Below are 72089 nucleotides of genomic sequence, written 5' to 3'. Positions count from 1 at the left end.
TGGGGAGCATTAGGTGAGATTATGTGTAAAACTCTGACTAGAGTGTTTAGCTGTTTTAGCAGCAATTTTTCAAGAACTGAAAGGGTTTTTTCCCCCTTTATTGTGGTTAAGCAGTTTTGTACAATATCTAGTTCATTAAAAGTATAAAACTGAGTGAGATTGAAAGGTAATACTTTGTCTTCCACATCCAATCTGCAAACAAAAACAAGCCATGCAAGAGTTAAAGCTAATTATTTTAACATCTTGGGGGAAATGTAATCACAAAAAACTTGTTTAATTCACTAGTTGCAATGAATACTTTCTCATTAATATATCAATTAGCTCAAACTACTAAGTGTTTTAATTTAAAAATATGCCACTGGTTATTAAAAGTCATTTTATTTCATTAACAAATAGAAAAAAAAGATGCATTTTCTGCAATTAAATAGAACTCCAATTTAATAATATTTCCTTTTCCATTTAGAGTAGTTTGACACAGAGAAAAAGTAAAAGTACATGACAATAAACAAGAAATATCATCTAACATTATAATAAAAAAAATTTAAATTAAGGAGTAGCAATGTGTAGATTTAACATGTCATTTACATTTAGTCACAAATCAACATCTCTGTAATTAACAACAAATAACGATAAAGTATTTCTGAAGAAAATAATCTGAAGGGAAAATCAACAATGAAAGTCTAAAACCAGTAATTAGTTCAATTGAAATTTTTTGCATTGTGTTAGAAATCATGGCTGAAAACACTTTGTGTATAAATTCTTGCCAACATGTGCTATAAGAATTATTTTTAAGCAACACTACTACTTTTTTTGTTGCTTTTCAAGTTTCTTCAGCTCAAATTGAGCCCAAAAGTCAAATTTTTAACAGCGTGTCTATGTGTTTGATGCAAACCAAACAATCCATGACAAACTTCACACTAACTCAATGGCTGAGAAAAATTGGATGGTGCCTATAGGAATAAAAAGGGGGGGAAAGGGTGCCAAAGCCACAGAAACCCTCAAAATAAAGAGAAGGCTGCAGTGAGCAATTCAGTGATAGGCAATATGCTGAGTGAAGGAGAGCTGAGCTCATTTGCTTCACTGGTAAGCCCAGCTTTGATGGGCACTCCTCAGTAATAAACAAGATCTGCTTTCTTTGTAAAGGTATCAGAATAGCTGAATAACATTTTTAAACCACAATATATTGTTGAATCAAGTGCAGTCTAAATTACAAGCTCTGGGTCCTCCACATCATTCTGGCATGCTGCATGATTTCTGTGAAACCTTGGAAAAAGATGACCAGGTTCACTTCATGCACATATCAGGGCACATTTTTAAAGACTGGCAATAACCTGTCCTGCAATGAAGAGGTTATTCATACCACACATCTTTAAGTCATATAATTTAAACACTTGTTCTCTCTAAGTTGTGGTCAATAGCCAGTGCCAAGAGAAACTGGTTTTTTTCTGGAGGTGACTCAGATTATGCAAATCAGAGCTCTCTGAAGAGCTTGACAATAGGAAGAGTTTGGATAATAGGGTGATAGTATCTGCTGCCTAAAATTAGATCATGTGAACACTTCCTTAATTTCTTTTTTCATACTGATTCAGCTGTTCATTATGAGCTATTGTACAATTTGCAGAGTAAAACTTGGTTTGGTTTGAAACATTTCCTTTTCCTCCTATCTGGACAAAAAGTTGTATTTGCTTCATCTATTTAAATAGGATTCTTTTATAACCCTAAGGCAGCTGAAGGGATTCTGCTGAATCCAAATAGTCTCTCAAGCATGGAAAGCTATGTCATAAAGGTCAATGTTACAGGATTTAATGAAAGTACAATAACAGAATTTTTGTAACAGAAATTGATCTGAAGCCTCCTGATGACTTTTCTATAAAGCATTAGGTTGAAGACCTTTTCAGATATACCTTTATTTAAATACATACTGAGTGTAAGCATCTTTGGAAGTTGAACTATTGGGTCGGACAAATTTGTAGATTATAAGCTTATGCATTAAGACAACTTGAGAATATGTACGTACTACAGCTAAGAGCATTCAGAAGTCTTTGTGCCAAGTATTATATTACAATTCCTTCACCTTTTCAATCACTTATTGTAAGAGGTAAGAGTATTTAATCATTTTCGGTGTTCATTGTATGAGAGAATTCACTAAATTGCAACCTTAACATTATAAATTTAGTATTGCATCATTCTTCTTGAGATCACTGCCATTAGCTTAGTTTTGTTTGTGTTTTCTTTGGTCCTCAAGTCAGTACCACAGGAAAGAGATTTAAAAAGCCTGAAGTCCCCTGGCCCATGTGGAAGAAGAACTAGATTCCCTATCTTATCCTGTGTTACAAAGTTCAGTAACCTGACAATACTATTTTCCAATAGATATGTTTTGTTAGATTTTGACCCAATGAAATAAATAAATTATAAAAATTGTATATTTTTGATTTTAAGAGTAGGATTCTGATGGTTCTCAGAAGAACTATATTCCATCAAAGCCATTCATAGTCTAGGAATATTGTTATGTATTTAGTGACAATTATCATGTAGCAAAGCATTCTTCTAAATGAAAAATAGCCCCGATTTACTGAGTTAGTTAAGACTTAGAATGGAAGGTATTGAGATACTCCCACTGACTTCCAAATACACTTTACATTATGAAAAAGCACCTATTGATACTCTTACAAGCTTTGCATAATGTGGCAAAACACTATAATTTCACGTTACCTCTTAGTATTTCATATTTTTTCATAAAAGTCCAATAAACTACACCATGACAAGACCAAACAACTCCCATGACTTTGGTTACAAGTCATTGTAAGACCAGTTGATCCAAATTGCAGATTTCAATCACATATGGAAAACAGGGTAGCAGAAGTTCTTGTTGACTGAAGGGTTAATGGAGAAAAAAAAAATCTGAAATTTTATAATACATGAGATAAAATTTCTGATGGCTGAACTATTTCGAGAATTAAACTAAGCAGACCTTAAAGTCATATGGCATTTCTAATTCACTACATCCACCAATTTGAAAGAAGCTATTCTTATGCATAGAACTGAAAATCTGTGAACTTCCAAGTGTTGTCCTATAACTAAAACAACCACACTCTCAAAAAGGGTTGTTGCTTTATTTATGCTCTGCAGGAACACCAAGAAAAAGTAAATCTTTCTCAAAAATATTTTAGACTTAAGAATAAAGTCATGCCAACATGGCATTTTTCTCTCATGATTCTCAGAAAAATAATGTTTGCCCATTGGAAGGACAGAAATAGGACAGGGGCAGGAGGGGATCACCTGACACCAACCAGTAAAAATGAAAAAAAGGAGGACAAGAAATCATCCAAAAATACCAAAACCAAATAAAATATCTCAAGCGGTTGTTATGATAAACAATAGAGATGAACAGTGAAAAGGATCACTGTGGGTATGGGAAAGGGGGGTGTGGGTATATATTTGTATGTGTAGATAATTTGTGCTAAAATCTAATTTTCTCTAATCCAAAATGACTAAAATTTCTCAAACCCCAGCATGTTTCAATCCAGATTCATTTAAAGTAAAGTTCAGAAGGTTTAGAACAGCTTTTCCAAATGCACAGGTCTTCTCAAAGAAGCACTTCTAGATCTGAGGGGCTCATTTCTGCTGCATGTCACACACTCAAATAGGTCATCATGAGCTTGCATCACATCCTACATCTTGAAGCTTAACCAAGCACTCACCATGAATCATGGAGTCCTCCTGAACCAAAACTTCACTCAGCACTTTATCAGGAGAGAGAGAGTCTCAGGGATGAGTACTGAAAGAAAAAAAGGTCACATATTTGCAAGACGTGATCATAAGGTGCTTTACTAAGCATGGAGATTTTACTGCTTATGACAGATAGGTGATGAAATTCGCATGTACTAAGACAAAGTTATGAATTTATGTCACCATTTGATGCTATTTGGAAAAATCTACTAAAATAATATGGATCAATTAACTGTAAATAATTATTTATCATGTGATCTCATTTAAAGCTGCACACTATATAAAATCTATTGGTTATTCCCAGTAGAGTACACAAACACAGTCACCTGACAGCTTTTAAATGCAAAGTTTGTTTGCATGCATATGTATACATAAAGAAGTGAGAGAGAGAGAGAAGTTAGAAAAAGTATGTCACACATCCATTTTATTACAAAAAGGATGTTTTATTAATTGGTTTGATTGGATTATTTGTGTTAAACAGACTCAGTCAGGCTAACATTCTGCATTTGTAGAAATCCTAGCAGTGTAAAGTGACATTGAATAGGTCTGAAAGCCATCTACTCAGTTCCTACTGTCATGGCAATGCTTTATAAAATGTTGAGTTTCATCAGCTCCTGAATTGAAAAGATTGATTTGCTCGTCGTGTTGAACAGAGTCTAAAAGAAGTTTAAGGAGTAATTGACCCTGAGAAGAGTTGTAGCAAAGTCTTCTGGGCATCAAGCAGAAGGCAGTTCAAGATTTCCAAGATAACTCAAATTATCTCAGTTATGAAAAACAGCAACACAACTCACTGTGGACTGACTCAAGAGGATTTTTCATAATTAAGACTTAGAGAAAAGCTTCTTTAAAAGCTGCATATGCAAAAATACTGTAAAATCTCTACTTGCATATGCTCAGCAGGAAAAAAAAGTCAATATAGATTTGGTTTTGTATTATTTTCATTCTTATTTTCACTTTTAAATACAGTTGTTCTACTTAATTCACACTGGGATTCTTGCTGAATGAAGGAAAAGAAAAATTGAATTCGTGTTGGCATCCCAGGGCAGATGTGCATGACGGCTGTGCACCCCTGCCAGCATTTAATGATGCACAGTCACACATCTCAGGTTGGCAGGGGCGGGAGCAGGGTGCCCCTAAGGGACACAGTTAGAGCCTACAACACGCAGAGGAATTAAGTTTCTGCTGTCTGCTTGCACCTCTCTGCCCATGAACATCTATAAATCACAAGTCTAGAACAACTTCCTCCCAAAAAAGAAATCCTCAGTTAAGTCAGTACCTAAACATGATAGCAGGTTTAAAAGTCTTTTTCTGACCACCCACCTTCCAGTGGTCTGAGGCAGTCTCAACTTATTAATTCCTGGACACACAGAGACCCCATCCTATGTATCTGTGCTGAATACACTCAGATATCATCCCAGACATTTACAAAGTTTTTAAAAGCAATTAGGACTAGAAAAAAACCTCACAGCTCACATATAGTCGTCACTCTTCTGTAACGTATTTCTTTCAAGGGTCTTTGCTAGGGATCCCTGAAAGGATTATGACTGGATTTTTGTACACCCGGATTGGGGTGAGCTGAATTTTTTTTTTTTTTAGATAAAAATACATAGTTAAACTGAAATTTGAGGGCATGTCCATTACTCTGAGACTTTCATGAAGAGTAAAGTCAAATGAAAGTTGTATCAATAAAGTTGAAACTGGTGCACTTAAGTTTGCCCATTATATAGCACTTGTTATATACTATGTGTATATAAATATATATAAGTATATATAAAAACAATCATGTCATATGTGTTCTGTTTATATTTATGTAGATTATACATTTATGTAAGTAATTTTTTTTATTTTAATCATTTCATACTGTGCTATCATATCAACATATTTCATTTTATAGAACAAAGCATGCCAATGGTCTCAATCCATTGTTTTCTTTTTCACATGAAGGGCAAAATATTCTTGAAACCAGCTGAATTGCCTATAGACTTGAAATTCCAGCTTCTGGCGATTTTAGGCCAGGGAGAAATCCAATAGCTAAAGAAATGTCATTTGATTACTATTGTATTTATTGCACCGCAAATTGTTTAAATCGCAGGTTGTTTAAATCTGATGGTTCGGTAAAATGGAGCTAGCTGAAGAGCACTGCCTGAGCTATAAAAGGCAGTAGCTCCTGCAGGCCAGGCTCTGCTGCACATAGGTCGCTATGAAGTAGGCATTGCCAACTGCAGCTGTTGACTGACATTGCAGATGCCCATCGCAGACTGCCTAAAACACTTTAGTTGCTCATTAAATCCATTTAAGTCTGGAGGTGAGGTGGCAGTTATAGATATGCAGCAACAGTGTAAATGCAACATGCAAGTCACGTGCTTCTATTTTCAGGCCATTATTTCAAATTTGGCTAATGAAGAACGAGTGTTTTTACATCAACGGATTCCAAGTTTGAGCTGCATTATAGCATGCAAATCCAATCACCTCTACTGGCTGTGTTCCCACTGGCAAGATGAAAAGCTGGCCATTAAATTGCTATATAAAGTGATAGTGTGACTATTGGCAATGTTCAAGTTAAGGTTGTATCAGCAATAGCCTTTTCATTACAAACTCACATTTTTCAGGGGTTTTATGCCTTGAGGTAAAATCCAATTGTAATTCTTCATTCAGTGCCTCAATTCGGCTGTGAGGTTTTTGCATCCATCATGTTGCACCCATGGTATTTTTGTCTCATTGATTCATTTTCAGCACTAAACACAAAATATTACAAAATGGGTACATATAAGAAATTATAGCAAAGGGGAATGAGCAGAGTTTCTACCATTTTTCAGAAAAAAGAAACAGGAAAGAGGCTTCCAACTCCCTGCCCACAAAACTTCCCTTTTCACCTCAGGGTGTCATCTAACATGCATCAGGTATCCCAAGCTAAAATCACATCGGAGGTAAAATCTGCACCCTTGTGCACAGTTACCTTGTGCATTGCTTTTACTTGTATTTTTACCTCAGGATACCTGAAATACATAGTACCCTGAGGTAAAACACAGCTATTGCAGTAATAAAGGCAAGCCCTAGCAAGGATCCCAGTCCTGCCAACAGTTAAAGATAGGTTTATTCTCAACGAGGCATTGATAGCCCAACATCAGGAGCCTCACATGCAGAAAATATCCCACTCCCTAGGATGAATGGAATATACTGTGGCATTTTTCCTTACACCCAGTGTTAGAGACGCCAGACACTTCTTTGCATTCAGAGCAGCCACTTGTGAAAATCTGGCTGGTGTGAAAGGCACCTGGAACAGCACCATTTTGATTTCTTGTTTCAACTTAGATGATTCTTAATCTGGTCTGAGCAGGCACTGTAATGTTCTTAGATGATGATTAATTAAACATCAGTTCTGGAGATGATAAATAAGATGCCTTTTATATAAGAACGGGTAAATTGAAACAAAAAAAAAAAAAGTTAGTTGAAAAAGACTGATGAGAGGAGAGAAAAATCTGTCTTCTCTCCCTGCCATTCCCCATCTGTTTAACCAGCTTCACTGCAGCACCCATGGTGCTTCCTTAGCTGTCACACTTCAACACAAAGCTGACAGGGACAGGTAAAAAAAAGCCACATGGGTTGTCTTTGTCACCTTGCACCTATAGCTGAGATAATCAGTCTGCTCTGCCCCTAAAAAGAGTCATCCAAACACAGGTTTCTTGCGTGGTGTGGTGAGGGCATGGTGCGGTGTACACAGCATACTCCCCGTGGACACAAACATAACTGGTTATGCAGGCAGGAGGTCAACGGTATCAGAGGCATCGCTTTGAGTCTGAAGTTATAGTCCTTTCAAGAGTTTATGGTTTGCCTATTCAAACCACTTTTTCAAAGTTATAGAAAAAAATACTGAAGAAATTTACTCTCTGCATTTTTTTTAATGAGAAATTGTGGTCAGTGAAGATTTCCTGTAAATGATATTTTAAATTTGACAACATTATTTGCTTTTTTCTTTTTTAATTAAAAAAACCAAACCAAAACAAAACAAAAATAACCCATATTTTGCTTTGTGTTGAAATTACTACAATAAAAACACTTCATTTCTCTTTTGAAGCTGAGGCTCAGCATGTATATACAGCTTCATACAGCCAAGTTCTACCACAGCTTATACACTGGTGCAAGTCTCAGTTTTCTCATTAAAATCTTTTCATTTTCTACAAATAAATGTTTCTGGAACAAAGACTTGAAAGTCTGGCCCAGTGAGTTTGAAGAATTTATTCAGAGAGAAACAAGTCTAACAGACAAGAAAGAGACTGAATCTGTAGCTGAGAGGTCTGCGCTGAGAAGGAACTGAAAAGAAGAAAGCAGAGCCCGAGCAGATCAGTTCAAAATTTTTCTGTGCAGACTGTTGCTGAACTTTGACAGTACAGTTAGCATTGCCCACTGTGAGAAGAAGGACACCCTGAAGTCACTTATAAATTAAAGACTTGACCCTTCCAGCATGTATTCTTGTATTCTGTATATACCCATTGCCTTAAGTCTTTAAGAGCTACAGTGGCATTCTTTGCCATTCTGAAAGATGTTATGCAGTGCTGCTTCCTGCTTTAATTACTTCAATTATTTAAGGGTAGCATGAGCAACATTCAAGACATGTTTAAATAAGAATTCTCACTGTGAACAGGACTAAGTATTTAATGGAAACACAATCAGCACAACAAACAAATACTCTGACCTTGAAAACTTTCAAAGCCGATGGATACAAGATCAAATACAAATATTTATTTAGATGAAAATTTGCTGCATTTGGCTTTATCATTCTGAGTTATCCCCATTTCAATTTTCCTAAATATGCTCAGAAACCATGGTTTGTGACAGAAAGGAGACGAGCGGATATTGTCGTCATGGAAACAAAAACATTTTTCTTCTGCTCTTAAAATGTTGCCTATTAGGGACCAGAGAGGGAAAAAATAATATGTGTATATAATTATTTTACTCTCTGTCATGTTTTTCAGATTGTCAAAGATTGTTTCTATTACAATTTTCAGAAACAGAGGTACTTAACCACAGTAGGAATCTTTACAGGCAATGGGGTGTTCCTTTGCTAATGTAGTGAAGCAAAGGTGTATTTCTCCTTGCTATCCCCATGCTTCGGTAGGAATTTTATTTCCTCTCTTGCTGTTCAGTTGGATAGACATTCAGACAGAAGTTAGATCTACATTTTATGTTTGGGACTTGGAGCTACTGCCTCTTGATATATTGCTGTTAACAGGTTAAATAAAAATGAGATATTTTTTATGAGCTGACAGTTTGTTAAAATGTGGGTGATCATTGTTTATTCCATAAAAGCTTTTGCCAGCCTATTGTTTCTCAGACTGAGCTCCTTCCTTTGTTCTACATACAAATGGACCCTGGACTTTAATCCCAGTGGTAAAGCTCTAATTTACTTCAAAACTGCTGTGAGTTCTGGCATTCAACAAGATTAGTGTTTTGCCCTTAGTCTGGTCGCAACTACAATCCCCTTCATATGTTCTATATGCAAAGAGCTCTTAAGCATCATCTCCACTTAGATGCCATTTTGGTCAGCTTGATTTTTGTGTAAGGGAAGAATTAATTTTTTTTTTTTTAATTAACAAATGTACATATTCTTATGAACCGTTCAACTTTGTCTTCACATCCATGTAAAAGATACACTTCTTTTGATGGGGAAGCACAGTGGAATACTCAAAAAAATTCCACTGTTTCAGTTCCCTCTGTTTTGGAAGTAGTAAATACTTTGTATTCCTCTTGTCTTTCAGAGTACATTGTAGAGAATTACGTGATTACTTCTTAGCTTTTTGTTGATTTGAGCTTATTTGGTGCAGTCACTTGTGATTCTGCAACACATACTCCATTATCTCTTTGATTTTTTCCTAATTAATTGAAGGATCTGATCACCCACTTCCAACTAGTTTTAAAGCACCCTCAATTATTTTTTGTTTGGGAATTGATTTAGAGTTGAAACACGTCTCAACCTAATTGCAAGACATTATACCACAAATCTGTATGAATTAACAAATATTAATGTGTATTTAACATCTATCCTAGATACCAATATTTATACACACACTCAGAGGATGCTGCCACAGGCTAAAATGAGAAGACAACAACAATGTAGCCTATCCAAGGTCTGTATTTCTCTAGTAAAATTTAAATCAGTAAGAGGAACATATCCCACTCAAACTAGTTGTTCAGCAACTTATGCGATAAGAGGACTTTCTAGATGACCCTTATGCTAGCAGAGGCTGTGCTTCTAGCTAGTATTACTCAATTAACATTCAGTGTCAAGTATTTCTCCAAATGCTTTGACTGTTGTTTCCATACAAAAAAAAACCCAACAAAACAAAAAAAACCCCTCCTGTTTGTCACTAAAATGACAAATTATAAATTTGGTAAATCACGTGAACCATTACCATTTCATATTCTGGGAAAACCATGAATTTTCACAGGAAGAAAAGTGTTTGGAATCAGTAGAGGTGTTTGAACATTATGTGGTGTTATTTTTAAGTACCTTCCATGCATGAAATTTAGCCTCCTTGTAGTAACACAAATCCAGCTGTACAGGCATAAGGAAACAAACAAAAAGATGGGAGAGCAGAAGGGAAGAGAAGAAATCCATGTGCAACCTCTGGTGGTTTTAAGACCTACTCAGAATATTGTACCTTCATCAATGATTAAATGTCTCTCCTTTTTAAAACATATCAAACTCTCATTTTTATATGGATGGTCATTACCATACTAGAAAATCAACCTCTCACTGAGGAAAAGGTTGATCATAAGGATGGGAAGGCCATTCAAACGAGTAAAACCAGTGCATGTGCAAATATTTTGACAGCTCCTTGAAAGAGATTGACAACCTGAAGAAGTGTAAACACATGGGACCTGCATTTCCCAAAATAACAAGTGTCAGCAGATGCGCAGCTGGCACTGACATATCAGGTAATCATCGCTCTGGGAGGACAGGTGCTTTCTGAAAACTGGACACTTTTAAAAAAAGATTGCAAAGAAAGCATTCAAGCACTGAGATGCCCAAAAAATTCAATCTGGTTTGCAAATAGAGATTTTACCTCTTTCTCAAGTCTTTCATTCTTTCTTTTTTGTGTGTGTCTTTTCTTCCTTGCTCTATCTGAAAACAGAAAATGGGGTATGCAAGTATGTGTCCTAGTTAAAACAGTTGGGACCAGTTCATCACTGTATGGGTGTAACCCAAAACTCTGTATTCTACAGCCCTCCATGCCATTTCCCAGAAACTGTTATCAATAGACCATTTACATCATCTGCCCAGAGCAGGCCTGACTCCTCAGGCTATAAACTGGGTGTTAAGAGGCCTGCGAGATACTCCTGAGGATACTCCTGTCCTCACACCCATTGTGGAACTCCCTGCCCTGAGGGAGGTACTGGGCATTCCTGCCTGAACTGGAGGATATATAATCTTGGGGTCTTGGGGCTTTTTTAACCATTCGTGGGATCCAGAGGAAGACTGTAGACCACCACTCTCGACTGGACTGCAACCACCACTTTTCAACCAGACTGCAACCACCACTCTCGACCGGACTGCAATCACCACTCTTGACCAGACTGCAATCACCACTCTTGACCAGACTGCAACAGCACTCTCACCAGCAGGTTTTCCCCTCTCCTTTTACTTTGGACTCAGGGGGCCCAAAGAACACCACTCTGTTCATGCCCCAGGGTGCTGGGTTATACATTTGGGTTTTGTGGGTTAAAATCAATTGTTTGTCTGTATAATCGCACTTATTGTATTATTTTATTAAATTGTTATTCTAACTTATAATCTCTCTCTTGGGTTCATTTCCCTTGCCAGTTTACCTTTAAACCAGCACAGTATGGGACTAGAATAATGGGTATATATACGCAGATAAATTGTATACAACCATATTGGTCAACAGATTAATTTTTAGGTGCTATTTTGAACATACCTTTCATTTTTTTTTTAATTTTTTTTGGTTAAGGATCTTCAAGAGGTTCTCATTGTATACATTTACACAAAGCAGAGACACTGCAAATGGAAAATATAACTTTGATCCTATTTATTTAAATGAGTTCTGACCACATGCCAACAGGCTTTATTTTGGTTTGGTGAGGAGAGACAGGACTGAAATGAAGGGCAAACATGCTTTTCAATGGAGAAATCCATAACTCTATTTCTGGTCCACATGCTCAAACATGTGGCTCTGGGAAGACTGCAAGAGAAGTGTAGGAAGCCTGATAGCTCCAGGTCGAGGGGTATTAACAATGGCCAAGAACATCCTGGACGAGAACATCTTGGAAAGAGAGGACTTTATACCATAGTTCTTGCAACTTTTACCTTGTCCTGTTCTTTCCAACAGCAGAGAAGGAGTCATGCAGACAGCTGATTGAAAAGCCTGTGATGATTTGCCTTAACTGTCATAGTCTCCAAAAACTCAAACTCTAAATGAGACAGAAAGTAGAATGTAACTAAGGTATAAGAGCTTCTGTGGGCCTGCATCAGAAGGCACATTAAAGCAGCTGGGTTTCACATTGCAGAAAGGGATCTTAGACAACGTTTTCATACTGTACTAAGCTGCATCAGTGAGACATTTAGAGCAGTTTAAGGGCATTTTGAGCCTGCTCATACTGAGTGGGTTGCTGGGCACCCAAGGCTTTACTGATGCATCAGCCTGGTGCCTGACGCAGGGAGGGCACTTAGACCAGGTGGTAACACTGCCAACAGGATTGCTGTTACCAGAGCTTAGCTCTACTTTCACTGAAATTGAAATTTGAGAGCATTGTTGACTTTATGTAGAAACACTTTGCATAGAAACATATGAGATCTCAGGTTGACTGTCTCCCAGCCATGATCACATGGGCTGCAGGAAGCTGTGAAAACAGGGAAAGTTACTCACTGAGAGAGCTGGTGATGCTAACCATGTGCATGCCTTACTTCTGTGTACAGTTTAAGCACCTTCAAATCTTACTGTAATGAAGAGCAGGGATTGCATGTGGTTTTATTCACAGGGACAATATTGTCAGTCTATGGGAAAGTTCTACAGACTGAAAAATACATTAGGCTGTAGAAATTTCTGATCTAACTTTAAACAAGCAACTTGGGTATCAGAAGCAGCTGGTGTGGCTACCCAGAGCTCAGTGCAGCCTAATTTAATCTGTTTAATTGTGTGTAGCTGGCAAAAAAAGCAAAGCTAGATTTTATTAGATATATCTAAATGGTTCTTAATAACCTGTTCTTTCATCAGTGTTTTCTCTATGCCTTGTTCTTTGTGAGAAGTACTTAGCAGTTATATAGTCATTCGGAGAGAGGCTGGCAGCAGCTAAGAAGTAATCCTAGAGAGTAGTGACACAGATATCATTCACTTTAGATATTCAGGGCCAAATGCCACACATTCATGAAAGAATATACTTATACTAAGGTACAACATTATAGGAAAAATCAGACTAATTTTTGTATTTTAAAAAATAAAAGGAAAAGTTGTCCATCTTGTCGACAACATCTGTGTTTCACTGTGGTCTGTGTAGGAAAGGTGAGCCTGTTTGGCTTACTTGGCTTGCACCTCACTGCTTGCCTGCCACAGCTATAACCAAATTGGCTCCTTTGTGCCCAAACATATGCATACTCTTTGCAGTAGCCATGTTCTTGGGTGTATGGATTTTGGGAAGCATCTGGAAGCAGGATGGAAGTGAACTTCTCAAAGTGGTGGTGATGTCACATGGAATGCTTTCCTGTAAGCTGTTGACAGTCAGGGCTGGGAGCCAGGCACTGCTCCCAGTGCCTGGGGACCACCCTCATCCCATAAGCAGAGTGGCCAACAGGAAAGCTGGAGAGGGACTTCTTAAAAGGGCAAGTAGTGATAGGATAAGGATAAATGGCTTTAAACTTAAAGAGGGTAAGTTAAGAACAGATATTAGGAAGAAATTCTTGATTTGAGGGTGGTGAGGCAGTGGCACAAGTTGCCCAGAGCAGCTGTGTATGCCTCATCCCTGGATGTGTTCCAAGTTTGGACAGGGATTTTAGCAAGCTGGCCCAGGGCAAGGTGTCCCTGCCCACGGTGCCCGTATCATGGGGGTTGGAACTAGATGATCTTTAAGTCCCTTCCAACCCAAACCATTCTGTGGTTCTACGAGTTTATGGTGCTCCTCCCACTCACCATCCCTGTGCTACTCCCCCTCTGCTCAGAGGCAAAAGTGCCTGGGGACCCAGGCACCAGCCTCCTTCTGACATCAGCCCTGGTGGCCTGGCGCTCTCCCCAAAGTTAGACAGAAGGGACACAGCAGCACCTCAACACCTCTCCAGAGGCAAAGTCAAGCCCTAGGGAAGGGGGTGACCCTCAGACAGGGGAGTGCAGGAAGGATGATCCTACTTGGGTATGCTTGGCTTACTTGGCTTGCAGTTCACTGCAGTTCACTTGCTTGTGGCTGTAACCAGGTAGGCTCCCCCACACCCAAACACGCGCATACTGCCTGCAGTAGCCATGTTCTCAGGTGAACATTTTTTGGTAAGGAGCTGGTAGGAAAAGTAATATCACTGACAGTTACAAAGGGAGTGAGAATCTGTGGGAGTTGAGGGTAAGGTTGCCTTCATCTTATCAAGATCCTGAAGGCATGCAAGATTGAGTGGCTTGAGATAATTATCAGATCTGTAACTTTACTACAGAGACTATGCCAGTACTGCTTCTGGGTTCCTAGAGCCAGCCTGCCATTGGTCTAACAGCATCATCACCTGCTAGGAAGACTGTACTCTGCACCTTTCCAAAGGGTTCATTTAAGGCTGTGCACGTAGGTTCCCTGAGAGCACCAGGGAAGAACTGAGGTCAGAGGGGACCTGCAGGCACACTGGGAACAAACACTTCAGAGGTAGGAGAAGGTTCATTGTGTTTTCTGCATGAGTATTCCTGGTGTCAAAAAAAGGCTTTATACCTTTCCCTACTCCCTATCCAGCACCAATACAAAGTTAATAGAGCTTTGTCCTTCATTTACATTTGCCAGCCTCCTTTCTTTGTGTAGAAGCTCCCCTTTACACTGAAGACATAGGGGCATATAACTGGAACCAGCCTGCCCAGAAATTAAAAAGTATATAAAATATATCAAAGAGAAAATGGAACAGGAAAGGATATCTGCAGACATGCCCTGTTCAGCCCTCTCTGGACAGAAGAATCACGTATTTTTCAGGAGACAGAACAAATCTGAAATAAAGCTCTGGGCTAATTTCTAAGGTACAGATTCAAGCACAGAAAAGAAAATGGTATTTATAATCAAATAGAAGAGAAAAAAACCAGAAAATTCTTAAATATATGTGTTAGCAAAAGATAATGTGACTATGTACTGTAGACAAAAAAACTCCTTGGACATCCATACCAAAAATCCAGCTTTCATGAGACCTGGTTGCAGCTGAGGCTGTAATGACAATAGCTGTATTATATCCCCAGCTGGCACATCTAGAAACAAATCTGGGAAAACACTGAAACACGCACAAAAGAGCATAAAGCCTTCCTAACCTTCTTCCTAGTTCCTATATTTGATCATGTTATTACAGCCCCTCCTTTCTGCTAATAAGAGACAGTCTAGACACAGAAATACTTCATTTACTACTGCAAATTGCAGAATACTAATGGTTGAAGAGAGCATGTTGTTCCATCTGTAATTACTATATAATTTGCAACATTACAAGAAGACTGTAGTGTAGAAGACAGAAATGAGTGTCTCATGGTTATTCTGTTGTAACATGGAAGTTACCATGTAGAGTCTCGGTCAAATTTTAGCCTGCAATTATACAGCATTTTACATAGCAGCTTGTTCGCACTCAGTAACATAAAGAAGAAATGATAGCAAGGACTGATACAGGTATATTTGAAGCACAAGCTTCCCAAAATCACTTCTCTTGCTTTCTGGTAAATTTCTAACACTTTTGAAACTATTTGTTACATTTTGCATATTTTAAATATAACCACATAATGTCTGAAGATTTAGAGGGAATTGACCTAGATGGGCCTGAGCCTCTTTCTGTTCTAAAGTTTCTTAAAAGGATAATAGTGCTATTCTGAGAACCAGAAAATGTATTGGTCTCATAGCCTGTGAAGAAAAATGCCTGAACTAAGTATCTTGTCTACTTTTATTTCCTTGTTTTCTCAATATATCTTATCAGGAAGACTGCTTCAAAACAGGCATTGTAAATTCTGTGGATGCCCGAATAAAATACTTGGGGTCCATAGTTCACTCTCAGAAGATGAAAGAGCCCAAAGAATGGGAAGTCCATGCTGCATTTTCAATAGGCACCTCAGGAACAAAAGCAGCTCCGTTCTGAAACGTGACAACCTTGCCCACGCACTGTGGATTTATGGTTTTGTTTGCACAGTGAAGTTTACTGATCATGAATATCTGAAACCCTCAGCTCATCTTAAGGCACTCGATGGACCCAAGTGCCACAAAGGTGGCAAGCAAAATTGTCAGGGAGAGCGCAGGCATTTGGAGGAGATGGAGGAGAAGTGATGAAATGAGAGAAAACCATTAAGTAGGGAGCAGCTGTGAGATGTCAAACAACAGGAAACCAGTCTTCATCCTACACTGAATTTGAAGCATCACTTTCATGGGTTTTGTCCCCCAGTATGGGTGGGACCTTGGGCTCAGAAGTGATATCTGAATCTCCCAGAGGACAGGTGACACCTCCGGGCATCTCAAACTGCAGATAAGGCAACATGCTGCAGCCACAGAAGCAACTTCTACCATTGGGGTAGAGTCAAGTATCGGTAATATCAAGTATCAATAATAATCAGGGATTTGTGGTAGAAATCTAAAGACCTTCATTTGGTTTATAACCACACTTAAAATGTTACTGTCTCTCCATAAACTCTTGCAAAGGTTTGTCTTTAAAAAAAAAAGCAAACATATTTGTCAAAAAAAAAGTCTTACTATAATTTCAGAGCAATGTCAAATGGTATTGATCTGCTGCAAAGTCCTGTCCCAGCAGATCACAATACATCTTAAAAAGAGAAGGAATACCATTGTAGTTTTACATTTTACTCAAAGATATTTGAGTTGAAATGAAACAAGGCTTTCCACTCTACTTTCTCCAAGTCAAAAAAAAAAAAAAAAAGAGCCCAGTACTAAATTAGTCTTTCAACAGCCTGGTTATCTGAAGCTAGGTGAATACAATAAGTAAGGATACCAGACATGTGCTTCAGTGTCATGCTGTCCCTCAATTGCCTGCTAGTGGTTTCCATGCAACCAGCAGACTGGGTTCAGATTCTCATGGGGTTTATGGCATAATTATTCCCTGTTTGTGAGCTAAGAAATGGGGTGGTACCTCCCAGAGAGCTAGGTATAGAGCCTCACAGGGCTGTACTCAGAGGTTTTATCACATGAAGCCATAAAGGATAGAGAGAAATGAATGACACAGCTGCCATCTTCCATTCCAGATCCTATGCCAGTGAGAGAGAGGAGCTGTTTCTTTGCTGTTCCTGGGCAGATACCCTGTTGTAACAAATACACTGTGCTATCTGTCTGGTATTTGCAGATCTTGCCATGGTTAGAGGAAAGTAGGATATACCATCTCCCAGATACTTGCAGCTGTGCCAAAATTTCAGTACAACTGTAGCCTCTTCTAATATGCATCTGTAAAAGGCCAAATTTCCCCTCCCAAAGTGAAGGTAGGAGAGGTGCAATCTAACCGAATCTTTGGTCAAGACTTTTGCCTTCATAGAGCAATAGGGATTTTTCATTTCTAGTGTTCTTCCAGCTACTCAGACAAGATACCAAGGGTTAAGTACTGTGGCTGACACAAACTTATTTAGAAATTTTATGTTGTTTTCCTCATGAAGAAGATTTAGCTCTGATGAGTTACCAAAGTCAACTTAGAAGAATGCTATATCCTAATCATGCAGGGAATCTGTATGAAAAGCATGAAAACAACATGATCTGGAAAGTTTTCAGTTGCTTGTAAGTCTAATTTCTGTTTCAAGTGCACATGTGAGTGTTTTATAGAATAAAGCATGAACGAAGAAGTTCTTTGCATGCATGGGGGTAGGACACCAGTGAAGCAGGGATCAATGATATTGTCTGTGTTCCTGCAATGAGGTGATCCACCCCAGTGCTGCACCTGACACCATATCCATCCTAGAGCCAATGTACAAGTCACGGACACTTGTTACAGCAGGAAGATGGGTCCTGCACATTCACATCATGAATGTGCTACCTCAGCCTTGAGCTCTAACTCCCTTGGTAAAGAAATCCAGATGAAACTGAGGAGACAATTCTTTCTGGGGACTAGTTTCCATACAGTATGCACACAACTGCACCTCATGCTGCCTCCCAGTTCTGTCTGGTCACAAACTTCCCCACTCTCCTTATACCACAGCTGAGGGTGTGCAACACGTCTGGGAGATCACACTACAGAAAAAATACTAATGCTGCTACACAGCCTTCTCACTGGTTACTTGAAACTGAAAAAACAGAAACCCACTAATCATTATTTTTACTTGTTAACTAGTAATTATTTTTATTAATTATAATTAATAATTACTATTACAACTTCTCAAAGCCCAAGGGGTTGCATGACCAGAGTCCAAATGCTAGGCAGCACTGAGGTATCCCATTCGTTGCAGAGAAGAATAGTTTTGACCAATGTGAACATGAGCCTTTCAGTATCACTTGGCATGCGAGTGGTCATTAAAATGGATGCTATCAGCACAACCACATTTACAACATAGACATGACCATAATCTTTGCTTTGTGTTCCTCCAATCCTTTCCATGAACAAGCGCTACCTCAGAGAGATGGACTAGCCTGACAACAGATGTAATCTCAATCCCCATGTTGTTCATCTGAGCAGGAGATGAAATGATAACATACTGAGTCAGTATGTATGATGTCAGAGACTTTCTGACATCATTTCCCATAGGAAACTCAGCCGTGCAGCCACATTACAGGTTGGACCTGGTTACAGTTTGGTTTTGGTATGAAAAGAAGTAACCAGCAACAGCCAATATAATATAGAGGGCACCATTTCCTCAAGGCAAATTTATGGCAATGCCATACAGTGAAGGACTGGGGGAAAGAAGGGTAACTGCCTCTTCAGGGACAGCCAGCAGCCTGGTTTTCACACTGTGTAACCATCGCAGTGTATCTCCGTAGCTACGGTGTTTGATGGGGGAGCTGAAAGAAGCTCTTGAAATAAACCAAGTATACAAAAATAAATACCACGTGCGCAAATAAATATAAAACTAACTGAAGGCTCAAAGGAATGACCTGAGGTCAAATTAGCAAAATTCTGAAGGTCATTTAATTTCGTTAACTCATATGCAGCAGCTTCAAGTAATTTTTAAGTGTGTTTTGCCTATAAAATGTATGTTTTCATTAAACGCATCATTACTTTTATGGCCTCTGCAATCAATCTCCCTTTTCCTCCCTTTTAAACATGAGAAACCGATCAGACATAGACACAAACATTTATATTGATGAGTTTCTTTCTAAGTGTGTGTGATAGCTTAGAGGCAAGAGAATGAGCTATCATTTCATGACATATGATAAAAGAGATGTTTTTGACTACTAGGGGAGAAACACACCTCTGAAAACAAGGCCTGACACCAGAGATGGGGAACACATCTGTAGCAGGTAGAAGAATACAAAACTATTTTTCTTACTCATGTTTTTTTTTAGTACATATCATTCAGTATAGGGCTGAGTACCCTCAAATGTTTCTCTTTTTCCATAGTACTTATACAAAATGCACATCCTTGTATACAATGCACAGGTCCCACATTTCAATTTCTCTCTCTGTTTCTACCCAAAATCATGAAACACGCCATCATTTTATCTCTAACTATGTAATCATCATTTCATCAAACTTCTTCAATCGCTGCCAGCATTCTAAGGACTTTTTACAAAGAAATGCAATCAGGAAAGTGCTTGGTATCAATGTAAGATGCCATTTACCCCTAACCTTACTCCGTGAAACAGAGAAATAATTTTTGGTCAACTTATCAAAAAATTCAATTTATGATACAGAAGTAGTAGGGAAATTTTTCACAGAATAGAAAAACTATTTCCTATTCAGATCTGTAGCATATGCTACAGAGAGGACAGATGGTTGGAATATTCTGGGAAATGGAGAAAAAGGTAGAAAGTGTAGGCTCAAGGGAAACTCTGAAGAACACAGTTCAGCAAGAGCTCAGGGTCTCTCAAGTCCAGAAGAATTTATTAGCAGCAACCCAGTCCCAGCTGATTTCTTCTTCTTATACTGACAGTCTCTGCAGTTTATCTGTATAAAGTGTTTCCAGGGTTGTGAGGTATGGGAATGATTCAGCAGCCCGTGCGCAAGCACCGGGCAAGCTTGCTTGGCACAGACAGTCACCAGCTTGGCAGGTGAGCTGGGGAAAGACTGCTGCCACAGCCAGCGCAGCGGGGAGCCCACAGTCACATCAGGAGCCCATCGGTCACCTCTACCTGCAGCCCTGGCACGACAACCTCAGCCAGCCCTGTACGCAGCATGGCCATGTTTGGGCAGTGTTGCACCCCACTCTGAAACAGAAATCCCTGGGCTATGGCTGGCTCTGCACACGGCTAGTCAGTATGTTGCCCCATGTGTGATACAGTAAATCCACCAATAAAATAAATCCTGTATGGATAATTGTGTCGACTGTATTTGTAACAAGAAGTGGAAATCAGCAGCTTGCAATGTAAACTTTTAATAGAAACTGCAACAAAGAAAAAAACCCTGTGTCGAGTACAATTATGTGAAGATAGTGAATACAAGTACAATTTTCTCCAAAGAATAAATTTTAACTTTGCCATTACTGAACTGTGTAGAAGCTAAACTGCAGCAACTGTCTGTCTCTTATTATACACTAGCAGTATCTGACACAGTGGGGCTCTGTTTTCAATATTCTAAATAAAAATAATTAAATGAATGAATGAAATCACTGCCCTCATCACTACATTCCTTTTTCCCCCTTTCTCATCCCTGTGATAAAATCTGTATACCTCACATCAAGCTTAAAAATAAATTATTCAGAACCAGCTTATCACAAACAAACAGTATCTCCTTGCTTACAGTGGAAATATTTGCTTGTGCATTTTCGTCTAGACACCCTATACTTCAGGAATTCAGTGTCCTTCTGGCCTCTGAGTGACTCATTAAACAGCAGATCTATACAGCATAAGCAACGAAGGGGAGGCAATGAAAATAATTAGCCAGTCCTGTGGTTTTAGAAAGCTCAAACAGTAATTAAAGTAGATGGCTCTGCAGAATAAATCATTTTTTGAAGAGTGAATTAGTAAGTGAATTCCTGCTGATTTGGAAAGTAAATGCACTAGTCAGTGCAGTGGTGGATGCTTGGACTGGATTTTTCACTCTCCTGAGAGACGAAGAAGGGATAGAAAACTCAGATCATTCATGAAACACCACTGTTGTACACTGGACCTACAAAATGCTTTAAGGGTAACTTGCTCTAAGGGTTAAGGGGAGCACCTGAGAGTGTTTCATTCCTCAGACAGAGATTAAACCATCTGAATCCAAGCCTCTCCCTCATGTCAGCTTTCTTAGTCTTTGGATTTGTGTTTTTTTCAATGGAATAAGGAAAACTATATTGAATTTATTTACAAAGTACATTGTTCTGCTTCTGCAACCTGTAAAATCTCAAAATGTCTTTTCTTTTGTAAGGTGTTCAGAATAGAGTGCTCGAATTTTTAAAATTACAGCTCCTAGCATTTTATCAGTGCAAATCTGCTATTTTCTGTTTTAAAAGGAATCAGGAACATGGAGGTACTTGCTGCATATGGGGGCAGGAGGGGCCTTACAAACATACATGAGAAAAGGTCTTGAAAATACAGACAAGTGACTCATGTTTGAGAGAGAAGGGATGGCAGCTGAGGAACCGAAAGAGACAGTTGATTTCAAATTAGTAGAGAAATTATCTTTGCAGCAACATTTTGAGTGGATGTGAGTAAGGCAAGACGGCAGGTGTCAAAGGAAAGGATTCCAGAAATAAAGATGTGAAGAGAACCTGCACTAGCAGTGTATATGCATGGATGGATAGGAGAGACTGTGTCAGAGGCTTTGTATGGAACAAATCCCTAAGATGCAAACATAACTGAAAAGTGAGGACTTAAAGAAAAATCTCAACAGGTTACAGAAAAAATGAGTGACAGCTGCTGATCAGCAAAAGCACTCAAAGGGAGAGAAGTGGGTAAGAAAGAATCCTGCCCACACATACAGCCCATGTATTTTCCTTTCCACAGTCACTGCCACTGACAAGAACTGGGTTTGTCTCCTCTGCTGCTGGAACTGAAAAGATACTTGTGCCCAGAGAGACAGCATTGTGTGATGCTTGGTCCAGTCTGTGTCAGATTAAGCATGTACATCTTTAATAAATGAAGAAAACCTGAGCTGGAACTTATTAATGTGTATACACATAAGTAGTGTTTAACAAAGTTACAAATAAGCTATGAAATTAGACATCACTCCATCCATGTGTTGAAAGCTTGACTATTTCAGACGACTTTTATATATAACCAAATTAAGAACATCTTAAAGCAGAATTGTCCTTGTTAATGATCCCTAGTTCATGTAAATATCCTGAGATGGTAATTAAATGGTCTCTCTGCAAAGCCAAGAACAATACTAGAATTTGGTCTTGCACTAACACAATTGCCCTGTGAGATAGGTGAGTTTGAAAGTCAGCTAAGTAATCAAAAATAACTGAGATTTCATTAACTCTCCTCCTTAAAAAAAAAATCATTGCTGAATTTGTGTCAAATACTTTTTGTTTAATTTAATTGATTTTTTTTTTTTTTGCTGCAGATGAGCTTCAAGTCTTTGTAACAATCTGCTTAAGAAATTAATATAGATTGGAGCTTTCCATGACAAATTTTAGCTTTTAGCTTTCTGTCATTTCATCTCAAGGGTGCATGGGAGATGGGAAAATATTACTTTTAATTAAAGAAGTGTGGTTCTTTTGATTCCCTTGTAGAACACTTTTTCTTCAAACTGGAGACCAAAGTAGGAATATTTTTACAGTTAAAATTAATTCCCATTTACTTGAAAAGAGGAACTACTGCAGAAATCAGTATATAGTGCCAGTTGTAGCAGTAAACAAATAGAAGTGTTAGAATACTCAACCAAAAGTTTCGTAATAAACTTTCACTGTTGTTAAGACAGTGAAATACTAACTGCAAGAAGATTTTATAATATAATTTTATCCAGGGTTTTTCTCCTTAACAAATTTGTGTGATGAGAATTTTAGGGGGGTTTTCAATATGCCATTTTAGTTCAACAGAAGTATGTGCTATAAAGACCAGTGAAAAAAAATGTATTAAGGCAATCCATGTCATGCTTTTAGGGCAACCAAAGGAATAAAAATAGCATGTATGCATATACTTTTAAGTTAGTATAAAATACTAAATGGAGAAATTTAATTTTATCAGGGCCAGCTCAAAACCATATTTCAAAATCTGTGAATTTTGGTCTAACTCTAGGATTTCTCATTAGGAATGGGACTCTTAATTTTGGCACATCATTTCTGCCTGCAGAGCCTGTGATCAAGCCTCCACCAAAAACAGCCATTCCGCTGCCCCATTAAAGGCACACATCCTGGTCCCCAGCAGCACTCAGCAGCATCAGCATCAGCTGCATCATCTTTCCATGACACAAAACAGACAATCTGCACTAAGCCATCCCAAAAAACAGCTTTTCAATTATTAAAATAGTTCAATGGCAGAGAACAGTGAACAATCTGAAACCTCACCCTGACAGCAAACAACTTCACCCTTGGTGCATAAGAAAAATGTCAAAGATCTTAGGCTGGCCCTGACAGCAAAGCAGTCTCCCCAATACTATCTATGTCCAAGTGAGGGGGACCAGTCGAACATTAACGTGAAGTCATGTTCCTACCTGGCCTCTGAAATGCAAAAGATTGTATTTACTCAGTTTTCAGATTATTTACTGCAAGTTAATGTTTGTTTTTTTAAAAAACAATGGAAATTAATTCATTAGGAGTAATTACAAGGACTATCTCCAGATCTCTGCAGCGTTCTTTGGGTGACCCAGCCTTAGCAGCCAAGGGCAGTTGTAATCATTCACACTAACATGAATGATGAGTCACTGTCTCTAAGGCAGATGAAGCTCCTAACAGGACACAAACTGACAGAGAAAGAGCATCTCCAGTCTTGTTCCTCTTTACATCATACAATTCTTTGCATGAGCTCAAAAAGAGTTACCCAGTTTGATGGGAAGCATTTGCTGTTCATTTAGCCCCCGGTGGTAGTTCAGAGATGGAAAAACATCTCATGACCTTGCAGAAACAATCAATACAGCCATGGTGCAAGCCAGCATCCTCCCTGGCTTCCTCGACTCTACTTCTAGTACTAATGGTACAGCTCTGATAGACTTTACTAAAAGTGTAATAAGCAGGAGAGCCCAGAGGAGTAGGGCAGATCAGCATCTTCCAAGGAGATTCTCCTACAGCTCCTCCATGGCCTGGAGTGTTGCTTTAACAGAAGAGTTATTCTAGCTTAGTCATCTGAATATAGCAAAAAATAATATTCAGGAAAACAAACATGCTACTCAAAATCCAGATCCAGATTCCCTATGGCTACCTACAAGAGCACGACACTGTAAAGCCTGAAGTTACCTCTTTGTGCAGCTTACAGCAAAAGGGTGTCTTCAGCGACACCCACTGAGGTGTACCATCTGTTGTTATCTCCATGTCAATCCTTAGCAGCCCCAGTGGAGAGCAAAGCAGAAAGAGTTTTATTATCAAGCATATGAGACATTTCCCACCTGGCCCTTACATGTGACCACAAAAGGATGGGTACCTGAAATAACTGGAGGATTCCTGGTGTTCCGATTTCTCCATACTACTATGCATGCTCTGAAAGTGCAGATCTGCTGAACAAAATATCTTAGGCACCACCTGAGAAATAAAAATATTTTTGTGCCCTCTAAAATCTCAGCAGACATTTATGCAAGGAAAAGCTTTACACAAAGCAAGTGTTGCTGGAACAAATCTAAACCTAATTGAAGCAAACTGCAGGGTATTGCTGTGACACCAGAAATTTCCTCTAAATAAGCCACAAACACCCTAAGTGTCTTACTCAGAGGACAGCTCTCTGCAATTTACAATCAGCTATAGCAAAATTTATCCAAGAGCTCCTCTACCTGCTTCAGCTGTTGATGATGAAAAAAGAGAATTTTAGGATAAGAAAAATACTACATGAACCCGTCTTTTTATTCTCCACTCTCCAGGGAGAAGCTGGTGAGGCACTGGAAAGCAGCACTAAGCAAGAGGAACAAAAAAAAAAAAAAAAAAAAAAAACAACAAAAACAACAGTTTCTGGGCATTTGTTCTGGAGCATTGTTTCAATTTTAAGTGCTTTTGGCAAAGCACAAAAATTCGTGAGCAAGCTAGCCAAGCATTTTATTGTTCACAGTGAATGCAGAACTCCCACTAAGATTTGCAAAGGTGTAAATGGAGTTTACAAAACACGTTAGTAGAGATATCCAAGCCCTAATATTTGATTTTAAAAGTGTGAATATTAACCTACAATCAAATTTAGCTTCTAAAAACTGCTAAAAGCCAAGCACAGAGGTAGAGCTGTTTCCCCTGCTGAGATCCAAGGCTCCTACCCCAGGTTTTGATCCAGCAAAGTGCCTACATGCAGGCAAAAAGCCCAGTGCACTCAGCTGGAGCCACCAGCTGACTTCCCAGACATTGACTCACTGCCCTATTTGTGTGACACTGCCCTATATGTCTGACCACAGGCTAGAGAAGAAAATTCAATTAGCCAGCTGAAGACTTCACTCACTGTTACACTTCTTGGGTGAAGCTAATAGCAAAACAAATGAAAAGAAATATAAGGAAGACTTAAGAAAACCTGTTTTGATTTGCAATGCGCCACTGCAGAGAATTGTTAATGATCTCTCAAAAAAACCCCAGCACATATTGTCATCCCAAACAGTGAAGTCATTCTGTAGAAATTGTATGTGGGTGTGATTAGCCATTCCATGATCTCCATAGAGAATATGATAAACTCCTTGTTCCAGTAGTTATGTGGGAAACAGTGGATCTTGCATGCTGTGGCTTTTAACATCCCTTAAGTACAGTACCTGAGATAGGACAATCTTGAACAACAGGGCATGTGCAGAGAAGCCATGAGTAATGCAGAAGTAAGGATAGTACTGCACTGTGATGATGATCAACAGAAGCTGCATTACCTGGCTTAACCTGCATGAACCTGGGAATGGTTGATGCAAAGAAAAAGCCTAATTTATAACAGTGTTAAGACAAAGGTGACATGCCTCTCATGTGTCAACATAAAAGAATGTAAGCAGAGATAAAATTGAAATGCATATGCAACATAAACATCATTAACTGTTGATGGATAAAAGCTACTTCTGTTCACATTCATGCTACTACTGCAAAACTGGGAAATTGCTTTTTTTTTAGCTCTCCTTTGAAGAAAGAGAAAATATGTGTACACAGTAGTTCACGAGCCTAGTAAAACCATTTAAGAAGAGCATCAAAAAGAAGAGTTTCTCTACACGTAAGAATTAACAAAAGAAAAACATTTTATTGACATTCTCATATGTAGGAATAGCAATGTAGTATGCATTCCCATTATAGTAACTATGTAAATGTTAAGGAAACTTTCCTATCTAACCATCCAGGAACCGCTCTGGCAGTCACCAGGAACCACTCTGGCAGTCACACACTCACACCACCTGAGCTGGGACCAAAGCCCCTTTGCAGTGGGAGGCTCCAGTGAGCTGATGGGTGCCCTTCCTGATTATCTACACAACTCACACTCTCACAGACAGGGTTTCTTTACTGACTCAACCCTCAGTTTCCCATAGCAGAGTCTCAGACATCTGGATCCTTGAAAGAACTTAATCATGGTGCAACAGAATAATAGCTTAAGCTGGTGCCTTCGAGAAGGGACAGTGAACCAAGGAATCCCTGGGCTTTTATACCCTCACAGTCTATGTATGCCATAGTCTGGGGTCATCAGCTCCTGCTGTGTCTCCAAGTGTCCTGTCACCTGGCCAGTGCCACAAGTCCCCATGCCTTTTGTTGTGCAAAGGGTGAGCACCAGTTCCAAGCCTCTTGCCTGGGGCTCCTGCCAATTCCTTCCCGGAAGAGCTCAACCTGCAGCTGGCACTGCAGCTGCACCCCTAGCTACCGGCACTAATTGTATTATTCAACATAATTTTATATTGACACCAAAACTATTCAAAAATCTGCAATGGATCCAACAGATAATTCAATGTTAAATGCTAGAGAGACGCAAATGAATTTTGTCCATAGTAACAAAAACTACATTGAAGAAAAAAACAAGCTAAAGCAACCAAGCCAACCAGTAATTGCTTCAATCCAGGAAACTGCTGTAAAACATTCAAAAAGACTTGAAAAAAAGAGGGAATAGGCTTGCCTTGTGGACAAACAGACTTCAACTCGATTCTCTCAGTTCTGAGCTCTGCAAGAATATTTCCTCCACTGGCTATATACAATTCATTTCAATTGCCATCTCGATTCAGCTCAAGTCTCCCATTTCCATCTGATTTTCTGGTATCTTCTGATATCACTTTTTCCATACCCTTGCTCATTTTTCCCCAGACTCATCCCCTATTTATTTTCGTTCTCTCTCCAAAAGTCTGCATTCCAGCTGCACTTCTTTCCCTTTCCCTCTTCTTCCTCTGAGGGCAGCAGTAGGATCAGCTAAGAGCAACAGCACATTCCTGACTTCACCGCCCAGCCAGTGTACCAGTCACTGCAGCATTTCGGTGTTTCTAAGAGAAACAATTTCAGGGAAGGTCTTTCTCACTTCTTCCCAACAGGTGTTGGCTATGCCACAGTTAAAGTAGGACAGAACAGGCTATGATTAATCTTTGAAAAATTTCAGCTTATGAAATTAACAAACTTCCACTTCTTCTTTCTTTCTTTCTTTCATGCGTGTGTGTGTGTGGCCGTTCAGATTTAGAATTTTGTTTCAAGAGACTACCAAAAAAATATTTTAGGTTATTTCTCCTCCTCATTACCTAATGTCACATTCCTAAATGCTGAAGTATATAGAATTTTCAAATTTTCTAGAGTGGACAGAATAGCATGTTTCCCTAATTTTATATTATGAAAGAGGAAAATTGGTGACATGAATAGCCTTCATGTAAAGATTGAGCCCAAGTGCCTGTGATGAGGTCTAAGCTATTGAGATCAGTATCTTCTAGTAGTACCTGTTGAACTAAGTGAAGGGCTCACCACCTGCTCTGTCCGTAAAAAAGAGAAAAAGATATGAAAACCAGCAAGAGATAAGCTAAAAGTCTATTTGCAAATAATAAGGCTCATTGGCCAATTAATTTCATAAAGACAGTTCAGGAATTTCAATCTTAAAAGCAGCCATTATGGCCAGATAGGAAAATGCAAGAGGTGTTTGCGTATTTGAAGAAAACTGAAGGAAGTTTGAGGAGACTATGATGTACTTTCTATAATTAATACACATTTCACAAGCTTATGCACAGCCTTTCACAAGACCTTTAAGCGCTGGGGGTTTTATCTGGCACTGTTCAGAGAATGGCAGGAAGCTGATAAAACACTCAGTGGAATTTGCCATTCATTTATCTGTCCTTCTGTGGCCTTCAGAATTTACAATTTTCATTTTTGGGGGGCTTTCAACAATATAATTATATATGAAAAGGCTTCTCATACCACACAAGCTTCCATTATGGCATATTAGAATTAAATGAGAGGAAAAACTTTTCATTATACGGTTTTCATTGTTATTCATTCATGCATTCATGTAACAATACTGACTCAGACTTCTGTGGTGTACTCTTAAGCTTCAACAAATAGTTTATCTCTTAGTGCTTCACCCACCAGCCAATGCTAATTAAAAGGAAAGAATAGTCCTTATTCCTGTTATTCTAAATAGCAATTGATGAACTTCAAAGGTTCCGATTTTTATCAGAGCCCTTGTCAAACTTTCACATGCACTCTTAAAAGCTTTTGCTCTGTGTACAAGCCTGGAAAAGCAGCTTAGTCTTAATACAAGGCCTGTTACATTCAGAAAGGAATAATCTCAGTTGCCTGTGTTAGATCATACATATTCCACAAGTGGACTACAGGACAACAGATTCTTCGCAGATGTTAAGAACTGAAAATTACACATTATCATGTCAAAGTAGACCCCGTTATAAGCACACATGGTATAGAACTGTATGTGATATCATCTAGATGACACGCAGAATACACGGTTTACAAGCTTATTCATACAGCCTGCGAGCACCAGTGAACTGGAACAGCCTCATCCTAGTTTTCCATATCTGACTTGAGGAATAGAAACCAAATCTGAAGACCTTTGCACAAAATGGGACTTGTTTCCATTTTTGAACCAAAAGAGAGGAGCATCAAAATTAAGGCTTCAAAGTAAATAACACTGCAGCTGTCTAAAATGATGATAAAACTTTGGTAGTCTATTTTTAGTTTACCACACACATATATATATGTACGTATGTATTTACACCCATTTATTTACTGCTGTTTAGGCATGTAACTTTTTTCATTCATTTGTAAGCTATGGCTCTGGTAAGACCAAAATTCATATCTCAATTCCTGTAATACACATACAGGTCCATGCTTCTCAGCTAATGTTGGTCTAAGAAAACCATACATAGAAAGAAAAATCAACCAAAAGAAGTTGGTTGCTAAAAATATTATGGAATGGGGTGTAACAGAATTCTAGAGGATAGGACATTTTTCAGTGAAGCAATCCAGTCTCCAATGGTAGCCTTGCATTGTAAAGATTTGTGGCCATCCTTGTAGAAAGTTTCATTGGTCATTTTGCCTTATGATAGGCATTACTCTTACCTTTCTAATTTCCTGTTTCTTTTACAGATACTTCTGATCACAACACATTTTTCCAAAAAGCGTATTGAATAACGACTACATTCTAAAAATACAACAGCTTGCCAGATTTAGGAGAAGCTCATTTACACAGTTACAAGTGGAAAAGAGACCTACCTCAGCATCATCAGTAGCTGACCCAAGATATAAACAGCAGTACGAATCATGATAGAAACCTTATTTGTCAATAAACAAAGTAATCAGGGAAAACATTGGAAAAAATAAACTTTGGTCCAAATTCTGGACACTGACATTGCTACCAGACCTATGTTTGCTGAACCCATGGAATGGGGAGGGAACAAGACATTCTTACCACTTTGTTCATAATAAGGTGGATTGTCATCCATGCTAAACCCTTCTGGAAAATTTTTATCTTAAAATTCAGTAACATTATTTTCAAGGACATGATCTTATAAATCTTTGTTTTGGATTATGTCAAGATCCCTTTTTACAGAAGACAAGGTTGATGCTTGTTCTGACATTTTACTTTTTTAGATTTATCTACTGACCTTACATTATCTGAAAGGACAGCATGAAACACCCTAGAAATTATAGATCTAACTTGATTATGCTGTGAGTTATTTCCTTTCTTCAGGGTATATATTACACAGAGAAAGTAGAGGCCAGCACAGGTCTCCACATACTGCAGTTTTTGACAGTCTCTTTATGAAGGGGTCATTTTAACATCATGCTGTGCTGGAATTCAATTTAAGGGTAAGATAGTAGCTCAGATATGTTGATGAGATTTTGTCAGGGTTTCTTTGCTTTCTCCCATTCTTCCAGCATCTCAGTATTCGATGTTGGACATTAAATTTATTGATATGATCAGAATTTGAAGAAAGGACAACAGTTCTGGTTATTCTAACTGCTGCCAAGCGTTCATTTCTTTTACTTTTTCAGTGGCTTGGTCGTGATCCTTTGGATTTTTACTGATGCTTCTCTTCAGAATTGTAAGCAGAACTCTACCTGGGCCCACTGTATCTTCTTAAGCAAAATATTTTTATAATTCTTATTAATCTGAACGGCTTGCTTCAAATGTGAAATTCTCGTTTTGTTATTAATTTACTGTGATAGCAGACAAGAGGTCCTCTTGTGAATCCTTTCCCATCATGCTAGTTACCACTCAAGTATGCACAAAGTCCCTCTCTTAAAGTTTATGGGCAACACACAAAGGAAGATGAAGTCCTCTGAGGCTAACTTTCGTATATTTTACCTTATCCAGCTAGTCTTATAGGATTTTTTTAAGTCAGTGTAGAGGGACAGACTCTTCCATGAAGCAATTCAGAGCAAAAGCTGATTTAGGGTCTTTGAGTCAGCCTCCTTGCTCAATATCAGACTAGAAACACGAGCCAGCTATGTCTGTTACTCACACTTGGATTATTTCCTGAGTCAGATTAAAAATAACTATTAAAAGAGCATGGGAAGTCCCTTTGGTTTAGTTTCTGCCCAGAACATGGCAGTGACTCAGTTTGGAAATGGTTGTCCTGTCAAAACTACAGGGCCTAGCTTGAAGGCAGGCGTACAGAGCAACAGCTGACAAATAAGTCTACTTCAATATCAAAAACATGAAAGACAATTAGAATTTAGGATAATAAATCACTTCCTGGTGGAAGAAAAGGGGACATTTGGTGATCTAAATATTTATATTATTCAAATAAAATAATTCAAATTCAAATATTCACTTTCACATATTCCAATAGGCAATTTTTTTCAAAAGGTTCATGCTTCAAAATTTCATTCCTTAAACATTGTTTATCCTCATAAATTCATTGAGTCCTATATGAAATAGCTAATTTCAGGTAAGACAGACAGCATTCAAAGGATTTTTTTTCAGCATTTGAAATAACCTTAGTTGGTTTGGTTTACTTATTTATTTATTTTCTATTGACTTGAAATCAGATTCTTGAATTCTGAGAAATCAATCCAAAATTTAAAAAATATTCTTTACCAAACTCTGGTTAGGCTTTCTGAATGCTATAGTAGTACAAGTAGACAACCATCCTCCTAGCTCATCATGATCTTTTTCTGCTGGTATTCTTTTCCTGTTACCAGAAAATATGAATAGCAATATAATATGGAGACATTAAAAGAAAACTGGAGGGGAAATGATAATTAAGAAACATCATCATTTCCCTAAAAACTTAGTATGTGTAGAAGTTAGAGGAATTAGACACAATTTAATTTTTCCTATAATTTATTTCATAAATCTTCTATGATTTCAGGTATCATCAAAAAAAATGGAAGTAAGAGGAATATAAAAACAGAAACTATATTATAAATGTACTACACAGTTATCATAAGGCAATCGTTTATGTTTCAAGGCTGAAGTGAATTTTCCAGTGTAAATGAGCCTAGTACAAACTCTTTTCCTGAAGATCCGGGGGGAAAAAGGAAACCCACAAAACTATTTTTCTTTTTTAAGAAACCTTTCTTTGCAAGCTAAGCAAAGCATAACTGTCTCTGCTCAGTTCCTAAGTAAGGTATCTTGCCACGGTCCAAGGGGGGATGGGGCCGTGATGCAGCACAGACGAGGCAGGAGAAAAGGCAGAGATGCAGATGGAAGGCTTTAGTGAGGTGTGCACGGGATTTTTATGAGTTCAGGCGGGGAAAGGGCTAGAACATCGGGTGGAGCATGAGACAGACATACGGAGGGACAAATCGGGATAGGGACACAGGCAAAAGGGGGAGAAACGTGCGAGGAATTGGGGAAGGAAAGGGCGAATGGTGGCTGTCTCCTCTCTGCAGCTTCTTCAGCCTATCAGAGAGGGAAGCAGGAAAGCGGGTATGCCTGGGATGTCTGGGAGATACAAATCCTGGGGAAACATACAATGTGTATGTTTATAAACACATAAGAACTGTAAAGTCCATATCATAAAGTCCTTTCAATCGCTGTACCTCTTTTTCCACTCCTGAAATCCTTCCCATTCTGATTCCTGGTCCTCAACGGTATCTCCAACCTTACAGCATTGCTCCTTTGTTCGAGAGGCTGCAGAGTTTCTTTTATATTTCTGAAACTTTTCACTACATCTTATTAGCAGGTTTTGCCATGTCAAGAGATGCAAAGAGGGAACATATCCACTTGCTCTGGAAAACCTGTGAAAATCAAAACCAGCCCTAGAAAAGGATAGAGTGGAACATGAATAAACAGCACTAAGCATCCAATCTTCTTAAACAAGTAGGTAAACAAGCTCAGGGAATTAGCAAGCTTGGCAACAGTGTTTGTTGTGCTGTTAGAACTAACCTGTTATGAATAACAATGATTAGTACCACCAAAGTGGTTCGGTTTCACAGAAAATTTTTCCAGTCTCCTGCCATTAATCTTACCTGGGTTTATCACTAGCTATGTTACTTGCAGCTTGGGTAGCTAAAATCCTTAATATGCAATCTGTATGGCCAGCTTATGGTTTGTTTCCCACAGCAGAATGCATAGATGAGCATGCTATATCTCGTGTGGGTTTGTTTAAAGAGAAAGAAGGAGAGATTGTGAACTGTAAGTGTCCTAGACAGTAACCTCATATTTAATATTCCCCAAGGAAAGTGTTTTCTAACCATTGCACGTGTAACAGCACTGCTCTGTTGAATACCTGTGTAGAAATATGAATAGTCTCATGTGCCACTATAAACAATTGCTTTGAAGCATAATACTACTATAATAACTGTGTACAATCACATATTTTATTTTTATGTACCAAAATAATTCTATAAAGCCCTTTGCATATTATTCTGAAATTATTTCCATACTGTCTTTCACAGACTTCATGACCATTAAATATCCTATAAGACACAGCAAACAAGGTTTTTTGTCTCTAAGATAAAAAAGCTTTTCTTTTCACTTTGCAGGCAGCACTCACTAGCTCAAAGGGAAAAAGACATTTCTCTCTGAAGCCTCAAAGGAAGAGAGCAACATGCCTGATCAATAGTAATAACTAAGAAAATAAATTATCTTTTTCATAATATTAGGCCCCAGGAAGAACAGAGACGAGCACTGGGAGGGTCTCCAGTGGTGAAGCAGAAGCAGATGTGAGGTGCACAGCATCAGGATCTGCCCATGGGGCCATTCACTCTACTTCCCCTTTGAGCTCAGTGATGGGTCCTGGATCATTCCACTCTAACACAGGCAGTTAAAATGCATCTAATTAATTGCATCTTTAAGTGATGATAATTAAAAAGAGTGTGTAATAAGACTGGGACAAGTAAAAATATAAACACCCTTGAGATTTACATTTGGTAGTGTCCTTTGTAGAGTCCCAGTTATAGGCACTGAGGGTTCTTGTACCTGCCTGTGAGATGCAGTAGTGTCCCAAATGAATATGTGTATGCACAGTATGTTCGAAAGGGTTATATTGTCTATTCATCTCAGTTCTCTCCCTGCCCTTGCATACACATTCACACACAAACACAAGCAGGTGAGTCATGGTAATAAAAAAGAAACAGAAAACAAACAAAAAAATCCCACAAGATTCCTGCCATAAACACATACACAGATAGGCATGATTTTACCTATCTAGATATCTATATCTATATATAGATATAGATATGTAGATATATAGATATACATCTACCTATTTTCTTGGCTGGACAATTACTTTGTTGTCTTTAAAGGCAGACAAACCAAAAACCTAAGAGACCACCATGAAAATAGTAAATTGATCTCTCAGTCTGAAGAGTGAGCAATAGGCCAGCAACTTGTCCAAAATATCAACATGTGTAAAAGCAATATAGTCGCTTTGGTAAAAAGTATAATAGACAGAAACATAGAGTTTTTATTTGAGATATTACAAGACCTAAAATATTCAAATTCAGTTTTCCTTTCAAAATAGTCAATAAAACCCGTGACTTCAAAGGGGGTTTGGATTATTTCATTTAATTTATACTTGAATATCAATTATAAAGTTTTTTATTTAGGTGGTCATTTGTTATACTGAATTATAAATTGAAATTTCAAATGCAGTGAAATTGATGTGGTTTATTGTACATTAAAATATAGGCAAACAAATCTATGATGAAATAATTAAGAAGTTTTCATTGTTAAGGCACGTTTGCCAGCCACCTTGAGGTACAGGTTCACAAAGGGCTGGAAAGGCAAAGCTAACCTCCTTCTTTTCCTTGCCTGAGAGGTCAGCTACAGCGGGATTGGCTGGAGTTCTGCACTGACTTATGATTTTTGTGTTAGGGAAACTTTCATGTCTGACCATCCAGGAGCCACTCTGGTAGTCACACAATCACAACACCTGAGCTGGCACCAAGGCCCCTTCACAACAGGCAGCTCCAGTGAGCCGATGGGTGCCCCCTTGACTCCCTACACACCCCACAGTGCACTGTAGGCACTGTGCAATAAAATGGCAGGTGAAATTTGACAGAGATAAACTCAAAGCTATGAATCTATGGAAAAATATGTCATAACTTCACACATACAATGAAGGACTCTAGGATGTCTTCAGGAGTGAGATCTCCAGGCTGTGGCAGTTCCACAAAACCACTGTTCAAAAAAATGAGATAAATATTAGAAAAAAACTAGGAAGGCAATTAAAAAAAAAAAAAAAAAAAAGAAAAGAAAAAGAGAGAGAGAGAGAAGCCAGACCATCACCTTATATATCCATAGCTTGCTCACACTTTGAATATTGTGAATTGTTCTGATCACTTCATTTCAAAGAAGGTCTGGTTGAATTGGAGAAATCTCTGAAGGTAGCAACAGCAATGAAAGAGAGCTTTGCAGTGAGGAATGAGGAACTGCTGCTTAGTGTAAGATTCTTCAGACTGGAACAGAAACAAACTGGTTTATGGCAGAGGTTTGCAGAGCCCGGACTGGCATGGAGAGAGCAGGAGGGACTGGCTGCTCAGTGTCTCTCCTTGTGTAAGAACCCGAGGCCGTATCAGAAGAAGCTGGCAGGAGCCAGGGTGAAAAAAGGGAAAGGGTTCTTCCTGCGGTGGATAGAATTACCTCACAGTATAGCGGGTGTGTGAGAAGATGTTTTACCAAATAGATAAAACCCAGCAGAATCAAAAGACTTTCTAAACAGAAAATAGTTGAAATATAGGAATCTATCAAATGAAGGTATCATATATACATATATATACATATATGCTGCTTTTGTTTCGTTCAGGGGCCGTTCCTAAAGCCCATATTCTGGGGTAGATGTACTTTTGGTCCAAACTGGTACAGTGACTCTTATATTCTGCATACATCTTTATTTACTTAGTGAGGGTATTACATAACTCTACTGCCAGCCCACAGGACAACACAATGTGACATTGGATACACCAGGTCCACCAAACCCAAAATGCTACCTCCAGCCTGTGTTAGACAATCTTGACTGGGGTGACTGCTTCCCTACAAAGGGAACAGCATAAGAACAGGGTAAGCACAGCACCATTTTACCCAAAATAGTGTCCAGCAAATTGTAATTCCCTGTCTTTCCACGCACCACTGGTATTGTTGTTACTGTTGATTCATTGGGTTGTTTTTCCATTGACTTGCTCAGCCATTAAAAAGCAGCTAGAAATACTCTTAACAGCTATTATTTCATTTGATTTTGAACATTCAGGACTTCTCAGGGAATAACACACAGTTATCACTCAGTCAGTTTAAAATCAGTGTGTCTATGCCTAGGTGGTCATGTACTAAAGATAAAAATTGATTAGTAAACATTTTATTTTGCACAGGGGAAAGAAAGGCAGAATTTCTATGTTCTTTTGACATTTGCTTTAGTTCAAGACTAGAACAATTGTGTTTTATTTGCACAAATGTAGGCAAAAAGCACATTTTACACTAGTTTTTGTAAATGTTCACACTGGCATACTGCAGGTTTCATAGTGCTTATTCTTTCAGGTTCTTCTCTGCACCCAGCCAAGCAGGAAACAGAAATATTTCCTCTAAATTCGTGACCAGTCACAAACACAGGAGAGCATTTATTGGTCTTGGTTTTCACTGGCCACTGCAAAACATTTCCCTGCCATAGCATAACAGAAACTGGTGCTCACAAAGCAGCACACAGCAGCTCTGCCTGGCAGAAGCCAGCAGCTGCCTGACAGCTGGCTATATTCAGTGGTGGCAGCTAATTTTGTCATATGCATTATTCTCTGTGAGCTACTACCAGTTTATTTGGTTACATCAACAGCGATTAAGTTCTGCCATCAGACAAACTTTAAACAAGGTTTTCTTAGAACCAGTTCCCTTTGCAATTGCATTGGAAAGAATACCTGATAGATGGAAGTACAGTAGCTGTCACAATCAGTTAAGGCACTGGCCCATCTGGGTCAGGGTCCTGATGGTAACTATTCCCCAGGGCAGAGATTTATATCCATCATCATAAATAAGTTTGGTTTAAGTTACATGGTTTAAATGTCTAAGGCAGCAAGACTTCAGGTTGCCTTAAAAGCATGAATCAGAATCACTGCAGAGTGATTGTCAGCCGGCCTACATCACTAACATGAAGTCTCCAGGGGCTTTAAGCTTTAACAGTGCTTTTCCACAGTATTGTTATTAGCAATACAGTAACTCCAGCAGATCTCAAATAGGGCTAAATCTTATTGCCCTAACACTGTACAAAATTGTTTAAAAGGCACTCCGCACCCAGAAGCTCTTATGCCATAAATTGGTTAGAAAGACAATGAAGAGGAAGGTGGCAGCATTCCAGATGCTTATCTGAAAGCACTTCCATTTTCACAAAAAAAAAAAAAAATCACAATAAAACAAAATTCACTTGATGCAGGGGCTGAGATTGAGTGTTGCTGTGCACAGTTTTTTGCACTCCAGACCAAAGGGCAATATTTCACACTACACATTTTTATTGGGTTTTTAAAAACTTTTTACCTTAAGGTCCTATTGTAACAATAAAACAAAAACAAAACTAATTCTTTAATATGCTGAAATCAAATAGCCTTGGATAATCTTATTGCTTTAACAGAATGAATTGGATTAGTAAACACAGAGCATCTTTAAATTTGCTGAGCAATACCTCCATGGAGGTAAGAACTTTTTCCAGTGCATCATACCAGAATAATTTTTTCACTTCTAATGAGTCATTTTCACAAGCATACATGATTCAAAACCGACAGGCACTTTTGCCCTGCCACAAGTTGAATTATGGCAAAGCATGGCAGCAGAAAAGGAGCAATTTATCCTAACACCCTCCTAGATGCAAGTTGAAGGAGTTGAAGGAAGAATGGCAGACCTAATATCTGCCATGGATGACCCAAGCCAGCTTACAGATTCTGAAGATATAAATATACATCAGAAAGAGCATTAAATAACATTTTATTGCATTTAGAGAGCAGATTTGAGCTTCAAGGAATTGATGATAAAAGCCAGGGGTTTACAGTGGAGTTCCAAGTAAAAAAAATAAAAACAAAACAAGAGAAGGATACTGATTGCTGTTCCCATTAAGGTTTTGAATGGCGATTGGCAAGGATCTCAATTTGATTGCAATAGTCAACAGTTAAAACACACAGAAAACTTTGTTTACCATGTACTAAAGAAGGTTATTATGAGAGGTAAGATTTTCCTCCAGGTTCAGAGTATTTTGTGCTAAAGTGACACCAACATGACTTCCCTCTGTGAATGTTTCCATACCTGAAAGTTCCCATAACAAATGCTTTACAAAAGTGATTTCCCTTCGCTAAGATGACAATTATATTTTCCATTATGCCACCAAGCATAAGACTAACTTAGGATACAAAAAATCATCCTCTGATGATGTCTCTCCGCTGCTGTGGGGGAGCGTGGATGACCTAAGACTAAATAGGATCATAGAATGGTTTGGGTTGAAAGGTGTCTCTAAAGATCACCTAGTCCACTCTCCCTTCTATGGACAGGGACATCTTTCACTAGACTGGCATTCAGGATATGAGAGTGGCTGAGTATAAAATTATTGTTTATAAAAAAAAAAATAGACTCCAAAAATGCATTCTCCCCATGATATTTTTTTATGACAATCCAAAGCACTAAATTGACTATTAAACATTGCCTACCGTTTGTTTGACTTTGCCAAATAATTATTATGCCTATATATCCATGCACTTTTTACCAGCTTTTTCAAGGAATGGGTGGCAACATAGAAATCAAATGTGCAAAACAATCCAGGATGTACCCTGTGTCTCATAAAAGAATGCTGCAGTTAACTGGTAACAGTTAAGTAGTTTACCTGCATTTCTAAATGCTCTCCCAGTTTTTAAGATCCTGAAAAGAAGGAACAGATGCTGAATATATACATGTCAATGCAAAAAAAAAAAAAAAAAAAAGCTAAAAAAAGTACCAAAAAAGTTCTGTGAAACAGAACTGTAGCAGCACTACAGAAGGGCTCCTGACATATATGTTATGCCAGGTGTTGTGCAAAGGCACAGTCTTACAAATTCTTGGTTCAGGCAACAAAACTACAGAGCTGCAACATTCACAGACTAAAATTCATACCCTACTTGCTGCTTTCTCTCCCTCCACCTGATCAAGGCAGTTCTTTTTCAAATATTCAGATAGATGCTCATGAAGTCCAATCTTGATTTATTCAAATATGTCTAGGGGTAAGGCAGATGCATAAACAAATAAGCTGTGCACATTCAAAGAATACCACTGAAGAGAGCAGTCAGTTTTCTTTTTAACCTGAGTTATGCAGCGATGAAAAGAACCGAACCAGCTCAAAATGCTGGAGATAAAATGCTCAAAAATAAAGATTCAGTTCACACAGAAAAGCTACAATACTTTCAGATTTGCCATTTCATGAGAAAGAGTAAGATTTCCTTTGTTGTTTTGCCACAGCAAGACATTAGTGACATTTAGAAAAAATGATCATTCTTGAACAGGGCAGTTATGTTGCAATAGAGTTTACAACATTGAGATTTATTTTGGCTTGAGGCAAAGTTAAGATTAAAGAGATGGTGCCGCTCAGAATACAAAGGCTCATAAAACACTAAGCCATTATCTTGACCTTAATATAGAATTTAGGATTCAAGACGTCAGTAGTCATAATAGTCTTATACTGATTTAAAATTCAGCTGCATTTTGTCACAGTCCCCTTTTAGTTTTGATCTAAACTACCCTGAACTTAAGCTGCACAAAGTATTTATTATTTCTTTATTAGCTGCAAAATTCACAAGGTCCAAAGGTGGGAGCCACCAAGTCCCTGAGAAATCCAAGAAGCAACTGCAGTATTATCCAGGCTCTCCTCTTGTGCTGCCTTTTTATTGTAGAAGGTCAATTTACAACATAATAGAAAACAGTATTACTACAATTTCAAGCTTGTCATGCAGAAATATATTTGCAGCATGTTGAAGACTGAGACAAATTTTAGCACCACAACCTTGTAGTCATTAATAAAGAAGATTGCGGTCTCTGTTTGTCAATATGTGTTGCTCTCACAAAGTATCAAATCAGCTTTTCCTTGAAGATGGAGGGAGCAAAATGAGTTTGCCAGTGAATGCTCTTGGCAAAAACTCTGTAAAAAACTTTCTAGAGAACTGAAACCTTTGCACCTTCTGTTTGAAGGTTCCCCTCAGTATGGCAATTTTTAAATTGCAGTGATTTGAATGTGCCAGTCAGAACCCTCAATTCACCTGTTGTAAAATTCCAGCCCCTGGAGGTGCTGGCTCACAGGATTGGCTACGAATTTTACTTTAATATAGATATAAGGTTCTTTAATACCTCAAGATAGCATCAAGAGAATAAGCCACAGGGTTGTTCCCGAGGAAAATGTTTTTTATTTTAGGAGAGTAAATAAGGGGACTTGGCCAAAGTTCAAAAGGACACCATACAAGCTAGACAAAATGTTCCACCACAGTATTGACTCTGCATACACTATTAATCCACAACACCTACCTCGAAATCCAGTAAACCAACACTTAAGGTAAAATCCAACCAATTCCATAACATTTAAATCAAGATCCAATCCCTCCAGCTCCAAATCACCCCAAGCATCAAGAAAGGAGCAAGGAAAGAGAAGCAGAGGGAGCAAGAAGAGAGGAGAAAGAGGGAGAGACAGATTATATAGCTACCGTTGAAATCTTGTAGAAGACCAGCTCTCACACATCCAAGTGTCAGGGCCATGACACGAGGCAAACATATGCCTATGATTTTATCAGCTCTGGTCCCTGGGACCAACCTCTCCAGGTGGGGTCTCTGACCAACAAGCCACTCTGAGGTTCGAGCCCAGGGTGAAGGGCAGTGTCCTCACTGTCCCTGCCAGTCTGAGCAGGGTGAGGGTCTCCAGGAGGTGTGGTGTGTTACAGTTTTCCCAGGCTATTTGACTGACAGCTACTCCAGGGTTTCCCCATGTGGGCTCCAGGGGCCTGCCATGAGGGATATGACACCAGCCCACCTCTGTGAGGTTCAATCCATCCATTCCCCGTCCACACAAATACACACACATACACACACACACTCTCCCCACAAGTTGGTTCTGACCCAATCATAACTGGTCCTGTAGTCTCACAAAAGTAAGGATTGGGTTTTGTGGGGCAAAACTGCATAGGCAAAAGATAGTCCAGGCTTCTGAAAGAAGGAAAGATAAAAAGCAGAAAAAAGTATGTAAAGTTTCAGTAATGCAAATATAATCAACAAGAAGAGCTTGGTGAAAAAGTAAACACTTACTGGGTAGTCACTCTGTTGGAAGGGACAGGGGTACATCAGCCTGGAAAACCCGAGGCATCAGGATCAACAAATATTTATTCTTTTCACTTTTCCTCTGGCAGGCAAACAGTGGAAGCATTAGCACATATCTGAAATACAGACCATAGGTGACAAGCAAAAAACCTTTACGATGCAGCTCTTATGTCATGAGATTTGGGTTTCTAACCATAGTTGCAAGTAATAGGAATTTTGTAACAGGGTTTTTGCTTCTTCAAGAGAAATTATGAAATTATGAAACAGAATCTCATCCACTATTGAAAGATGCCCATATTTCTACCCTTATTCTAATCGATACAAAGCAGATGTTTCCAATAGGAATAGGAGACATTATAGTAAAGGTTTCCCAGAAGTATGTTGCTGAGAAAAAGGAGGCCACTGAATCCAGTAGCACCCAACAGCTGGTCCCTCTGGCTGATAACAATACTAATTTTCTCTGACTTTCTCCCTTGTCAGATTGCTAGCATGATTTTGCTTTGGTGTAGCCTCATAATGTGCTCCCCCCTCACAAATACAGTCTTTGCAGAATAATGCAGCGGATCTTCAGCTTAGGGGTAGCTTCTTCATCCTAAATCAAACTTTCTCAAAATATAGCCAGTGCATGTCTGTGGGGTTCAGCAACTAGAGACCCCTCTACAGCCACAGCTTCCACCCAGGGGGCAAAAAGTCAAGTCTCCCACAGGAGGGAGAAACAGATGTGGATCATACTTTTTATTCAGCTTTAAAAACCATCAAGCTTTCAAATGTAGGAGGATATAGTTCACCCTGTTCTTCAACAGATGCATTTGCTGAATATGAGTTAGAGCAAAAGGTGTTTCTTCACTCAAGTGGTCAAGTCCAGTTCTACCTTTTTCTGGTTTTACCTTTTTATTTACGCCGATTTTTATTCACGCCATTTTTTATTCCCCTCACTGCCTCTCCCACTCTATTTGTTGCAGTGCATACTTACATACAGGAATGAAAAATTGAAGTAATTAAAGGGTCATCCAAGGATCAAAACCCTAAGCTGCTATTTTCAAGTTTTATTTATGTTTATTAAACTTTCTCAACTCATTTCATTATTCTTCTGCTTACCCACCCTGCCAAACACTTCTTAGATGAATAAGGAAATAATTCAAATAAAAGAAAACCAGACATCTGATCCAATTTCTCTTGGCAGGCAAGTAAGAAAGAGAAATACCAGCTAATTATGAAAAAAAAAAAAGAAAAAAAGATAGACTATTGCACATCCACAAGTATTTTATAAACCTAAAGACATCACAATCTAATGACCTCTATTTCCTTCTAGATGTTCCAAGTCTTCAGGAAACTATGTGATGTATATGTATTGGGGCATAAAATCTTATTCTCCATGTGCCTTTGAGTACCTGTTCATGTAAGCCTACTACAATTGATCAAATTTTAAAGACTTTGTTTTTAAATGGCCTATAAAGAACAAAGATGGAAAGTGTCAAAACTGATATCAGTAAATATTCTTCACAAAGGAAGGGAGAGAAAGTCACTATGCCTGTTTATGATGCTATTAATAAGAGATGAATACAGGAATTTCAGTATCTTTTCACAGTTTATTAGCAGACTGGTATCTGGGACAATGTTCACTCGTACATGCTACACTATTTCATCCAAACAAACATCAGTTTTAATAAAAATGAATCTGTCTGATCTCGTCCATTGCCATGTTTGTGGTACATAATTTTCCACACTCACCTTACAATGCTGTGCCCGTTTCCTGGCAGAAACAGGTGTTGTCTTAGCACAGAGAGTAACAACATGCTTGGAGAGCTGGACTTTGGTCACTGAAAGGAGACAAGTATTTGGTAAATCCACTGTCTCCTCTCAGATTAGAGTTGCATTTCTTGACCAAGGCTATGCCTCTTGACCCAGGCTATGGTCTGCAAATCATAATTAGGCTAATGAGGTTGCACACACCATTTTTATTCTATGGCAGTTGGATAGCCCACAGAAGGGAATATCAGGCTGTGCAGCTTCAGTCAGGTAACTTGAAACAGATTACTTTATCTCTATTCAAAGGTACATGAAAAAGGGGACCATTGGAGATGTGTTTATTCCATTTTTCCCCCGAGACCCTGTCAGAGCACAACCCCTATGGGCAATACAGATGGTTGCACAGAGGCTCCCAGCCACAGCCCCTTGCAGAGTAAATCCTTTGCACTCTGCTCAAAGGAGCAGTGCTGTTGGAATCTTTCAGGCACGTCTTCTAATTCTGTTGGCATCTAATTAACATCTCCATCACCATTCACCCAAATCGCTGTTATAAGCAAACTGAGAAACATACTGGAGGGAAATGTACATTCCTGCTTGGGTAGATCAGAGTCACAGATTCACAGAATGGGCAAGGCTGGAAAGGACCACGGTGGGTCATCTGGTCCAGCCTCTCTGCTCAAGAGGGGTCATCCTAGGGCACATTGCAGAGAATTGCATCCAGACAGAATCAGTGGAATACTGGAAAAAACCCTACCCCTCTATCTGCCTGTCTGAGTAATGAAGTCACTGTAGAGCTTGTGAGACAAAAACAATTCTTTCTTCTCTCAGCAACTCTTTCAGACATGATTTTTTTCAATGCCCAAGTGTAATATAACTTTTGAGTTGATTATACCATGTTTACATCCAAGAAGGGTTGGGTTTAGTGCATGGTATTAGGATTGGGGGAAAAAAACCACCATGAAACATACACAATCCTGTTAAATTGATTACATTATCACAAACTGTGAAGTGTATTTCTGGCATTTCACTGATATAAACAACTGGGCTTTGGCTATACATATATCGGCATACTCCTGAAAAAGCTGGCAGCCCACGGCTTGGACAGGGGCACTCTCTGTTGGGTTAGGAACTGGCTGGAGGGCCAGGCTCAGAGGGTGGTGGTGAACGGTGCTGCATCCAGTTGGCGACCAGTGACTAGTGGTGTCCCCCAGGGATCAGTGTTGGGCCCAGTTCTGTTTAATATCTTTATTGATGATTTAGATGAGGGGATTGAGTGTACCATTAGCAAATTTGCAGATGACACTAAGTTGGGGGGGTGTGTCGATCAGCTGGAAGGCAGGAGGGCTCTGCAGAGGGACCTGGACAGACTGATTCCAACGGGATGAGGTTCAACAAGGCCAAGTACCAGGTCCTGCACTTTGGCCACAACAACCCCCTGCAGCTACAGGCTGGGGACAGAGTGGCTGGAGAGGTGGAGAGGGACCAGGGACCTGGGACTTTGGATTGACAGGAAGCTGAACATGAGCCAGCAGTGTGCCCAGGTGGCCAAGAAGGCCAATGGCATCCTGGCCTGGATCAGGAACAGTGTGACCAGCAAGACCAGGGAAGTGATTCTTGCCCTGTACTCAGCACTAGTGAGGCCACACCTGCAGTACTGTGTCCAGTTCTGGGTCCTTCAGTTCAGGAAGGATATTGAGGTGCTGGAGCAGGTCCAGAGAAGAGCAACAAGGCTGGTGAAGGGACTTGAGCACAAGTCCTAGGAGGAGAGGCTGAGGGAGCTGGGATTGTTCAGCCTGGAGAAGAGGAGGCTCAGGGGAGACCTTATCAATCTCTACAACTCCCTGAAAGGAGGTTGTAGCCAGGTGGGGGTTGGTCTCTTCTCCCAGGCAACCATCGGCAAGACAAGAGGGCATGGTCTTAAGCTGTGCCAGGGGAGGTTTAGGTTAGATATTAGGAAGAAATTCTTTATAGAGAGGGTAATCAGACACTGGAATGGGCTACCCAGGGAAGTCGTGGATTCTCCGCCCCTAGAGGTTTTTAAGATGAGACTGGATGTGGCACTTAGTGCCATGGTCTAGCAACCACGGCGGTAGTGGATCAAGGGTTGGACTTGATGATCTCAGAGGTCCCTTCCAACCCAGCTGATTTTATGATTCTATCTCCAGTCTAATCTCCAGTCTTTTAACCACCATTAAAATTACCTGTCCAAAAATTGTGGGCTTTCACACATTAGCACTTTCAAAAGCTTTATAGTCATTCTGTAGGTTGAAATTTGGATAAACAGATTGACTTGGAATTTTGGAGCATCCCAGCTGCACGACACAAACATAACTTTTGCTTCAGCTGAAACAATGGAAAACTGCCTGTGGGTTAGATCACAAGCAAACGTTGACCATGCAGAGTTTATAACAAATGCAAGGGCAGGAGGTTCAATCAAGTACAACTCTTCCTTTGCAAAAAATGGGATTTTACCTCCAATTGGCCTGAACAAAGGGAGGCTAACAAGAGTAGCAGCATTCAAGCCACCTATGCAAGTTTTATTCTTTTATCTACTCGTATAGGCTATATAATCTAAATGCTTACACACTCCTTAAGTGGAGTGTGTAAGACAAAGAATAGGCAGGTGAGTGTACTATAAGCAAAAAGGAACAATCTTCTGCCATCTCTAAAGAGAGAAGCTGAACTTTCACCAACAGGTTCTGTAAGTACATGGGTTTCTGAGTATTTCTTGTCATCACCATTGGTTTTTCAACTCCTAAGAAACCTCAACCTTCAAACCTCTGACTATTATAGCAATGATAAAGTATTATTCAGAGTTCTTTATCACAAGGAGCCGAGCAAGATTTTAATGATCTTGCAAAACCTCCTATTTCCTCTACCACCATGTAAATACTCAGGCATGGTGGATTTGGTTTACACCATCAGGTTCTGTTTCTCTCATCCCTCCAAGTACTGACAGCTGAGAGGCAAAAGAAATAAGCTATTTACTTTAGAAAGGGCTCCTAAGCAGGGTATATGACCAAGTTTATATTTTCCCATTCCAAAATTTTCTATCCCAATATAAGGTTTGGCAGTATTTCAGAAACTATGGTATGGCTGCTCTGTGATCACAGTCACTGAGGGAACAGAATAAAGCAATGCAGTAATGTGTCAGCTGTGAAATGAAAATTGTTAAACAAATAGCTTTCAACTTTGAAATTATCCCAGAAAAAGTGTCACAAGGCATGATATCAACTGCTTTTTTAAAAAGTATAAAAAACGGAGGCCAGTCAAACTAATCTTTGCCAAATCCTATGGAAATTCAGCCATCTAATATATTCTTAAAAGTAAAAAATGTTTATGCAACAGAGGGAAGATAAATTTTGGTGGATGTTTTTCCTAGAAAGGACCATGGGGTTTTTACTGGCATAATCTTGGTCTTTCATCCAGCAGCAATATCAAAAATATCTCCAAGAACACTGTAATTGCACCCATTTTCTAATATTTGATATTTCTAGAGAATAAACCTTGGGCTTGTAAGCTGATTTTTTTCCATCCTAATGAGTGGGTTAGCATGCTCATTCATTATATTTAGCCATTTTACAAAACTCCAGGACAGCATCATTCCTCTGAAGCTACAGTGTGTAAGTTCTGCGCAGCTGTGTAATTACAGGTAATGATTCTTCTGGAAGAATCAATTAACTGTTCAAGTGCTAGAACTTCTAACTACACATCAGTAACTAAGCATTGGAGGTGATTCTTGAGAATCCAGGGAACTCAAGGAAAACACTACCTGAGAACAAGGCTGCAACACAGACCTTCACAGCTCTTAGTATCATGATTTGAACCTAAATGAGTAAGCAGTGAAAGTCCTGATTATCTACATACTTATATCTGGAATGAGGTAACTTTAGCCAGACAAGTCACGGAGGAGTTTTTGAAAATCTACTCACTCTCAAAATTCACCATCATTTGGATTTCAAGCTCAATATTTTTCATGTATTCCTATATCTCAGAAATATTGAGAAGCTTCACAGCTCTCTAATCAAATGAATTTAGTATAAAAATCAGTTACAATAAGAGTCTGGTGCAATTCTCAGTATGCAAAACTTCTCAACGGATATCAATAACAGAAGTAAATAACACAACAATAAATGTAGTTCTAAACATACTAAAACTTTGCAGTCCAGCTATAAGGCTTGGTATTATTTTACATTGATACCCAACTTTCAAGAAACATTATTGAAAAGGAATTGCAGCTCTACCAGCATAGTTGGCAAAATGATAAATCAGGCCAGTGAAACCATCACTGACAGAGGCACTTTATTTAAAACATATATAGTTGTGCAAAAATAAGAAGCTTTGTAGTCTGCATTAACAAGATGTCATCAGCCTTTTGGCCACGTATCTGGGGAGTCTTTGGAACCTGGACACCACAAATGTGAGAAATCCATGCAGATTCAGTTTCTTTACATTCAAAATGATCACAGGGTCTTTGTTGCTGTCATCTTTTACAGTATCTAGATTTTTGAGTCTGGTAACACTTGCAGTTACCTCAGAAGTTGCCTTTTCTACCTCAACTGCAACATTCTTACTTTTGTCTTTCCAAAGACACTTTTCTTGGCTTCATTTATCTCCTCCTGCTCTGCTTAGGGAGTTTTAAATCACACAGTGGCAGCTATTCTTTGCATTACTTTTTATGGTTCAGTCATTGGTTCCTCATGCAAATGTGCTGCCCGTGACAGACTACTTGGCCTAAAATCCTCTCTCTAATGGCCTTCTTAGAATAAAAGTGATTTGCAGACCATCCAAGTCAAGGTCTGACATGGTAAGTGCCTCTACCACTCAGCATCTCCAGGGATTTAGCCAATAACAGAGCTAAAAGTTCTTTCTGGCATGTGCCCTTGATCAGCACAAGAAAAAGCCACACAGTCTTAGTACTTTGGACAGGTCATCACAGTGGCACTTTACATCATTCAGCCAGCAATGACATTATGAGTCACTGACGTGATGTTTCCTCCATTTGCATTAGCACTGTCACTGCCCAACTGGACATTTCAGAAGGAAAACATTCCCTGGGAATTGTTTCTTGGCTAGTACAGCCTGATAGAAATCCACAAAGAAAGAGATCCACATTTAGAGACTTCAGCATCATTTTAGAGGAAAACCAGGAACATTTTGATGAATTGATGAACCTTTTTTTTTTTTTTTTTTAGTAAAAAAGCTTTTTGGAATGAGCTCTTGGAATAAATAGTTCTGACAACACTCATCCCACTTCAGCCTATTCACTCGGTTACTCAAATTATGAATCAATTCTTACACTTTCTCATTCATTCTCCTGAGGAACAAACTAAGAATATATTAGTAGGCATCACTCATGAAAATATGACACTACTGGAAATGGTCTGAGAGCAAGTGCTGTTGTATAAACACTACAGTTATTTTAATGTCCCCTAAACAATAGCTGACATGAACAATAAAAATAGATGTTCCTATTGATTTCCTATCTGGTATTATTTTTCACTCTCAAGGTATATTATTCAAAATATATCAGCACAGATACTCTGTGAAGAAAGAGACAATGATTCACATCAAAATATTAGTCACTAATGGAAAGAGGATTTAACCTCATGAAATCATGTTATCATGTTTTTCTTTACTTGTTGCTTCAATATGTATAACTCAATTCTCCTCAAAAATCAACTAACATATTTATTATTGTCATATTTTATCAAGTACTAAGCATTTCTTAAACAGTTTAGACATCCATAGGGCCCTGCATGAAAAAATATTTTTTCATCATACATCAAAGAATATTTTTTCCTTAAATACCCACTGAAGAATGGCTTTCCACTAAGCAAACACCATGTTACTTGCTTTTGACATGCAACTGATACTGTGTGAATTCAGTTCCTGCTGTATCTTCTCTTTTTGCTGTCTCCTGTTGCCCAGGAGGAGCTGCAGCAAAGCCCCATAAGGGTAGACAGGAGGAAGGAGCTCCCAAGGGGCTGTGGTCAGCACACAAGTGGAACAGGAACAACCATAGATCCAGTGTTGTCTGACATCACCCTGAGTAACAACTAAAAAGTGAAAGGGGTCCAATATACAACAAAATTTTAACTAATCTGTCCGTAGAGTGAAGGAATAAATGGAACAAATGTTAAAAGGCGACAGTCCAAGACAGATGTCTAGAATTCTATACCAAGATCCATTTTTAAAGGTATCAAAATAAAGTGCTTCAGTATCACAGATGAAGTACAATACATCAAAGATTTACCATCTTCTCCATCCCAAAATATATCATGTAGCTCAGGAGGTTTCCCATTTCCTTCAGGAGCATACTAGTTGCTTTCCAGATCTATAAGATTTTATGCTCCAAAATGAGAACAGCTGCTGCTCAGCTACAGCAACCCAGCGCTGCAGTATTCCGTCTGTGCCATCTTTCATTTCCTTGAGAATTACCTCGGTACCAAACCAAATTGTGGATTCTAACCCCACAGCTTGGGCAAGAACGATACAAGAGGCAAAGTAAGGAACTTAATGTTTCATGTTTGAATGCTTCCCCACAATTAAAATTATTCTTGTGCATGAAATCTAACTACTGGTCATGACTTCTGCTCTGAATCAGTAGAGAATAGAATCATAGAATGATTTGGGTTGGCAGGGACCTTTAAAGGTTATCTAGTCCTGCAAGGAGCAGGGACATTTTCAATTAGATTAGGTTTCTCAAAGCTCTATACATGACTTTGAATATTCCCATAGATGGGGCATCTGCAGCTTCTCTGGGCTACCTCACCACCCTCACTTAAAAAAATTCCAGTTTTCCACCACCCTCACTTAAAAAAATTCCTTTCTCATATATGGTCTGAATTTATCCTCTTTTAGCATAAAACCCTTTACGTGTTGTACTATACAACAGGCCCTGCTAAAAAGTTTGTCCCCATTTTGCTTACAGGTCCTGTTTAGGTACTGGAAGTCTGCTCAAAAGTCTCCCCAGAGCCTTCTCTTCAGGCAAACAACCCCAGCTCTCTCAGCCTGTCTTCATAGGAGAGGTGCTCCAGCCTTCTTATCATCTTCATTTCACTCCTCTGGACCTCCATCGGGTCCATGCCTGTCCTGCATTGAGGGGTCCAGATCTGGATGCACTAGTCTATGCTCCAGTTCTCATTGCCTTTAACTTTAGCCATCTAAGAATTAAAAATACCATTTAAAAACGTCTGTATCACATTATAAATAATTTTAGGATATATTAGTCACGAATCTAATTTTACTTTACAACTACAACCACCATGAAACACTAAAATTTATATATTTAATATCTGACTTCAAAATTCTGGTTTATTACTATAATTTTATCTGATAAAAAGCTTTTTTAAAACTGTCAAAATTTTAGTTGAGTAAGTTTAATTTAACGCGTCCCTCTTGCCACTGACATGTAAATTCCTCATCCAGAGGAGGCAAAACCTGGACTCCTTTACCAACAAATCCACTCTTTTCCGCCAAGCCTTGACACCAAGGATGAACAATTAGATTAGCTAAGACCTGTGAAGCTCCTTTAAGACTCTATCTCGTCTAGGTAGCCCCAAATCCAGTGATTCATTTCTGAGCCTTCCATTTTCTGAAACCCTGACTGACATTAGAATAAAGGAGTTTCTTTTCTCTGCTTACTTTTTACTAGTATCAGTTGTTTTAAAAAAAGCTATTATCTCTTGCTATAAACTCTGTCTTTTTTACACCCTTAAACTATAACAGCTATACCATTATCACAACCTTTTCCCTTTGCCAGGGCACCCCAGCCCCTCAGCCATGCAGCAGAAATGATCAGATTTCAGTATGGCTGTATCCAGCATTCCAGGATCACCAGATGATGCAGTAAGGTATCAAGACAAGGAGGCCTCTCTCACTGCCTAATAATCATATACACTGATGTGTTCTTATCCTCCTATCAACATTAGGCCCCAGAACTGTTTTTCTAAGAACCTGGATTCTGCCCTAGCTAAAGCATAGAGCTTGCACACAAAACTAGTAAAGCTTTTAGAAAGCTTTTCATTTCCAGTGTATGCATATACGTGTGGCATTCTTCTGCACTGACTGATTTTTTTTAAAGCCCCGTTTCTGACAGATGGAAGTCTTAAGCAGCTACATTCTTCTTTTTTATGTGCAAAGATCCTCTATAGAGATAGACAAAGATTCATTTGTACTCCTGGAAAAAAAAAGTCTTCTAAATAAGGAGTAGGAATGCATTGCATACATTCAACCTTTTCCAAGTTTAATTCGTCTACTCATTATCTCAAAGATTTTCTCAAGCTTTTGATAAAGAAAGACATAGCACTTTCATTTACTAGCACTTCATTTCCAGGAAGCATTTTATGGCTATTACATGTGAAATAAACTGCTTCATTTTGTAGAGTTCAGTGTGAATTCTCCAAAACACCCAAGTGATTTAAGGTGCCTTGACTTTAAATTTCTGAAAGCAACCAACTCCAGGTGATTAGGGGTCCTTAATCTTAGCAGCACCTGTCTGCTGTTCTCTCATGTGTAGTAGAAGCCTGTCCACATCTACTGCTCCCACGGGTGTTCACCACTTTGTACATCTCTCCCAAGCTCTAGGTCAGGTACACAAAACCAGAGGACCCCATTTGTACATTGCTTTGTAAATGTGGGCTCAGAGACTTGCTCAGGCACAGGTAGTGGGGTTCAAAGCAGGATGAACAATACAATTGAAGGAGCCCTTGTTTAAATCTGTAAACCATGCAGCCAACAATCAGTTGAATGAAGCTCAGGTGAGATCATGATAATGAATAAAAATGCCTGTTTAAGTGAGGGAAGCTATTCTTTCACTTATTGGACCTTTTTTTGATTTGAGTAAGTTTAGCAATAAAATTACCTTTCATTTTTGTCATATATTTTTCCATGAGCTATATTGTCTGCTTTCAAATTTTATTGTTAAACTTATGCTGATGATAATTTAAAAATTCCTAAATCTCAGTCTTTCCAGCCATAGTTGCTATGGTTACATATATGCCAATATATACCTGAGTAAAAGGAGGAAAAATATCTGACTGTTTGCCTTTTAAAAGGAGAGCATTATGTTCCACAGCTAAAAGCATGACTGAACATCATTTCACCTGCTCTACTTTGTCACTGGAAGCAGAGCTGAGCTCCATGTCATCTTCTCTCCATCTCCCATGGACCTCTGACCAGCGTGAAGATTGACTACCCTGCCTGCAAAAGCACCACTGCTACCTTTGCATGAGCCATCGAACCCAGCAGGGAGGCAGGATTCACCAGGTGCCATGCTTCAGAGCGGAGCACTGCTTCCTCACACAAAGAACCTCGGCCGTCGTTCCCATTTTGCTCCCTATCCCACTTTCACCACATAGTCTTCTGGTACACACGCTGTGTTATCTCTGGTTTTGCTTTATTTTGCAAATGAAGAAGAGGTTATTTCCCCTCCTTTACTCACCTTTGTAATTGAGATTTGTCTTCTGGTTATTGACTTGGACAGGCTTCAGTTTTCAGAAACACCCAAGCCAGGTCAAGCAAGCTATTACTCAGTCTCAGGATCACCAGTCAGGTAGGCCATAATTTGGAGCAAGCAAGGAAAAAAATTCTAAAGGGATTTGTGACACTGTTTCTTTACAGCTGTTTTGGTTTAGCCCCAGTAGTCAGCTAAGCCACTCGTTCACTCCTCCACTGCGAGATGGGAGAGAGAATCAAAACAGCAAAGGGTAGAAAACTCATGGGCTGAGATAGACAGTTTAATAAGAAAAAGGAAGTTTAATAAGAAAAAGGAAGAAAATGGGAGGGGTGGAGGGAGGGGCAGGAAGTGATGGGAAAAAAAAACAATTGCTTACCACCAGCCAAGCCCAGACAGTCCCTGAGCAACAGCAGCCCAGAAAAACTTCTCCTGGAGATTTCATAGCTGAACAGAATGCTGTATGGTATGGAATATCCCTCTGGTCAGTTGGGTTCAGCTGTCTCAACTGTGTCCCCTCCCAACATCTTGTGTGCCCTCAGCTCCCTCACTTGTGGGGTGAGAGGCAGAAAAAGCCCTGACTCTGTGCAAGCACTGCTCAGCAATAGTGAAAACATCCTTGTTGTTATCGACTTTGTTTCCAGTACAAAGCCAGAACATGGCCTCAGAACAGCTACTCTATCCTAGTCTAAACCAACACAATAGCATTTTGCCATTTCCATGTTCCTGAATATCACAATAATTCAAGTCTGCAGTCATTATTTGAAGATTAATACTTTTGTTAATATAGAGGAAAAGCAGTTACCCCTCAATTCCATCTACATTCCAGGATCAAATTCTGTAGCATTAGTGCAAAGCATTGATCCTGGGACAAAGAGCTTAAGTGCATGTGAATTGCTATCAAATCTCCCAGAGAGAACGTGATTCCTCTGGTTGTCTTGCAAAATTATAGGACTTTTTTTATAAATGAGCATAGTTTTACCAGAGCACAAATCAATTGTAAGTAGACTCTAACTTGAGTGGTTTCAGAGAAAAACATTACAGTAATTTGTCCATCAAAATTATTGAAGCTGCTCCCTATTGCATACACAGATGTAGCCCTGGACAAGCCTCAGAGCAGAGAAGCTCCACAAACAAACTATTTCTACCCATGAGCCAGAATCCACGGCAAGTATACAAACAGAGCCTTAAAGGTGTTCTGATCAGACAGAGCAAGAAAAACTGCCTCTTACTAACAATTACAGTAAAGGTAAATTATGAATATGCATGTGCTGCCTCTTATCATCAACTGGAGTGTAACAGTGAACAGGAACTAAATTTTGAAAATCCCTATCTCTTGGGAAATCTCCGCTCTACTTGTGTTTATGCTCTATTGAAGTGTCATGAAAATTAGTATTAAGATTACACTGTATTAACACATTTTCACAAAGACTGAACAAGAAGGAGATAGTCATTACTGATATTAAGCTGCTGATATTTAAGTAATTACTTTTCTTTATCAGCCTTATTAACAAATGATCTTGTTACAGCTATAGAATTACCTATAATCACTTGCACAGAGAGGATTTTAAGCCTGATCAGAAAAGAATCATTAAACATTAATTAAGATACTGCATGTGCACTTTGTATTTGGCTTGACAGTTTGCAGGAGCAGCCTGTTAAACAATCCCTGCTAAGCACAGAGATAAAGCAAGGTGTGTCTGCACTGAGTGCACCACTGGGAGCTGGAAACATGACTTTAGTCCATTTATAAAGTTTTCTCATTAGGTTTCAATTCAGGAGCAATGCCACAATGGTATTTAAAGGATATTCAATCACTCATGACAGAAAAGCTAGACTGACATTGCACAAATGGTGTTTGATTATTACCAATCTATCATGTCAGTTAGCAGGAGGAAAAGATACATTTCAATTGATTTCAAAGGACTGCTGTGACAAATGTATTCCGGGAAGCTGGGCAGCAACAGATTTCAGGTCTTGATTAATCTGGTATACACAAAACTGTATACCCTGGTCTTTTTTAAGCACACAATACACTCTTCAACAGAAAATTTGAGCAGCTACATGACCAAACACTGGCTTATTTTCTTTCCAGTCTTTTGTTTGATTAGTCTGTTCAGCTCTCCAAGAGGTAGTCTTTGCAACATTCATGAAAAAATCTGGACTTCTACTCATTTGTTATGTTGTCACCACAAGTAAGAAGTAAAACAGTATCTTTGAGAAAATTAACCAAAATATCTGAGGATCGTGTCACTTGGATCATATAGGAGGAAGAAACTATATCAGCCACGCTATGCTCCAAACATGGTGAAAGGGAATGTTATCCACTGCCAACACATGGCACAATCTGCTACCTCAGACTGCTCTGAGTGGTGCCATGGTCTATGGAGGGATCTCCCTTTAATAAGCAGGCCTGTTTGTCAGAGAAGGGTCTTCAGCAAGTTATTTTTTTCCTTGCTGTGGACACTGATAGTGACACCTGGTGTGTGGTGCTTTCCAGAAAAACATGCAGGTTTTTCCATGTCTCTAAGTTCCCAGATTTTTATGTCAAGTAAACAGAAAAGAGCTATTGGTCTTCCAAACACGAAGGAAACAAGAAGTAAAAACAGTATGTTCAAATTCAACACTTCCCAAGCAGAGAGTACTTATACCAGCATATGTGATTTCTGACAAATGGTTCCATTACAAGAGGGAAACCCACAGAAGTAGGTTTATTTGTTAGATAATCTGTTGATAAAGACAAAGAACTGTCCTTGAAGGAATTCCCTTTCCTTTCCATATGGGTAGGATAGCCAGGCATTTTTCCAGGTCTTCTCCACTCAGGTTACCACAGAGACAGAGAATCTAATTTTTTTTTTTTTTTAAAAAGTCCTTTAAAAATATATTCTCAAGGGCGTGGAAAGGAGGGGACAAGGGAGAATGTCTTCCATGCCTATCTAGTTAGAACCATGTGATTGGGGAATATTACTGTATGTCATAGAAGACTAAGCACAAGAACTTGTGAAATACACGAGCTCTTTCATCACGCTCCTTTCACATTAACATTGATGGTCTGAGCAACCAACAGAAAGAGAAGTGTTACCCCTTTTGCGAATGTGACCAATGATTAACTAAGACTGTTTAGCACTGAGGGAAATATTCCAAAAATTAATGGGGAAAGTGTGAAATGTAATTTGCTGGCTTCTTCGTTAGCTGAGGAACTTGAGAAAAGAATTAAATCTAACAGTAATTGATGTGGGCTGATGTAGTGAAAAAACAGGAGAATTAATCCTATGGTTCAAAGTCGTGTTCTCTGATGCACCAATGCAATTATAGAAAAACAACTTTTGGCTTCATGCTGGGAAAATAAACCTGAATGTGAATCAATGCAAGTCTGTCTTCCGTTGGAATGACTGTGCATAGAGACCTTTTCAGCACTTTTACCACGTTTCCTCCTTCTGGCGACTGGCAAGAAGCATAACACTGTTGTATGACTCCAAATAAACTAAAGGCTTTGGAAAACATCCTGAATTCCAGATAGGGCTTCTGAATTCTCTATTGTAAGGCAAAAAGAAAAGCAGGTAACCAGGTTCCTTCCATATATGTCTATAGTTGCTGCTTTCTCACTGAGATTACAACTATGTTTGAATGTTTGGAAGTTTGATTTTATCTCTTCTTAAGGTCAGCTTCTTGGTATAGACATCTTGTCGTGGGTTGACCTTAGCTGGATTCTAGGCACACACTAAAGTCGCTCTGAGCTAGGAGAGGTCACACAGGCAAAACAGACTCAACGTGGGGTTAATACTAAAATTTGTTACTAACAGGATAAGATCTAAAGAGTGAGAAATCAAACAGCCTTAAACACACTTTCCACCCACCCCTCCCTCCTTCCATGTCCTCCCTCCTCCCCCCCCCAGCAGTGCAGGGAGACAAGTCCACCCCTCAGGCAACAGGTCTTCCAAATTTGCTGTCCCGTAGGTCACTCTTCCATGGGCTGCAGGGGGCAGCCTGCTCCACCATAGTCCTCACCAAAGGTTACAGGGGAGGCCACAGCTCTGGCTCTGAGTCCTTCCCATGCTCCATGGAGTCCCTCCCACGGGTAACAGTCCTTGAGGGACCTCTCCAATGTGGGTCCACCCCTCAGGCAGTAGTTCTTCCATACCTACTGTCCCAAGGGTCACTTCTCCATGGGGTGCAGGGCAGGGTCTGTGCACCCCAATGGTCCTTCCTAGGATGCAGTCCTTCGTACGGTGAGCTGTACCAATGTGGATCCCCCACAGGGCCATGAGTCCTACCCGGGAATAACCTGCTCCGGCGTGGATTTTCCTCTCCACGGTCCACAAGTCTCTTGAAGGACTCCGCTCCATCCTGGGCCTTCCACGGGGGTAACGGCCTTCTTCCATGCATCCGTCTGCTCCAGCATGGGCTCGACTGCACCACAGAGGTCTGCCCCATCCCAGCCTGGCTTGACTCAGCTGAGGGGGAAAGGGAGAGCAGTGCCTACCGGCAGCAGCCACTCTGCCGCCCTGGTCTAGCCTGCAGGGCACCCCCCCACCCCTCACCCCTCACAGTTCACCTTGGGGGCTTTGGTGCTGTTGGTGCTGTTCGGTTCCTCGGGCTTGACAGGCTACAGAAGCTACACTATGTAGCCCCCCCTGCTACCAAAAAACCCAGCCACCTCAACCCACAACACATCTTTATTTCCAGCTGTAATGGCTACAATTTCCAAAAAAAGAAATCACAATTTTGCCTCACAGTGACACTGAGCTACAAGGTCTAATCATGATTAGCTAACAGGATGCTGAACACAGTTTCTCCTGGTGTAGTAAGGCTATAAAATCACAATCAGAAGCACAGCAGCCATTTATTCTTCAGAACAAATTTTGCACTTCAATAAGCTTTTACTGATGTTTTCAGTTACACTGTTCATAAAGTGAAGGGCTGCTCAGCGAGAGTAAAGGAAGCAGAAATGAGATTTGTGATTGGCACTGTCCTTGTAGTCATATCAATCACAGAAAGGCATCTCTCTCTGATCGGGTCCTATGGGGTATTCTGTAAAAACATGTTCATGTAAAACCAAAACTGCTGAACTAATTATAAGAACAAAAATCAAATCTACTCTTGGGTCTGAAGTCTTGTGTGACAAGTTCCAGTCTATTTACTAAAAACCCTTGTCATATGGAATTCATAACCACTGTGACAGCTTTAGTTAAAAGTGTATCATTATAATCTGTCATACAACATAACTATTATCCAAAAATGATGTTCTTGTATATTCGCTTTGTGAAACACAGGTAGGCAGGGAAAGAAGGAGGGAACTGGCACAGGGCAGCACAGCACCTGAAGTGGGCTTTGCTGTCTCAGGCCATTTATTGAAAAATGCACTTTGAAGTTAATCACATTGCTTTCACCTCAATAACCAGTGTAGACCCTGAATGTTTAATTATGCTACTGGTTTTATACCTAATCAATCTTTTTCATTAAAATCCAGTGAAGCAGACAACTGAGATAATTACTGAAGAATCATCTTAATTAAAAATTTTAGCTTCTAATTAAGAGTCATTGTTTACCTCATCAGAAAGCCATTAGGATTCAGGACAAGGTTGCCCTGTTCATTATGTTTGCACTTTTTTTTTTTTTAAGCTTTGGGCAAAGAGAATGATATGGGATTTTATGTTAAAAAAGGAGTTATTACAGTTGTCGCATGAAAAGAGAGAATATATACAAGCCAGGGTCACCATTTGTTCAGAAGCCCCATAGCATATTTCCATCCTGAGTAATTGCAGAATATGTTTGCATACAAATTCACACTGCCTTGATTCTTGAAGATAAAGCAATGTCTATACTTAAAATGGACATGACCTCCTAAATTATTTCCTTTTTGCTTTCCAGCTACAAGGAAATCCCCCAATACTCCTATCCTGCAATCAGCAAACTCTTTCTGCTTCTCACTGTTGTTTTCACAAATGCCTGACACTGATTGAAGTCTGCTTCAATATCAGAAAAGTCCAATCAAGCATTTCAACTAGGGAAGTAGAACTGCATAGCAGTTAAATGCCACTGAGGATGTGAAGCTTCACCATGCTTTCACTCATTGCAAGGCACCAGCACCAGCTGTACCGAGGCAATGATGCTTCAACTGACAAAATTAATCAGTAAAAATTATTATCAGTCTTAACACTTGCGGGTTTCCTCTCTCTATATATTCCAATACAGAAGGAAAAAAACAAAGACATCTCCACATGGGAGTTTTTTAACACCTTGACCTCAGCAAGGAAATCTGCAAAAATCATTTGTAAAAATCTTAGTCATGTCAGACTAAAAGAGTGAGTTCAGACATATAAAACACAAAGCTAAACATCTATAGCTGAAATGGCTGCTAATAAGCATTGACCATCTGCTATAGACAAAGCAAAGTATGTTAGGATCAGCACTAAACCAAAACCAAACCTATTCTACAGAAACATCTTGTTTGTATGTTTTTATTTATTTACTTACTTCTAGTAGCATCCTGTAGGACATGGTATAAGAAGCAATACAAATCCCCAGTTACCAGTATTTCTCACACTTTGGAAAACTACCAACTCATACTTCCCACGAGGAATTGAGAAGATATTATTAAGAGTATGAAGAATTTTTTTCATGCAAGTTCTTTGTAACCATTTAAGCAGGTAAGGGTAGAATGAATATCCATCAGGAAATTCATGTTAAACTTCCAGATACCACTGGGATGTTATTAAAGTAACAATTGCCTATATGAGTAGGAATGACATTTGCCAATAATAGAAGGCAACCAACTCTGGTTCAGAAGAAAGTATCAGATTATAGGTTTGTTTAAAGGGAGAGGGCGAGACAGAGAAAACAGAAGACATTTAAAAGAAACTACACAGAAGAATAAATAGCAGCAATTCCTAGCTGGTTTCAGACAAGAACTCAGTTGTTCTAGCTAGTGCCAGCGCCTCTCTAAGCAGACATACTTGCTCTAATCTTATAATAAAGTCTGATTCCAGAGGCTGAAACAGTTCGCGCTCTGCTCAACAAGTAATTTGAGCCTGCACACCTGAGTGGCAGGCAACAGTACTGGCACACCAAGACAGAGAGACTTTAGGGATCTGAAATGTCAGTAGGCATACATTTGCCTGGGAAACACACAGAGAAGAGGCAAGATAAAAAGTTATCTACAGATGCAACTGGATGACCTCACTGAAGTTTCAGGTGACCTAATCTAAAACTTAATCTTCAACAAGTTATCAGATGCTGACTGTACAATTTCCAGTGCACAGATTACACTGTCACTGAAATGACCAAAATCTCTTGTACAGTATTCTCAAGTCTTCAGGGAAGACCCATCCTGTAAGGTGTTCAGACATTGGAGATCAAGTCCAAAACATCACTCCCTCTGACTCAGATGAGTAAGCAAGGGAAGACCCACACCGTAGCCTAGCCATTAGGGAATTCAGATCCAACACAACATTTCACATTTATGCTCCCAAGTAAATATGGGATCTCATCACTGGAATCTTGGATGTAGGGGAAGGAGAACAAAGAGTGAAAGCAAATCAGTCATTTCAAGAACAAATCAAGTCCCCTAACTAAGGAAACAGGCTTGTAACCTCTCATCTGAAAGGAAGAGCAAAGCATTTCTTTCCAGTCAAGTTTTGGGTGCTTTCCTACCCATGCTAGAGAATAGGAAGCTTTTCAGTACCGTCTCTTTGGGAGCACAGAAACCTCTTCACTCGATTCTTTGAATCTTCAGTTGTCTGCAGTTCTGCCTCCCTGTGCACTACAGGGGAGCCTATCTAGCCTGATTATACTACAGAAACTCTCAAGTTACTAAGCTAACAAGACTAGTCCTTGTAAGGCTAAGCCCAACGACCGTTATGGAATTGGCTGTGAGTCACCTTTACTGGTCACTTTAATATTGTTCAGCTACAAAGCCTTTACTGTAGTTACTAATGGAAAACACATGCCAAACTAGTTACTTATTGCAGCTGTAGGAAAGTGACATAAAACAGGCACAGTGTCTTGCCACTGACCCCTTATCAAATTTCAGGAAATCATTTTAATTGGTGGAACTAAATTAATTTATCACTTAATTATGTGTCAATTTATGAAGAAAAGTTATTTTTTATTTGTTACTGATCAGGGTTACAGTGACTAGAAAGTCAGAGACTTAAACATAAAAACTCTTGTCTTTGGTGTATCCACACACTGTAACAACAGCTGTAAAAAAAAGAATTATCTGTTTACCCAAGGAACCAAATTTCAGAGGTTCTGAAATGCAACAGTAGCAAAGAGCATTTGTAAGTAGTCATAAGGTAAATGTGAAGATTTTCTAGGCTGGGGAAATATATTTACAGTTAGGGTAGATGAGCAAACATTCTCCATCTCAGTCTTCTGCTATTCGGGAAATCCTGAGACAAAAAGCAGAATTAAAAACTCAGTGTTTTAAGTATTTGACCTACTTGGGCATATGTAGCTGCAGATCCTCATGTCCACCCACTGCAAGTAATCTGAACTTGCAATGGGATTTTAGGAACTCTGAATAACAATTAAAATTGTATCTATGTGACACACGGGAACTGAAAATGCCCATGTTTGCTCTGTTCCTGGGGCTGATTTGCTTGGTTAGTGACAGGCCCTTGTCTCTGGGACAGCGACGGCAGTTCCCATAGCACAAACAGGCAGTTTTCCTCATAGGAGCACAAGGTCTGGCAGAATAAGAACCACCAGGAACTGCTAGCCAGCAGCTGGCTCTGCTGCTATGTGAATAAAAAGTTAGTAGTAAAGAAATATCTCCTCAAAGGAAACCTAGTACAAGTCAATATGCTCTTGAGACCATTGTAAGAGCAGTGCCCACTTAGTTTGAGGAAGGGAAAGTAGAGAGAGGCCTCTGACTACAGAAAATAGGCTGTAGTTATCCTTTCTGTGGAAAGCTGGTGGACTTTCCATTCAAGGGGCAATATCACCCACCTGCAACACTGACGGCAACCTGGGGAGGGACAATGCATCAAAACCAGTCTATGCATGACCACCCTTGCCTTCAAAGCTGAGTGGCTGTAAAGCCATGAAACAGAGTAAGAAAAACGATAATAAAGAGCTACGGCTAAATAAGCACTTTAATGTATGGAGAAAAGCTGTTACCCACACTCAAAACTTCCAGAAAGGCATTAGTAAACTGTATCCTGGAAAGAGAATGAGAAAAGAGACAACTTAAGCTCTAGACCCAAGTACTGCATGGCAACAGCCATGTGAATGGCAAAAGCAGGATACAGGAGTCATTTGCTATACACATAGTGTGGGAATATAGTGTTAAAGGAAAACTGTCAAGTGTCTAGATTTCACTCAGATTAGCACAACAGGAAGAAGAGAAACAAACAAACAAAAAAAAAAAACAACCAACCAAAAAAAAAAAAATTAGCAGCAGGACTGAAAGCTGCAAAAATCAATAATCTTGGCAATATACAGTGTGGAATCCACATAAGGACAGCTCAAGGCAGAGGAAATTAAGAGATTTACTGACATGTTGGAAGGCATGGGACATTTGCTAAGACAATGAAGAACTCAAGCTATCGCTGAACGCAGTGTTAGTGGTGCATGCACAGCAGCTCATGTCAGTAGCGTTATGGCCAAAGTGGGAGAGCAGCTCCAGCACACAGCATAGTTAAGTGTAATTGGAAAGGTGAAGGAATCCTCAGAATGGATTAGCTTGATTGCTACAAGTAATAAAAAACCAAACACATGCTGGGCCAATCTGAATGTGCAAAAGCTTTTGGGACTCACACACAGCTAAAATGGGGAAAGTTGTACCACAGCCACCCTCCCAGATGTAACTTGCAAGAATTCCACAAAGGCTGGGTTCTGTGCACAGGAACAGCTACAGTCTACTCTCATCTGCTGCGGGAAGCAGAGAGATCGTTACTTCCATTACTGCATTAGGAGGAAAGCATTTCTATACATTAGAAGCATTTTGTGTCTTAGAAAAGATGATAAGATTAGGAGATGGGGACTGTTTTGATCTAATCGCCCGAGGAGAAAACATGCAAGGATTTAAAGCACCAACATCCACAGAAGAACTGAACCACACTGAGACTGTGGAATCCCTGTTAGTATTTACAGAAAGATAAACATCAGCACTTTCATGAGGTCTGAGGAATAGAAGAAACTGGTAGTGAAGGAGATGGACAAGAGTATCCAAAATACAAAAGGTGACAATCACACCCAAATGACTTAAAAGAATTAAAAATCAAAGAAATAGAAAAAAAATCCTATAGCAGCTGTCCTCTCATGCAGCAGGATGGTGGCATACAAAAAAGAAGGGACAGATGTTCACTCACACATGATCTGCCAACAGAAATGGGGAAATGGGAAATCGGAAAGAGAGGCACAGTGTGTAGATGCCATTGATTTCTTTTTAATACAGCCATTGAGGCCTGGATATCAGGCATCAGAGATGTTTGGATTAAAAAAAAATTCAGGCTCTGCATTGGGATATGAACAAGTCCAAAGTGGTTTAAAGAAAAAAAACAACAAGGGATTCTACAGGATATTTCCTCCAGACATTTGGAAGAAAGCCTGTGAGGGACGCTAAACTGTGGCACCGTTCAAAAGGCAAAGAAGTGCACAAGAACTTTCCAGAAAGGCATCACAGGTAACATAATCTCTCCTAGACTGTTTTATTTCTGTAAAGTATCTGAAAAAAAAAACAGTAAGGAAGCACTGATAGTTCATGATGCACCTAATAGAGGCTTGGCAGCAATTGGTGTCTGATTTATATAAGCATAGGCAGAACCACTGCCTGCTGACACTTGATTATTACAGTCGTTTTGTCAAAGTAACTCAACTTAGAAACACATCATACAGCACTGCAATGAGTCAGGCCACAGCAATATTCAGCAGGCATAGTATTTACAGCAAGCTAATTTGGAATAATGGCTTGCAAGGAATTCTGAAAATTTGCAAAGGGCAGTATTTCATACACACAACAAGCAGTTTGTATTAGCTGCAGTCCAATAGAATGGCGGAAAACACACATTACTCAACAGTAACTGAGTTGGCGTTACTCAAGACAAATGAAGAGGGATTGAAATCCATACTTCAGTTTAGTACACTGCCCAAAACACTTTGTGGAGTTTTATCAGTACTGACGCTAAAAGTGCAAGAAGCATTATCTAAGAGAAGATGTAACACTTAGAGGTGCAAATTACTGGATACAACGGAGCATGGTGGAAAAAAGATAGTGGAAATTCCACTGTGAAATGTCAGGCTGCTAAAATCATCACAAGAAACATCAGTGTCATAATATCACATCCAGGCAATAAGGTCCAGTAACAGGACGATAAGACTATTTCAGGTTCTTTTGCAATATAAAATACTGTAATAGATGTAGATATAGATATATACTATAATGTAGAACACTAGCTCATCTGCAGCAAATAGCAGCTCTTAGTCAGATGCACCCCACAAAGAATCTACCAAAGCCACCAACCAGGCTGATCAGTGAGAAATTTTCACTCTCCCTTAATGCACCTGCACAGTTTCCTCTGGTTACATATTTCGCACTTGTAACTGAGAAGTCTTCTGTTATCTGATCAAATCTGCTTTGCAAAGCCTGCTGATATCCCCAGACAAATGCCACACTCTAACATATAGTGGCCAGATTAACAGAAAATTAAATATAAAATAACACAGGAGTGAATCTTAAGAGCCTTAAGTACCTCAATTTTCAAGTATTCAGTAGTTAAGAGAATACCAAGGTAACATTAATTCATGCATGCCTCATTCTGTCCCAGCAGGTACAAGTATCTTGAAAAACTTAAAAGTGTTTCTTTTATTCCACACGAAAGTGGTAAAACCAGGCCTGCAGAAAGGGATTGGACCCAGAGGTGCTGTACAAACCACACGGTTGTGAGGCACTATAAAAGATTTAAAGTGACCAAACTAACAAGAACGGAAGGTAAAACAAAGGCAGAAGAAACTTACTTGTGGTCATACAGCATGTCAGTATTCAAACTGGGACCAACACTAGTCCTCCTGAACACCAGTTGAGAGTTTATTCTTTACGTGTTGCATCATAAGAAAAGTCAACCACTGACCAATAGCTTGGGCACACCACAGGATGCCATGAAGCCACTGGTGGGGTTATGAGTTTGACTGCAAGAACACCGGCATATTATTCATAGACAATAAAACCTTCCTTCCAAGGTCACAAGTCTTGCAAACTTAGTGGTAAAGCAAACTAGACCTGCTGGGAACAAACAGGCCTTGGGCTTATAGCTATGTAACAGAAATATAAACATTATTCAAATCTTGAAATAATGAGGACTTAGTTTTTAATATCTAAATAATGCAAAGACTAGAAAATGATGCCTCTCCCTGGACAGTTATAAGCAATGACATATTTCCCATAATACCCTAAAGCAGACTGAATATGTAATAGATTAAAAGTACATTGAAAGAGATGATTAACACACAGTCCATTATGAGCTCCCTAAAGTAACATTTTCTGAAATATTAATATTTAATTATGGAGGTGGCAGCAGGCTGCAGGGTTTTCCTTCTTTCTTTTCAGTGTTGTCCTTATCTGTCTCTAAAATATTAGATAAAATGAGAAATCATGTACCTGTGTAAACTCTAATAGGAGTAATATGGCAAAGCAGAACAGAAAAAGAAAAAAATAGGCCTCAGGCTGTTCATTGGGTCTCTGGTAATTGGAAGAGTCAATGGCTATATGATTCAAGAAAATACCTTCCCTGGAGAAGGAGACTGATCATCCCGCATTTATACAGCAGCTAACCAACACTAAGCAGGCTTTCCTTTGCATATTATTGGTGCCAGCCCAATGAGGCAGAAAATTGCATCGTGTCATTTAATTTCCCAATCTTTGTTTTCATTGTATTAATCTTTTGGCTTTACTTCACTTTATAATTTGAAGGCTCAGCAAGAAGCAAACCAAATGGAAATTCAGCTTACTTTCATGTCTAGCTGAATGTTCATTGCAGTTTTGGAAAGTTTAATTCTGCGTAATCTCATCCATGAATAATAATTATCTGGTTTTGTATGCAAACATATTAGTGGTTGTTAAAGACTGCCTTAAAAATTCCTGGGATTGTGCCCGAAAGTCAATCACCAAAACATGATTAACAAATAGGTTACAGGAAGAGCACAGATAGGTTTTTTCAGCAGAACCTTTTCCCCTCAGTGTTACAGAAGAAAGTAAAGAAGTTGGCAGACTTCATGAACTTGACTAATGATTTTAAAGTTTACAATTCCCAAACTGAAAAATCAAATAGTGAGGATGTTAAGAGAGAGAGATTATCTTAGAAAAAAACACAGGACATAAATATGGAGGTCTCTTAGGTAAATGGAAGTGGAAGAAAAAAAGAAAAAAAACTCTGACTCTCTTCTTGTGCTTAGAGTTAGCTGGCTTGCCAAGGGCTGGGCTGGGCTGGGCACTGCTCAGACAGCAGGGCTGTCCGAGATCTGTTCAGAAGCAGGAACAGATCAGCAGAATCATCTCCACCCCCTCTTCCATGCCAGGGCAAAGTAAGGAATAAATCCCAAATCCAGGCCTTCACTTGACTCTTGTCCCCTCCAGAAGCATGTTGAATCATTGTAAAATGTCTGAAGGCTGATCCAATTGCTGTTGGGTATCTTATGTGCATTAATCTTGCTGTCATTTATTGTACTATGATGAAGACACACTGCAAATTTATACAACACGTCTAATATATATTTCATGCTGTGGTTATATAATTCCCAGTTCATGTGAATAGGATTCATGAGCCATATCTGATGAATAAAGCTATTTTTAAAATGAGATGTCTTTTTCATGATTCTGTCTCTGTTTTGTCAAAAAGAGATATTTTTCTTTCAACCAGAATCACTTGTAACCATGATGAAGAGCTTAAAACTTCCCCTGCTCAGATCTCCAAGGACATGTTTTACCCATAAAAGTTTAGGGGTTTGCCTATTATCATTCAGTTGTGGGAAGTTGCCACCCTTGCATGCATATTAGAAGTCATATTAGAAGAACATATAGCAAATAATGCTTTCACTGTCACAAGACCAAAACTATGAAGACTTAAATAAAATGAAGCTTATGTTAAAAAAAAAAAAAAAAATAGAAAAAATAGAAAGGGTATCCTTTAAACATTCATAACCCAGAAGAAAAGAGAAGAGCAACATCAACCAGACCTTGCACTTTAGTACAGCTCTTCACTTCTTAGTAAGAGAGAGAAAAAATCTGACCTGCTGCTGACTAACTGATGGTGAGTAAAAGGCCCTGAAAGAAACCACTATCTAACTCAAGAGAGCCAAGCTTTGTTACAGAAGTTTAGCCAATGTGTTTCATGCCTGTCAGGGTGAGTAGTCCTGCCCAGTCACTTTTCTTTGTTTCCCAAAAAGAAATCTGTCCTTGAGGAACCCTTCAGAAAGTGAATTGCAGTTAAAAGACTCCAAACTTTCTCTGCTGCTGTCACTTGCTCTATTTGTCCCTTGAATGCACAAATCATGTAGGGGTGCTCTTGGTTCCTGCTACGATTAAACGTGTTGAAGTACTCGATTATCATCTGGAAATAGACAAGATGTTTTAATGCCCCTTGGGAGATGGTCATCAGTCAGCGAGGTGTGTTTTGTAGTTTAAAATTAGATTCTTAAGTTCAGATTTTGAAATAGACTTTTGAAAAGATTAGGAAAACTTTACTAGAGTCACCCATGCCCCAAATGCACCAGAAGTTACTGGACTGTAGGATAAAATATGTCATGAAATTCTGTATCTGTAGTATTCTAGCTGTGCAATCAGATAGTCATAATGTTCCCTGTAGCTCCCAAATTTTCACAGGAAAAGATGAGCAGCAACTCAGAGCTCCATTAGTCTTATTGAAATCCTAGAAATACTGTCCCCTTTCATCTGAATTAATCTAGCTTCAAGCAAACTCAGCATACAGGGCTGCTTCAGTCTGCACATTGAAATAATCATTCTTCCATTGCAGACTCCCTAAACAGACCAGAGGTACCCAAAATACTTTCACAGACCTCAAAACTCCCTGACATAAATTCCAATACTCCACTGATTAAGCTCAGTGAAGTTTTCAAAGATCATTGGCACCAAGAACTGGATTTAGTTGCATATATCTAGAATAATACAACTTCCAGTAACAAAAAGAACTTACTTTTTTTTTTTACATTATGTCTCAAATTGCCAAGAAATGGAATCTGCTTCATGAAATTGTAATTGAGGCAATAGATTAGACAATTTTCAAATACTATGATATGGAATAGATTAAGAGTCTTTCTGCATAAAGGTTACTGTGTCTGTGAAAGTCAATTATCAGTATTTTGTGCAAACTCTCATGCAGTTTTCATAGCCAGGACCTGAGTCGAATATGTTGTTGATATTTAATTGCAGAACTGAGAGAAATAATACATATATCAAGACAATCAAATTATAAAAGACAGTTACAAATTCTGAAGTTCGTAATTTAGGGGGGGGGTTCCTACACTTGCTATTTCTTTTTAGTGGACTTCATGAGTTCTGTAAGAACATTTTTCTGTTTAACTTGTTTTTTCCAAACACTTGCTTTTTCTTCTTGATGCAGAAAGGATGAACCTTTTGCAAATCTTGGTACAGAAGTAGCATGGATACACTGGACCTGCATACTGCAGGAGGAGAAATAATGCACATCACCTCCTTTTCTTCCCACTACACTTGAGAAGGCCTCAGAACAAACTTATGATTCTGATGAGGACAAGGCAGATGGTCCAGGGCCTTGCAAGCAGCCAAGGAGAGAGGGCACAAGTCTAGGGCTGAAGCACAAGCATGTCTGTAGGATAAAAGAATGTGAGATAAGCCTGGTACGAAATGCTTTTGGCTGTGACATCAGTCTAGATGCTAATAAGAAAAGTGCAAAAAATTAAGTGCTAGCCTTCCCAGAAGTCTTTCTCAAAATCCACACTTGACAGTTAATTTATATCTTCATGAAATCTGTATGTGTGTAGACACATTTATCAATAATTTAAGATAACAGTGAATACACAACTATAACTGGAATAATAATGAAGTAAACAGAATTATAACACTAAGAAGGTTGTAGACATCTTTAGTAAAAGAATAAAAGGACTGTGCAAAATGTTAAATATACTAAATACAGACACAGGTGCTGACATATCGCTCAATAGATTAACCTCCATGAGAAAATACATATAGTGGAACAGCTTATTAAGTAGATTTATTATATTTTTAAAAAAGTGGATGTTGTTACTTCATTAGAAGTATCACTAACATTATAATTATGGAATTGTTTTATTCTTCATTAGGACAATTATTCTTATTATCCAGATTACATCAAGTGAAAAAAATGAAAGTAGACCTGGTCACCTTAGTCTTCTAATCTAAACAAACTAGTAAAGACTTGTTTGAAGCCAGAATGCAGAAGTGATATCTTTTTCTTTCAAGCCCAATTCCATGAAACATTTGCAAATCATTGAGCAGTCATTTAAATCCTAAACAGTTAACAGATGTTCTACTTAATGCACTATAAGTCACAGAATCTTGCTAACAAACCATAACTCGTGCCATAAAAAAAAGGGGGGGGGGGACAAAAAGCCCCAATCAAAAAAACAAAACCAAAACAAACAAACAAACCTTGCAATAAACTACAAGGGACCGAAGCAAGGCAAGATTGCAGGTGTCACCAATTTTTAGGTCCCCATAATAGCAGGATATTCATTAAGAAGTAAAATCCTATTCCACCCTAGAAACTGAGCAAGCAATGAGGAAATGTTCACACTGGCAAAGAAAGTACAAGAGGAGTGATGTTAGGACACTATTTACATAAAAAATTATGGTAGTATTTTTAATTCTTTTAGTTGATAGAGTTTCAATTTGGTCTCTCCAACTCACTGTGTGCTTTATATATATACGTCAGCATATACTTGTTCTTTGCCTATCTGAAGACAAAGGTTCATAAGACCTGATATTATAGAAACAATTCCCAGTTTCAGAAAGCAGCTTTCAAAATGTTGACAATGGAAATTGCAGCACTGTTTCCAGAATTTGTATCTAATTGCTTTTCCAAAAAAAAACTCTCAGACTTTCCACATCTATCTTCTGGATGGACTATAATTTTCTTTTACAATTTAAAAGAAAGGGGGAAAGACTATGAAAATTTTAATTTGGGATGTAGAGTTGGGGACAGTGTGTACCTTCTGTATGAGCCACAAGAGACAGATGTTACAGCTAACAGCAACGAAAATAGTATTTTATGGCTTCTTGTGTTTTCAGAGCTTTGTATGGGGACATCAGGGACAGTAGGCTGCTTCATTTTAAATTTCCACAGACTGCAGAATATTTCTGTCCTTTTCTATCACTATAATACTCTGCCTTAAACAGCATGGCAAAATACCTTTAAGTTTTAAAATATTGAAGAAATTTGAAGAACAGTTTTAGATTCCTCAACACTATGCTCTTGAGACTGCTGCAGCCTGCTAGTGCCAATACAAATGGTCTTTTGACTTTTCTGGGCTCTCGATAGGACCTTAAAAATACAGTTTCAGTTCCAAACAATTGGCTCAGATGAAAGAAAATGGTGATAACCCTTGCCTGAAGCAGTGGACATTGCCATATGCACTTCCATGAGGTCTAGAAATTAGTGCAGAAAGCCTATACTCCCTGTGGCTCTGGCCTCTGACACCGCCTTTTTGGACAACTATCACATTCAACAGCACTGGCAAACTCTAAACAATAAGGAATTTCTGATGCGAGTGAGGAGAAGAGATACTGAAGCTATGGCTACAGGCAAGCACAATTTTATTACTCCTTAAATACCTGAATTTTGGAGCCTCAGTCTGCAGCCAATATCCTTCCAGAGATTCTGTCCTTCCTTGCCTGTCATACCTTGCAGGTGACTACTGCTGTATTTACACTGGCGCATCCTGCAGCCTTTCAGTGTCCCAGGACCATCCTGGGACTTGTAGCTTCTTAGTTCTGCTCTATTTGGGAACAATGTGAAAAAAGACTAACAACAAAAAGAAAAAAGAGAAGTTCTGCTAATAAGCATTATAGTCTCCATTTCGCGCAAGGGGAAACTAGGGTAGAGAGATTGGTTTGCCTGAAATTGTGGAAAAAGTCAATGCCAGAACTAAAAACTGGAACCAGGCTCTGTGCTTTGACCATAACCAGCCTATCCTCAGTTAGATGTTACCTGCATCCTGTAGGATGCTTTCAGTTACTAACCAAATTTACTGTGATACCAGGGACAACATCAGGAACAGTGATGGCACCATGTGAAAATCCTCAATCCAGCACCATCAGGGTGGGTTTCATTTTCTCTGAAAGATAAGTATCACCCTGTGGCAGAGTTGGAGTGGGAACACTAAGACCACATGTTCACCTCAGCATGGGAGGGACCAGCATGGGGGGAACAATGAGGTGTGCACTTTCAGGGATATGAGCATGTCAGTAGGAATAAGAAGCAGCCCTGCCCTGTCAAGCACTCCTGAAACCTATGTCTCTCAGACAGGGAGGAAAGGAGAAGCAAAAGGTGGAACCTCTTGCTGGAGCTATAACGAAATTAATGAAAGAAGTGCAATTGGAAAAGGTAATCTCTCAACCAGAAAAAATGCAGTAGCTGGGAAATGGGAACAGGTCCCCACTCAACAGTTTATGCAAAGAATTTTGACAACCACTTGGAACAAACATTTTGAGTTTGCATTTAAAGTTAAATTGGGAGAGACAGCAAATAATAAGAAACAATGCAGACAGATAAAGAAGGTCTTAGAATAGATATTTTAAATACCAACACAGCTAATAAATGCAAATGAAGTTCAGTGCAGATAAGCACAGAATTATGAGACTGAAAGCAAAGAATAAAAAGGAGGAACTATCTGCTTAGAGGCAATCAGCCGCACTGTAATGGCCAAGAATGAGATCTGGGGAATTATTGTAAAAAAAATCCCTAAAGCTTTCAGCCCAGTGAGAAAATGATTGAAATAAACAAGATGATGGGCTTTATTAAACCACCAGAGTATAATGTTTAGCTTCCACACTCTGCAAAGGGTAGGAGTGAAATGCACCAAAGCAAAAGGATTCAAACCAAAAAAGCAGCACTAACCTCATAGTGTAAGATGGATTTTTGTCCTTGGCTTTTGTCTGGAGTCTGAATCTTCTCGATTGAGATGCTCCTTTGTTACTATAATGTCCTTCTTTATTATTTCTCTTCCTTTTATTATTTTTTAACCTGTCACATAAAACTTTATGAGAACTTACCCAGGAAAGGACAACATCTCCTTCACAATCACAGTAATCTATTGTTCAGGTCAGGCAGATTTTTTAAGCATAAATCCAAATTCTATATCGGATGCCTGACTGGGTTAACAAATTACCTCAGAACCATGTGCAGGAACAAAATTAAAAGCAGTATTATTGCAGTATAGCAATGTTCGGAGGGAGTGTCAGTAGAGCCTGGGATGTGGCAAAGAGAAAGCATGTTGGACAGGAGAGAAGAACTTGCACTAAAGAAGGTCTGGTGAGGATTTCATACGAGAACTATATGCAGAAGAAACTTATCACTCCATCAAGTCAGTTTGCCCAGCTGTCTCTCAGCACAGGTCCTCCAGAACTAGCTCGGTAGCTCCTGGCAGCCATTAACATCTTCAGGTATAACCTTCAGCCACTGCAGACTCCAAGAACACAGCAGAACAGAAGAAT

Source organism: Chiroxiphia lanceolata, chromosome 3 (assembly GCF_009829145.1).
Source record: "Chiroxiphia lanceolata isolate bChiLan1 chromosome 3, bChiLan1.pri, whole genome shotgun sequence".
Classification (NCBI taxonomy): Eukaryota; Metazoa; Chordata; class Aves; order Passeriformes; family Pipridae; genus Chiroxiphia; species Chiroxiphia lanceolata.
Note: the sequence above shows the minus strand (reverse complement) of the source record.